This window comes from Chenopodium album, chromosome 26 (assembly GCF_948465745.1).
Source record: "Chenopodium album chromosome 26, dcCheAlbu1.1, whole genome shotgun sequence".
NCBI lineage: Eukaryota > Viridiplantae > Streptophyta > Magnoliopsida > Caryophyllales > Amaranthaceae > Chenopodium > Chenopodium album.
The window spans coordinates 5,001-75,102 of NC_137859.1; the positions used below are offsets into that span (position 1 = coordinate 5,001).

The 70,102-nt window shown below is 35.2% G+C and overlaps 9 protein-coding genes, 1 non-coding gene and 1 pseudogene across 11 annotated transcripts in view; 6 read left to right on the forward strand and 5 right to left on the reverse strand.

The window, feature by feature from the left end:
- Positions 1-15,510: 15,510 nt before the first annotated feature.
- On the forward strand, positions 15,511-17,310 carry LOC145616099 (uncharacterized). Its single transcript, XM_081670806.1, has 3 exons — positions 15,511-15,643; positions 15,891-16,020; positions 16,374-17,310. The coding sequence occupies exons 1-3, from the start codon at positions 15,511-15,513 to the stop codon at positions 17,308-17,310; spliced, it is 1,200 nt and encodes a 399-aa protein (XP_081526932.1).
- A 3,741-nt stretch (positions 17,311-21,051) lies between these two features.
- Positions 21,052-21,123, reverse strand: TRNAK-UUU (transfer RNA lysine (anticodon UUU)). The gene has a single exon. It is a non-coding gene; the product is annotated as a tRNA-Lys (tRNA).
- A 961-nt stretch (positions 21,124-22,084) lies between these two features.
- On the reverse strand, positions 22,085-26,199 carry LOC145617336 (uncharacterized). The gene is made up of 4 exons (XM_081672024.1): positions 25,838-26,199; positions 25,660-25,752; positions 22,987-23,083; positions 22,085-22,361 (listed from the first exon to the last, which is right to left on the reverse strand). The coding sequence occupies exons 1-4, from the start codon at positions 26,040-26,042 to the stop codon at positions 22,289-22,291; spliced, it is 468 nt and encodes a 155-aa protein (XP_081528150.1). The 5' UTR covers positions 26,043-26,199; the 3' UTR covers positions 22,085-22,288.
- A 39-nt stretch (positions 26,200-26,238) lies between these two features.
- Positions 26,239-28,244, forward strand: LOC145617335 (uncharacterized). The gene is made up of 5 exons (XM_081672023.1): positions 26,239-26,343; positions 26,462-26,560; positions 27,451-27,521; positions 27,616-27,678; positions 27,764-28,244. The coding sequence occupies exons 1-5, from the start codon at positions 26,277-26,279 to the stop codon at positions 28,055-28,057; spliced, it is 594 nt and encodes a 197-aa protein (XP_081528149.1). The 5' UTR covers positions 26,239-26,276; the 3' UTR covers positions 28,058-28,244.
- Positions 28,245-28,443: 199 nt separating this feature from the next.
- Positions 28,444-32,520, reverse strand: LOC145617843 (uncharacterized). The gene is made up of 10 exons (XM_081672596.1): positions 32,020-32,520; positions 31,601-31,695; positions 31,007-31,074; positions 30,875-30,918; positions 30,564-30,641; positions 30,324-30,477; positions 29,930-30,070; positions 29,702-29,812; positions 29,355-29,420; positions 28,444-29,167 (listed from the first exon to the last, which is right to left on the reverse strand). Exons 1-10 carry the CDS (start codon positions 32,301-32,303, stop codon positions 29,060-29,062), a joined length of 1,149 nt encoding a protein of 382 aa, XP_081528722.1. The 5' UTR covers positions 32,304-32,520; the 3' UTR covers positions 28,444-29,059.
- Positions 32,521-38,162: 5,642 nt separating this feature from the next.
- On the forward strand, positions 38,163-40,065 carry LOC145618228 (uncharacterized). The gene is made up of 2 exons (XM_081673000.1): positions 38,163-38,870; positions 39,458-40,065. Exons 1-2 carry the CDS (start codon positions 38,387-38,389, stop codon positions 39,952-39,954), a joined length of 981 nt encoding a protein of 326 aa, XP_081529126.1. The 5' UTR covers positions 38,163-38,386; the 3' UTR covers positions 39,955-40,065.
- Positions 40,066-40,981: 916 nt separating this feature from the next.
- Positions 40,982-43,057, forward strand: LOC145616100 (protein STABILIZED1 pseudogene; annotated as a pseudogene).
- A 1,575-nt stretch (positions 43,058-44,632) lies between these two features.
- Positions 44,633-49,647, forward strand: LOC145616422 (glyoxylate/succinic semialdehyde reductase 2, chloroplastic-like). Its single transcript, XM_081671135.1, has 12 exons — positions 44,633-45,053; positions 45,644-45,722; positions 46,157-46,222; positions 46,377-46,452; positions 46,534-46,589; positions 47,253-47,337; positions 47,550-47,610; positions 47,773-47,825; positions 47,903-47,973; positions 48,072-48,144; positions 49,060-49,164; positions 49,260-49,647. Exons 1-12 carry the CDS (start codon positions 44,858-44,860, stop codon positions 49,416-49,418), a joined length of 1,080 nt encoding a protein of 359 aa, XP_081527261.1. The 5' UTR covers positions 44,633-44,857; the 3' UTR covers positions 49,419-49,647.
- Positions 49,648-50,474: 827 nt separating this feature from the next.
- LOC145616605 (nucleosome assembly protein 1;2-like) lies at positions 50,475-54,761 on the forward strand. 2 transcript variants are annotated; one of them, XM_081671357.1, is made up of 12 exons: positions 50,476-50,777; positions 50,877-50,920; positions 51,068-51,163; positions 52,481-52,573; positions 52,805-52,892; positions 53,000-53,061; positions 53,160-53,344; positions 53,454-53,631; positions 53,715-53,758; positions 53,869-54,079; positions 54,210-54,227; positions 54,313-54,761. In XM_081671357.1, the coding sequence occupies exons 1-12, from the start codon at positions 50,690-50,692 to the stop codon at positions 54,376-54,378; spliced, it is 1,173 nt and encodes a 390-aa protein (XP_081527483.1). In that variant the 5' UTR covers positions 50,476-50,689; the 3' UTR covers positions 54,379-54,761. The 2 variants fall into 2 exon arrangements, with proteins under 2 accessions (XP_081527484.1, XP_081527483.1); XM_081671358.1 differs by lacking the exon at positions 54,210-54,227 and having other exon boundaries at positions 50,475-50,777.
- A 779-nt stretch (positions 54,762-55,540) lies between these two features.
- On the reverse strand, positions 55,541-56,482 carry LOC145617800 (cell wall / vacuolar inhibitor of fructosidase 1-like). Its single transcript, XM_081672553.1, has one exon. The coding sequence runs from the start codon at positions 56,391-56,393 to the stop codon at positions 55,860-55,862; it is 534 nt and encodes a 177-aa protein (XP_081528679.1). The 5' UTR covers positions 56,394-56,482; the 3' UTR covers positions 55,541-55,859.
- A 10,519-nt stretch (positions 56,483-67,001) lies between these two features.
- The window catches only part of LOC145616366 (fructan 6-exohydrolase-like), a 9,417-nt gene continuing 6,316 nt past the window's right edge, over positions 67,002-70,102 (reverse strand). Inside the window, exons 3-7 of the mRNA XM_081671077.1 lie at positions 68,437-69,305; positions 68,180-68,338; positions 67,613-67,851; positions 67,391-67,481; positions 67,002-67,293 (exon numbers count right to left, since the gene is read on the reverse strand). Of these exons, the coding sequence (XP_081527203.1) occupies positions 67,063-67,293; positions 67,391-67,481; positions 67,613-67,851; positions 68,180-68,338; positions 68,437-69,305 (1,589 nt within the window). The 3' untranslated portion in view covers positions 67,002-67,062. The remainder of the gene's footprint in view (positions 67,294-67,390; positions 67,482-67,612; positions 67,852-68,179; positions 68,339-68,436; positions 69,306-70,102) is intronic.

Genomic DNA, 70,102 nt, shown 5'->3' on the forward strand with positions numbered 1-70,102 from the left:
AAACCCTAAACCCTAAACCCTAAACCCTAAACCCTAAACCCTAAACCCTAAACCCTAAACCCTAAACCCTAAACCCTAAACCCTAAACCCTAAACCCTAAACCCTAAACCCTAAACCCTAAACCCTAAACCCTAAACCCTAAACCCTAAACCCTAAACCCTAAACCCTAAACCCTAAACCCTAAACCCTAAACCCTAAACCCTAAACCCTAAACCCTAAACCCTAAACCCTAAACCCTAAACCCTAAACCCTAAACCCTAAACCCTAAACCCTAAACCCTAAACCCTAAACCCTAAACCCTAAACCCTAAACCCTAAACCCTAAACCCTAAACCCTAAACCCTAAACCCTAAACCCTAAACCCTAAACCCTAAACCCTAAACCCTAAACCCTAAACCCTAAACCCTAAACCCTAAACCCTAAACCCTAAACCCTAAACCCTAAACCCTAAACCCTAAACCCTAAACCCTAAACCCTAAACCCTAAACCCTAAACCCTAAACCCTAAACCCTAAACCCTAAACCCTAAACCCTAAACCCTAAACCCTAAACCCTAAACCCTAAACCCTAAACCCTAAACCCTAAACCCTAAACCCTAAACCCTAAACCCTAAACCCTAAACCCTAAACCCTAAACCCTAAACCCTAAACCCTAAACCCTAAACCCTAAACCCTAAACCCTAAACCCTAAACCCTAAACCCTAAACCCTAAACCCTAAACCCTAAACCCTAAACCCTAAACCCTAAACCCTAAACCCTAAACCCTAAACCCTAAACCCTAAACCCTAAACCCTAAACCCTAAACCCTAAACCCTAAACCCTAAACCCTAAACCCTAAACCCTAAACCCTAAACCCTAAACCCTAAACCCTAAACCCTAAACCCTAAACCCTAAACCCTAAACCCTAAACCCTAAACCCTAAACCCTAAACCCTAAACCCTAAACCCTAAACCCTAAACCCTAAACCCTAAACCCTAAACCCTAAACCCTAAACCCTAAACCCTAAACCCTAAACCCTAAACCCTAAACCCTAAACCCTAAACCCTAAACCCTAAACCCTAAACCCTAAACCCTAAACCCTAAACCCTAAACCCTAAACCCTAAACCCTAAACCCTAAACCCTAAACCCTAAACCCTAAACCCTAAACCCTAAACCCTAAACCCTAAACCCTAAACCCTAAACCCTAAACCCTAAACCCTAAACCCTAAACCCTAAACCCTAAACCCTAAACCCTAAACCCTAAACCCTAAACCCTAAACCCTAAACCCTAAACCCTAAACCCTAAACCCTAAACCCTAAACCCTAAACCCTAAACCCTAAACCCTAAACCCTAAACCCTAAACCCTAAACCCTAAACCCTAAACCCTAAACCCTAAACCCTAAACCCTAAACCCTAAACCCTAAACCCTAAACCCTAAACCCTAAACCCTAAACCCTAAACCCTAAACCCTAAACCCTAAACCCTAAACCCTAAACCCTAAACCCTAAACCCTAAACCCTAAACCCTAAACCCTAAACCCTAAACCCTAAACCCTAAACCCTAAACCCTAAACCCTAAACCCTAAACCCTAAACCCTAAACCCTAAACCCTAAACCCTAAACCCTAAACCCTAAACCCTAAACCCTAAACCCTAAACCCTAAACCCTAAACCCTAAACCCTAAACCCTAAACCCTAAACCCTAAACCCTAAACCCTAAACCCTAAACCCTAAACCCTAAACCCTAAACCCTAAACCCTAAACCCTAAACCCTAAACCCTAAACCCTAAACCCTAAACCCTAAACCCTAAACCCTAAACCCTAAACCCTAAACCCTAAACCCTAAACCCTAAACCCTAAACCCTAAACCCTAAACCCTAAACCCTAAACCCTAAACCCTAAACCCTAAACCCTAAACCCTAAACCCTAAACCCTAAACCCTAAACCCTAAACCCTAAACCCTAAACCCTAAACCCTAAACCCTAAACCCTAAACCCTAAACCCTAAACCCTAAACCCTAAACCCTAAACCCTAAACCCTAAACCCTAAACCCTAAACCCTAAACCCTAAACCCTAAACCCTAAACCCTAAACCCTAAACCCTAAACCCTAAACCCTAAACCCTAAACCCTAAACCCTAAACCCTAAACCCTAAACCCTAAACCCTAAACCCTAAACCCTAAACCCTAAACCCTAAACCCTAAACCCTAAACCCTAAACCCTAAACCCTAAACCCTAAACCCTAAACCCTAAACCCTAAACCCTAAACCCTAAACCCTAAACCCTAAACCCTAAACCCTAAACCCTAAACCCTAAACCCTAAACCCTAAACCCTAAACCCTAAACCCTAAACCCTAAACCCTAAACCCTAAACCCTAAACCCTAAACCCTAAACCCTAAACCCTAAACCCTAAACCCTAAACCCTAAACCCTAAACCCTAAACCCTAAACCCTAAACCCTAAACCCTAAACCCTAAACCCTAAACCCTAAACCCTAAACCCTAAACCCTAAACCCTAAACCCTAAACCCTAAACCCTAAACCCTAAACCCTAAACCCTAAACCCTAAACCCTAAACCCTAAACCCTAAACCCTAAACCCTAAACCCTAAACCCTAAACCCTAAACCCTAAACCCTAAACCCTAAACCCTAAACCCTAAACCCTAAACCCTAAACCCTAAACCCTAAACCCTAAACCCTAAACCCTAAACCCTAAACCCTAAACCCTAAACCCTAAACCCTAAACCCTAAACCCTAAACCCTAAACCCTAAACCCTAAACCCTAAACCCTAAACCCTAAACCCTAAACCCTAAACCCTAAACCCTAAACCCTAAACCCTAAACCCTAAACCCTAAACCCTAAACCCTAAACCCTAAACCCTAAACCCTAAACCCTAAACCCTAAACCCTAAACCCTAAACCCTAAACCCTAAACCCTAAACCCTAAACCCTAAACCCTAAACCCTAAACCCTAAACCCTAAACCCTAAACCCTAAACCCTAAACCCTAAACCCTAAACCCTAAACCCTAAACCCTAAACCCTAAACCCTAAACCCTAAACCCTAAACCCTAAACCCTAAACCCTAAACCCTAAACCCTAAACCCTAAACCCTAAACCCTAAACCCTAAACCCTAAACCCTAAACCCTAAACCCTAAACCCTAAACCCTAAACCCTAAACCCTAAACCCTAAACCCTAAACCCTAAACCCTAAACCCTAAACCCTAAACCCTAAACCCTAAACCCTAAACCCTAAACCCTAAACCCTAAACCCTAAACCCTAAACCCTAAACCCTAAACCCTAAACCCTAAACCCTAAACCCTAAACCCTAAACCCTAAACCCTAAACCCTAAACCCTAAACCCTAAACCCTAAACCCTAAACCCTAAACCCTAAACCCTAAACCCTAAACCCTAAACCCTAAACCCTAAACCCTAAACCCTAAACCCTAAACCCTAAACCCTAAACCCTAAACCCTAAACCCTAAACCCTAAACCCTAAACCCTAAACCCTAAACCCTAAACCCTAAACCCTAAACCCTAAACCCTAAACCCTAAACCCTAAACCCTAAACCCTAAACCCTAAACCCTAAACCCTAAACCCTAAACCCTAAACCCTAAACCCTAAACCCTAAACCCTAAACCCTAAACCCTAAACCCTAAACCCTAAACCCTAAACCCTAAACCCTAAACCCTAAACCCTAAACCCTAAACCCTAAACCCTAAACCCTAAACCCTAAACCCTAAACCCTAAACCCTAAACCCTAAACCCTAAACCCTAAACCCTAAACCCTAAACCCTAAACCCTAAACCCTAAACCCTAAACCCTAAACCCTAAACCCTAAACCCTAAACCCTAAACCCTAAACCCTAAACCCTAAACCCTAAACCCTAAACCCTAAACCCTAAACCCTAAACCCTAAACCCTAAACCCTAAACCCTAAACCCTAAACCCTAAACCCTAAACCCTAAACCCTAAACCCTAAACCCTAAACCCTAAACCCTAAACCCTAAACCCTAAACCCTAAACCCTAAACCCTAAACCCTAAACCCTAAACCCTAAACCCTAAACCCTAAACCCTAAACCCTAAACCCTAAACCCTAAACCCTAAACCCTAAACCCTAAACCCTAAACCCTAAACCCTAAACCCTAAACCCTAAACCCTAAACCCTAAACCCTAAACCCTAAACCCTAAACCCTAAACCCTAAACCCTAAACCCTAAACCCTAAACCCTAAACCCTAAACCCTAAACCCTAAACCCTAAACCCTAAACCCTAAACCCTAAACCCTAAACCCTAAACCCTAAACCCTAAACCCTAAACCCTAAACCCTAAACCCTAAACCCTAAACCCTAAACCCTAAACCCTAAACCCTAAACCCTAAACCCTAAACCCTAAACCCTAAACCCTAAACCCTAAACCCTAAACCCTAAACCCTAAACCCTAAACCCTAAACCCTAAACCCTAAACCCTAAACCCTAAACCCTAAACCCTAAACCCTAAACCCTAAACCCTAAACCCTAAACCCTAAACCCTAAACCCTAAACCCTAAACCCTAAACCCTAAACCCTAAACCCTAAACCCTAAACCCTAAACCCTAAACCCTAAACCCTAAACCCTAAACCCTAAACCCTAAACCCTAAACCCTAAACCCTAAACCCTAAACCCTAAACCCTAAACCCTAAACCCTAAACCCTAAACCCTAAACCCTAAACCCTAAACCCTAAACCCTAAACCCTAAACCCTAAACCCTAAACCCTAAACCCTAAACCCTAAACCCTAAACCCTAAACCCTAAACCCTAAACCCTAAACCCTAAACCCTAAACCCTAAACCCTAAACCCTAAACCCTAAACCCTAAACCCTAAACCCTAAACCCTAAACCCTAAACCCTAAACCCTAAACCCTAAACCCTAAACCCTAAACCCTAAACCCTAAACCCTAAACCCTAAACCCTAAACCCTAAACCCTAAACCCTAAACCCTAAACCCTAAACCCTAAAACCCTAGACCCTAAACCCTAAAACCCTAGACCCTAAACCCTAAACCCTAGACCCTAAACCCTAAACCCTAAACCCTAAACCCTAAACCCTAAACCCTAAACCCTAAACCCTAAACCCTAAACCCTAAACCCTAAACCCTAAACCCTACACCCTAGACCCTAGACCCTAGACCCTAGACCCTAGACACTAAACCCTAAACCCTAGACACTAAACCCCTAACCGGTAACTTTTGACTGAGCTGAGTATCCCTTACCCGAACTCCCTAGACTGATTTAATCTTGATTGACCGAGTCACACCTAATACATCGAGTAATCCCAAACCGAGTTACCTCCGATCGAGAAACCTATGACATATCGTGTAACATCAAACAGACTGAGTAACCCCTAAACAAATAACTCGGCCACACGATGTGGCAAGCCACATATGAAACTTTTTGAAACATTAAATGTATACATCATGTTGTCTATACAATTAGCCACAACATATGACCACTTACAAAAGAACAAAGTACCCTTTATAACATTCGCTAATATTTCAAATAATCGTTCAATAACTACCTTATTATTAATTCAATAATCATCAACACAAACAAAAAATAAACAACACATTTTCGTGTGACAATGCACCAATGTGGGTGCTTACAACAGAAAAAAGTCACTCCTGCAACACTAACGGGATAACCCTTATAACGGTAACGAGGTTACCTCTATAACACTGTATGGATAGCCCCTATAAAACTAATAAACTAACTTTCATAAGAGTTGGACACGCAGTGTTATAACAGTTAGTTACCATATCAAAATCAACTTCCCGTATTTAAAAAACAATTTTTTGTGTTATGAAATATTTTAGTTGTACTTATTATCGTCACAAATCAACAACGATGCAGTCGAAGAATGCGTCTCAACCTCCGGTCATCTTTTGATGATAATGGTTCTCCCAAGTCCAATTTTGCTTCTAGGTAGTCATTTGAACGTTTTTGTTTTCGAATTTTCTGTTTTGATTTAGGTTTTTCAGTTTTTTTTTTAATTTGCGATATTCTTTGATTTTATTGTTGATGAAGTGATTATTGATGCTGATTGTTGTTGAAGTTATTCTTCATGAATGTCTTCTTCGATTGTTGATTATTTTTTAATTTCATATTTGTGTTTATTTTTCGTTATTTAACCCTATACCATAAGCCCTAAAGTGCTGGTGTTCAAAATCAGGATTTCAACAACTAGACTAAATTAGGATGGCCCTTCCATCTTCCCTCTCACTACAAACCTCTTTGTCTCAAAAGACAATGCTTTTCTTGCTCGAATCGCCCTACCTTAAATCACCAACATTGGATTAGGACTACAGCTTTCACCACTGTTGGAGTGTTTAAAGGTATGTGAGGATTAATTATAACATATAGAGTAGTATTACTGTATTTAGGTGGGTGAACTTGTGGTGCAACAAACTCGCCCAAATTTGTTTAATTGAATTATTATGAGACGAATGGGCTTTAGAGTATGATCCTAAAAACTTTCGTGAAATAACCATCACCATACAATATGTTCTACGCTGAAATTCATGGTGCCATGAAATTAAGATTTTGATTCAATTTTAGGGTATAGCCAACTATTGTTTTTCTAAACTAAGAGATGGCGTGCATAGCTTTAAAGAATGAAATTACAACTTTCATGAACGAATCACTTTATGTTTCGAATTTTGTAAACATGGGGCTTATAAGAATTAAAATATAACACATATTTTGCGAATGATTCAATATTAAACCTTTTCCGAGCTAAATTTTAGGGTATCACAAATTTGAGATTTCAATTTAGGGCTTCAATGTTAGTGAATAACTGAATTCCAATCTTTTTCTAGTTCTAAAGGTTATGGAGTTGCCATATCGATATTTTGACTATTTGACCCTAAACCTTAAACCCCAAAAAAAAACAAAACAAAACAAAACAAAACAAAAAATGGAAACGACAAATTGAGAGGCTCGTAAACAGATCCAAAACAAGAAGTCAATCTATTCTTAAAGCTACATGGTTATAAGACATCTATCTTTACAAAATTCCCTATTAGCTCAATATTCTCTTCTTTTTTTGGGGGGGGGGGGGGTGTTAACAGAAGGTGATCTCATTTTCCTGTGTTTGACACAACTGTAAAAAACACTATTATGATCAAATAGAAGAATGTATGTAAGGTTCACTTTTTGTAAATATGCAGAAAATGTCACCTGAAGGACTTCCGCGTCAGCCAGCGAAAACTTGTTTTCGAATGGCCCACTCAAGCTTCTGTAGGGACTTGGGAGCATCAGCTGGTTTTCTCACTATACTAATCTCTACAAGAATCAAACTTTACAAAAAGTTGACTAATCATCCTCATCTGTTAGTATGGCGAAGGAAAAAGGTTTAAATTTATAACCATCGCCATGGTAAAACTTGTTTTGAAATTCCACCCAATGAAGCCTCAAAGCATGCAAAAATGCACTAAGACTCTCCATCATAAGCAGTATGAAAGCAGTTGCAAAGGCAAACACAGCAAGCCCCACCAACCGGATAACAAGATTCTCGTACCTGAAGATATAACAACAATAACTATCAAACACAATAATCAAACAAAAGCATGACGGATATCTTTTCTTATATTAGATCTATTGCAGAAAACGAGCTTTATGCAAAAAAGCTCTTTTCTTATATTAGATCTATTGCAGAAAACCCTAAACCCTGAACCCTAAACCCTAAACCCTATACACAAGACCCTAAACCCTAAACCCGAGACCCGAGACCCTAGACCCTAAACCTTATACCTAAAACCCTGAACTCTTAAACCCTAAACCTAAACCCTAAACCCTAAACCCTAAACCCCTAAACCCAAAACCTTAAACCCTAAACCACCCCTAACCCTAAACCCTAAACCCTAAACAACTGGACCCTAACCCCTAACCCCGAACCCTAAAACCCTAAACACAAGACCCTAAACCCTAAACCCGAGACCCTAGACCCTAAACCCTAAACCCACATACTAATTTGAGAAGAGACTCTATATAGTTGGAATTATTTTGATTTAAATTATAGTTGGGATTAAAATGAGAAAGGAGCTAATAGTTTGAATTATTTGTGTTAATTTTTTCTAAATTATAAGTCGTACTTGTTAAATGATTTCCTTCTCCAATGACAATGCTAGCTATAGCCAATCAAATAATTGACATCAGAACCATCAAATTGTACAATATACTTTTTGTCAATTTAGAACCATCAATTTAGGTTTTTTTTTTTTGGTAAATCAAATTTTTAATGATCGAAGCAGTCACAAAATAATTAAGCATGAGGCTTGTAGAAACTGAATTCAACTAAGATCATCGAACAGTGTGGATAACTCAATATTAATTGGTTAAAACGTCAATCTTACTTTTTAGACATTTTGGAAATAGTGACAAATTTGTTGATTGGGTGTAAAAATATTACGAGAATGAAAGAAATGTATATTGCAATCAGTTATAAACAACCTCTTTTTGGCAGTTATCCAATTGGACATTGCATGGGACTTTATGCTACTTGGACTATTTGAATGTTAGATGGAGGGCGATGAACCACACAACCAGGTAACCAGCTAAGGAAAATTGTGACTAATTAAATAAATAAGTACCAATTGAAGACAACAATTTTAAATTAACCTTTGTGGTTAATTTCTAATTGACTAGAGAGATTTTTACTCTCTAATCCATAAAATACATTAGAATGCGTGGACAAGTTAACGGATTGTGATTGTTGTAATCTTTAACTTTTACTAAGATTGATAAAAATAAATATAATACAGTAATGATTTCTATATAATGCAGGGGATATTTCACGTCTCATGAACTATTAAGGTTACATATTGTATATGACTATTATTTCCATATATAAGTAATAATATATTTGATAAATATATCTAAATGAAGGCATTTTATTAATTCAATGCGAATAAGAAGTAAATCCTTCACAGTCTATAAGCCAGTATAAAAAGAGTAAAACAAGCTAAACTCAATCTTGGTATTTAAAGTGGGAAAAGAAACAAGGGTGTTAAAATCAGTGTCCCATAGTGACACAACAAAATGAAGCAAAGAGTCCTGCACACATTAATTGTTGCATGTGCTTACATCTATTCTAAGAAATCTCATTTGGTCCATTATTTTTCCTTCCAATATAAGCTTAAAATCAGCAAAAAGTTCTTGCTATATAAACTAACTCCTTGATCCAGAATATTTATGGGCCCCACTTTGTATAACATATATGGACTACTTCGTTTTAGTATGCTTTGATCTAGTCAGGTTATTTTTTGTTGATCATAATATCATATTGATCACTTTAACCAAAAAAAATAATAATAATAATTATTAACGCATTATCTCAAATATTACTTCGATATCAATGCAAAAGTTTTTTGGTCAAATTATAAAGTAATTATAATTGTAATAATGCTAATAATTATTTACAACTGTTTATTGCATGATTAATACTGTTATCCGTTGTTGTTATTGGTTGACACTGCTTTAATATTGAGCTACCCATATTTTTGATATTACTAGCTAGTGTTTAAATCATGGCTAATCATAATTTTTTTAAAAAAAAAATATTGTTATGATATTTTTCTAATTAATTACTTTATAACTAGTTACTATAGATTAATAATAATGTTTATTTTCTAAAAGTAAAAGATACCCTAATACTTTATGTTTATTTAGTAGAATAATAAATAATACATGACAAAGGTCAAATAAAAATAAAAGTGTTACACGCCAAAGGTTTCTCACTTTACATTACAAAAGATGATGACTTCTTACCACCTCTTTACTTATGCTTTGAAATGGTCATGGCACGATTGGGAGGTACGAACGTTGGTCTAACATGGCACGAAAATGACCTAATTTGATACAATCCCGCAACAAATTCAATATGACATGCAATGTTGTGGGTTATGAGCTATGTATGAACATTATTTTCTTAATTTGGCCTATAAATTTGAAACGAGCACAAATTATAATAGACTTATTACTTGGATGCATGTTAATTACCTAACTTAGTTTTGACTAATTTGTATATAAAAATGTTAACTAGTACATACGACATGACACAACGCATAAAAACAATTAACTACATTTATTGAAATTGAAATTTGTTACTCCTAGAATCTCATTTTACTTGCTCCGTTTGACTCCGTAAGATCATTTTGTGCAAATGGAGCAAAAATGAGACAGGGAGTAATAAAACTCATACAGTGACTGTTGAACATAAAAACAAGAGTCAACGCAAACATTGGGAGTACGTACAAGATTCCTACAGTGAGTTTGGGCTGCACGATTTTTACATGGAAAAATATGTTGATGCGTGTAAATCAAAATTTGGTGGCGCAGAAGAGATCAATTATGGCGTAAATTGCACTTTTTCCATAGAATAATAATGATTAGTAAGATAATCATAATGTTTCAAGAAAGGAAGATGAGAGTGACAGTACAAATTCACAATTACAAATTTACAACTACATTCCTACTCTCTATTCTTTAGAGTTGCTCTGCTCTGCTCTGCTCTATCCTGCTCTACTCTGTAGAAATCTACTCTGCTCCGCAGTGTGTGGAAGCTTAGCCCTATTCTGCTCTGCTCTATCCAGAAGCTTAAAAGAACAGGGCCTATATCTGCACCTATATGACTAATGGCTTAGCCGCTTAGCTTTATCCTTAATTTTTTTGCTTTTAGTTGTCTATTTTCTTTGTTAAGGGGAATGTTAAGTTGTTAACTAACTATTATGGCATCCATAATTCCATATGCCCAAATTTTGAGCCCAGAAGCACTATTATATGAGGCAGTCCCCATTGATAACTGTTATAAACGAAAGCTGTTTATAACATTCCACGTGACTTTGACTTCTGTAAAGTAATAATAAAATATTAGATTTGTTATTTGGACTCCGTTCTCCTATTTTTAATACTAAACTCTATAACGGTAGGAAATTAACGTGGTAGTTAACGCCGTCTTTTTATTTTTCTGGAATCCTGGTTTGGAGGAGAGAGAAAACTTAATTTGATTCTCATAGAGAGAGATATAAAGGTGAGAGAATCCTCAAAATTGACGGGACCAAACATAAAGATGATCGGCGACGAAGATAGAGTTGTCTAATCCGGCACCACCCGTCAGCAGCTCAATCATGCATTTGAAAACAAAAGAGTTCTGACACTGGGTTGTATTCAGTAAAGCCATGGATCCATATCTTTGGGATGGGTGAATTCATGTAATACTATCCAATTCGAAGCTGCTAACCTGACAATTGAGGTATTCTTTCCAATACATTGATCAATTTCTTTGTATGCTGTTGTGTGGTTGTTTGTATGCTTCAGATCCTCGAAGTTAATTGACTTGGGGGTTTTCCCCTTTATTGAAATTGTTTTATGTAATTGATAATTCATGGTTTGCTTTAGCTTAAATTATTTGTAAATTGTTAACAAGTTGTAGATCGATTTGTGTTTTCCATTTTACCTGAGTTTTATTTCAAATGATTGCAGGTGGTTGATGCGAGAGAGTGAAGGGGGAATGAATTAACGGCAAAATAGCATTGTTGTATCCGTCAACTACAAAAGTCCCCATTCAACTTTTTCATAACGGGGCTAATATTATGGGCACTTACTTGGTTTTTTCGTATGGACATCCGTGCCCCTCATTTAATTGCGGAAAAGACGGTGCTGCCCCTGTTATCAACAAAATATGTTGATATCAGTTATGAACTTGTATTTACTCCTATTATATATCATGTTGTCATCAATCACAAAAGGAAATTTCAACTATCATTCTCATAGATCATCCTTCACAATGAATGAGTAGGGATAGATATTTACGGTCCGATTTAATTAGTTATGACTTGACATGGCCGGATTTTCTCAAAGGTACAAATCTTCATTTTTGCTCGGATAATCCTTGATCCTCTTATAAAACATATCTTGAACATAATACAAGAAATGTAGTTGTCTTCAATCACCATCTCCACTAGGACAAACATTGTTATACGTAGTAATGTAAATTAGAAGACATTCCATAAATGATCAACACTTCTAGAGTTTCTGATATATGAAACAGATCAACTGTAGAATTAAGTAGTCTCACAACAATAAGAAGATGATTATTAATTTTTACTGTAGTTTTTTATACCCACGTCCAAATAAAGACAAATTATAAAATAGGATCCCATATGCATGTTAAAGTTTAAACTGAATTTCTGCAATTCCTTCTAGCGGACTGTGCCCCTTCCAAAAGCCACATGGGCCCTTCCTTTCACTGTATGTGTGACATGTGTAAATAGGGTTTATTCATCTCTATTTATTTTTCTAATTATGACAAAATATTAAATATTCCCTCCTCTTTATACAGAAGTTTAGTACTAATGCATGAACTATTAGTGTCCTTTAATTTGGGATTGACATTTTTTCGAATCTCTTTTGTACTTGTACTTTTACCCGTATTCTTATCTGATCTTGTACATCCTATTATCCTAAATGCTCTATGTAATCAATATACAAAAATTCTAACAAAGTTATAGTGCACGAGCCTCATATGAAAGATTAGTATATACATAGTATGAGTTTGATGACATGAGATGATTGTTTCTTGGCTCGTTTAAGACAAGACTTATTTGAGCATAGCCCGTTGATACAATTTAATCTAGCGTAGTTTGGCTCTTATCCAACTTTAACTAGCATTTTAGCCCATTCATTTCACGGGTTATTACCTAGATTATTTTTATACTTAGGTATGTTATTTAATTAATAATTGAAACTTAATTTTGATATGAAATACGAAGTAATTGTTCATGACCATTGAGGTGGATGAAGTTCACTATTAAAACTTAAAACAAAGAGATAATGATTGCGGAATTGTGGAAAAAGAATAAGGAATTTGATTAGGTATATATACATGGACATTGTGGGATATGAAATGATATATTGGTTTAAGTTATATTTGAAGTTTAGGAGATGAAAAAACTATTTTTATTGTAATCCATATGTTTATTAATGTGTACTAATTAATTAGTTCAACTTTATTTTAGTATGGTGAACAGAGGTTTTTCAGTGCGGTAGGTGTTACTTGTATTCTAAGGTTACTTGTATGGGTTACTTAATTTTATTCTGAGGTTACTTGTAGGTGTTACTTGTATTCTGGGGTTACTTGTATGGGTTACTTGTATTCTTGGGTTAATTGTATGGGTTACTTGTATTCTGGGGTTACTTGTAGGTGTTACCTATATTCTGAGTAACCCCTATAAGTAACCCTAGACCAAAACCTCATACCAAACCAATAACACCCTACAAGTAACCCCTGCCGCCATGTGGCCATCAGCATAAAAAAATTTGTGTATGGTGAAAATGAAACACTTCATTCCCTTACTTAAATTTGCAAGTTAGGAATGCATAAAGACTTTAACATTATTTTATTTTAAGTTTGATATTAAAATGGATTTTTAAAAGAAAGATTAAGAGAGGTGACATGTGGCATAGGATAGATTTGTGGTTTGTGTTTTTAAATACTAAGGGGTCGTTTGGCTAGAGTTAATCATCAAAGGGAATGGGAATCAACTGCCCTCATTCCCTTTGTTGTTGTTTGTTAGACCATTTTTTCCATTCCCTTTACCCTCTTCATTCCCCCAAATCCCTCTAACTTTTTTTTCCCACCCCCCCTAGATATTTCCATTCCCATTCCCTACTCACCTTCACACCACCACATCACCACCTTCACACCTACCAACACCACTGGAAAGCCAGCCCACCTTCATACCCGACCACCGCCGCCCCTCGCCGCCCTCCCCTCCCCCGCAAAACCCTAGAAACCCCTCCATATCCCCGTAAAACCGCCGCCCAGCCATCCCACCACCCTCAAAACCTTAGCAGCTAGGGTTTCAAGGGTGGTGGGAGGGCTGGGTGGCGATTTTACGGGGATAGGGAGGGGTTTCTAGGGTTTTGCGGGGGCTATGGGATGTTTTTGCGGGAGGGGAGATATGTGAAGGTGCGAGGAGCGGCGGTAAGGGGCGGGGGAGGTGCGACGGTGGTCGGCGAGTGGTGGAGGAGGTGCGGCGAGGTTGTGGTGGCTGGAAAACAAAACCCCAAATTTGGGGGATTTTCATTCCATTCCGATTCTTTCCCTTTGTTCATTCCATTCCGATTACCCTCTGCGAACCAAACGGCCCCTAATTATAGATATAGATTACTGATCAATTACTAATTTCCCACTCCCAAATTGCCTATTTTTTTTTTTCCTTTCCTGATCATTAATTTTGATGACCTCTTATGGTTGATAATATAATAAACTACTACATAGAGCCAAGAACATTTAAATGACTACATTTGAAACAATTAAAAAGAGAAATCTTATGAAAATTATATTTTATCCATTTTAAGGGCATGTTCACATTTACTGAAGTGAACTGATTGGAGTTGAACTGAACTGAATTGATTAGAGCTGAACTAAACCGAACTGAGCTAAAATGAATATTTTATGAGAGAGGAAAATTAGGAACTGAACTGATTGGAGCTGAACTGAACTGATTGGAGCTGAACTGAACTGAACTGAAATTAAGTAAATGTGAACAGGCCCTAAGTTTCTATTTAAATAATTTTTTCCTAGAAATCAATAGACCCTAAAAATAAGTTCCATTAATATAAAATATTCTAATTTTTTTATCTAGGAAGTTTATTTGATAAAGAGATCAAGCTTTAATTTACTCATTTTCACCTCAAAAAATAGTTTCAGGAGATACACAAGGTCGGCAATCACCATATATATTCATAGGTAGTCCCAGTTAATCAATTTGATAAACAAAATTTGTTTATCAAATGGCAAAATGGTAAATAAAACAACATATATGTCCAGTCATCATGGCATTTTCGTAAATAAATCAACAACAGTGGAACCCAAATTTAATACAAAATTATTAATTTATTTACAATTTTGCCATTTGATAAACAAATTTTGTTTATCAAATTGATTAACTGGTATTTTCTGCATAGTTAAACTAGTTAAAATAAATTCTATTAAGTTCAAATAGCTTTTGTGCCAAAAAAAAAAAAAAAAAGGGTTTCCAATAACTCTACTACTTACTATTTTTATGTACTTCGTATGAATTCCATAATGTTTAGGGTGAATTTCATGTGAATATATAAAAACAAAAAACGTAAGTCATAGTTGTAAGTCTTGTAACACTTCCTTCTCCCTTAGTCCTTTACCCTTAAATTAAAATCCACGCACTTCTTCCCCTCTCCTCTTCCTCCCCCAAAAAAAGCTTTTATATATCCAAATTTCAGCACAAAAAAACGTCCATTCCCTTCTCTCTCTAACCAAGCCTTACTCAAAAAAAAAAAATAATACAGAAAAAAAATAGAACTCTGTTTCCTTCTTCTCCTATTTCTTCTTTCAAAACACATTCTATGTAATAAATAAGAAAGTACTAATATATATGTAATAGAGCTAGCACAAGAAAAGTGATCCTAATTAATTTGAGAAGAAGCTAGCTAATTAAGGGTTAATTAGGAATTAATTAATGGGGCATCACACATGCTGCAACAAGCAAAAGGTGAAAAGAGGGTTATGGTCTCCCGAAGAAGATGAGAAGCTCATCAACTACCTTACCACCTATGGTCATGGCTGCTGGAGCTCTGTCCCTAGACTTGCTGGTTAGTGGTTTTTCTCCCCTCTTTCTCTCATTTTTAATTCCTCGTCTTTCGGAGACAATCTCTCTACTAGCCCCCAAACCCGTATATATGTGTATATATCTCTACAGCTCTACTGATCGATTTACATTCGAGTCTTTCATAAACATATTATTTTTATTACAGTTTTTTTTTTTTTTTTTTTTTTTTGAGGAAATACTATTTTTATTACAGAATGTGAGTGTATTTTTTTTTATTATTATTGTTGTAGGTTTACAAAGATGTGGAAAAAGTTGCAGACTAAGATGGATAAATTACTTAAGACCTGACTTGAAACGTGGGAGTTTTTCTCCTCAAGAAGCTGCTCTCATCATTGACCTCCACAGAATTCTAGGCAACAGGTTCATCTTTCTCCCCCTTTTCTTCCTTCTTTTCCCCCTTTTTTTGGATTGACCGTTAGAAAACAAGTAACATACTTGATCCGTTTCACATTTACAGTAGTCTTAATAGTGTAATTTGAATTGCTTCCAAAATGTACAGAATTCTATAGTCATAGACTCATAGTCATCTTGATGGTGTAATTTGAATTAGTAAAATATTAAAAACTAAGTTTGGTACCCGAGAGGTATATATATCTTGTCATCGATCTTTAAGTATGATATTTGATTGTTAACATATATTAATGATCATATATGAATTTGAACTAATTAGACCTATCATTTCTTCTTTATGTTTTTTTTATTTTTGAGTGTAGATGGTCTCAAATAGCTAAGTATTTACCAGGAAGAACAGACAATGAAGTGAAGAATTTTTGGAATTCAAGCATTAAGAAAAAGCTTTTCTCTCAAGTTGCTACCACCACGGCCGCTACGACCTCCATGGGCTCCATCCCTAACACCATCACTAATGATCTTTATCTTAATTATCTTTCTACCACCAATTCCTCAAATATCTTATTAGCTCATGATAATAATAATAATAATAATAATAATAATAATAATAATAATAATAATAATAATAATAATAATAATAATAATAATAATAATAATAATAATAATAATAATAATCATGATTTTGGAGGAGGATTTACCACCTTTTATCCTTCTCTTAGCCCTAATTTGCTTTCTAATATATATAATTGTCCCAATAATGATCTCATCCTTACCCAAGCTACCCCTCATAATTCAGTTCCACCCATTATTTCCTATGACAATCCTACATTATCATCATCATTAAGCTTTCAACATTTGATTAATGAAGTTGGTATTAATCAAAATCATCACCAAATTGTTACCCAAGAGCTAGATTACTCATGTCCACAATCATCAATTTATGCACCACCGCCTTATGATGATGATGACACAATCATGAAGATGAAGCTAACAACAACAACGTCGATGATGATGGCCGGAGTAGTCCCAACCATGCTAAAATTAGAAACCATGTCATCCTCATCACCATCTCATCATCCTAACAATTATAGCTCCCTTATAGATGTTATTTCTATGCCACAATTTGAGTACTATAATAATATGGACGATCATGTCATGATACCATCATCATCATCATCCTCATCATCGCCACCACGGCCGCCATCATCATCATCGTCGCTAGCAGCAACAACAGCCATACCATGTGGTGGCAGCCAAGTTGTTCTGAACCCTAGCACTACTAGCTGTTGGAATGCATGATTATGGTAAAACTTAGGCTTTTATAACATTTATTTCTTAGTACCTTTATATATGTAAATTTGGACTATATATAATAATTATGAACATTTTTAAATAAGCTTCATATATACAATAATGAGTATTAATCAATATTTGCTGGGTTCTTTCCAATTAATTTTCCATCAGAAGGAAACCTAAATATTTCTAGTTCAGGGTCTTAAGGAAGTAATATAGGATATGCGCTCACATGTTTACCATTAAAATGAAATTTGGACCTACATGCATGAATAATATATAAGAATATAAATACGTTAATATGTATAATTAAATAATACAGTATGAATCGGTTATTTCTCTGTCAAAATTAGATTTCTATTTTGGGTGCTTAAATGTCTCTTAGTGTATCAAGTACTTGTTCTATTAATTATTTTACCTGCTGTTTACCCCACAGTACCCCAGAAAATCTCAACAGTACAAAATTGTTCACAGATAATATTTGATTCTCATAAGTCAACTCTATGATCTTTGAGCCAAAATATTACCTTAGACAGCTGTAAATTATTCTTTCATTTTTTTTGCAGTGCATATCTCAAATTAAGGGTGATGTATCAAGTACATAGATAGGTATGTTTGTATGTAATCTTTATATGCATTTGATATTTTGATGGTAATTAGATAACCAAAACAATATTCTAAATGACTACGGAGTATGTATATAGTATTCGTAGACATTATACTTCAATTATTAGCTATAGAATTATGATTGTTCAACCAAATAAATGTTTGATCTGTAAAAACTTAAAAAATCACGACGAAATTATCAGTTTTGGAAAAACATATAATTGTGATACCTCCCACCGTTTTAAAAAGATTATTGCCTTCTTTCTTGACGGGGTTGGTTTACATACAAGTACGTGTATGAATATTGATCATCTAAACTTATTATTTCATAAAAGCTGGTTAATTATGATAACAGTATGATCAGTATCAAAACCTTTATCTTTAGTGCTAATCAAAAACATCTAATCCTTCCTTTTGGGAGCAATTGACTTTTAATCAAACTAATAATTAATCTTTATGAAAAACTAAAAGGGAACAGTTACATAGTTGTCAAAAAAAAAAGGGGGAACAGTTACATGGTGTGAAATACATCAATAAAATAATCCAAAATCTATAAAGTAAGACATTTACTCTCTCCGTCCCAAATTACCCATAACATTTTGACTTTTAACACTATTCACACATCTCACTTTGACTATCTTTTTTAGCTGTTATATGAAATCCAGTGTAATCGATCATGTAAGATGTTATTAAATCTATTTTAATGTATAGTTTTTTAATATAAACTTTTTATAGCTTATATAAGTATATACATAATATAAGATATGAGAAAAAACAAGTTTATCTCCTTGATAAACATATTCAAATGTTAAAATTGTAAATAAATCAACAACTTTTGGTCATATATATATGGGTCTCATTATTTTTGATTTATTTACCAAAATGTCATGATGAACAGACAAAATGACAAAAATGTACTCCCTCCGTGTTTTTTTAAGTGATACATATTGACCGGCACATAGTTTTAGGCAATTTAATTGACTTAAATAAAATAAGAGGTAAGTGGGGTAGTGGAGTATTAAAAAATTGTTAAAGAAAGATAGTGGGGTTAATAGTTTATTAAAAAGTAATATATGTGAGAGGAAAGATATAATAAAAATGTAGTAGTAAGTTTGGGTGGGGACCATGAGAGAAGAGAGATATAATATTTTAATGTATTGTTTTGCCAAAAAAGGAAATGTATCACTTAAAAAAAAAGGCCGGAAATGAAAAATGTATCACTTAAAAAAACACGGAGGGAGTAAATAAACTAACAACTTTTTGGTTATATAAGGGCCCACTGTTTTTGATTTATCTACCAAAATGCCATGATAACTAGACAAACTTGTTGATTTATTTACGAATTTGTTTATCAAGGGTGATAAACTGAGACTTCCTCAAAAGATATTAATGGTCAATCTTGTGCATCGCTAAGCATGTCCAATCAAAATAGTGCAAGTATTTAATATTTAATATTTTGGGGGATAGGGGAAGTGTTTAGTTGATATTAATTCAAAATTCACTTATATATTACCACTAGGTTAAAATCCCGTGCAATGCACGATTGTTAAATATTTTTGACAATATTACACAATATAAAGTATATAAAAGATATTCAGAAATAATTTATTTGGGTATATATGGAATAAGATTGTTAAATTGGAAAGAAATTATCATAAGGTATTGATAGTTTACTTAAAAGATTTTCATAAAAAACATAAAAAAAAATAAAAAAATAAAAAAAAAAAAAAAAAAGAAGCGAAAAAAGCGGGAAAAATTTTCACAAGGTAATGACAAGTGTTCATGAGAGGATCTGCTTTTAGTATAGGTTAATAGATAGATTAGTGATTTAGCGCACTGCCGAACTATTCGTTCAACTGGTGCTGCCAATTGTTGCAAAATTAAGGATTAACCTATGAACTCCTTTTCCCTGCCCTAGCTTATTGGCTAACACTAGCTTAAACAATAGTTACAGTCTCATTGAAGATAATGAAATACTGACGTGTTAGTTTTAGGTTTGGTAAAACGTTAATAAGATTATTTATGTACCAAATAATAGGTCTTGTACCTATGTTAGATAATCTCATCATGTAGCTGATGATTGAATTTTTGTAAATACACCATGATGGTGCACCCAAGGGTATTTTAGGTTTTTTATTATTTGATAATTAAATATGCAACAATTATCAAAATGAGCAACAATAAATATTCTTGGGTGACAATAACTCTCATGGTACACTCGCTCGAGAAGTTGTTATATACACTTGGGTGTACCGTACACCTATGTGTATTTGATCTTATTTTGATAATTGATTTTCATCTAATCATCAAATAAAGTGCAAAAGTAACCTTAGATCTGTTGGGTACACTGTACACCGGGGTGGCAGGGTATATACTCCCTCCGTGTTTTTTTAAATGTTACAGCTTGACCGACACATAATTTTAGGCAAATTAATTGACTTAAATAAAATAAGAGGTAAGTGGGGTAGTTGGAGTATTAAAAAGTTGTAAAAGAAAAATAGTGGGATTAATAGTTTATTAAAAAGTAATGAATATGAGAGGAAAAATATAATAAAAAAGTAGTAGTGGGTTTGGGTGGGTACCATGAGAGGAGAGAGATATAGTTTTTTAATGTAGTTTTTTTGCCAAAAAAGGAAGTGTAACACTTATTAATACACGGTCGGATTTGGTAAGTGTAACACTTATTAAAACACGGAGGGAGTAAAACAAATTCTACACTCGCCCAATTTTATTTTATTTTTTCCAAATTACACTTTTAAAACATGATCTAACCATTCAAAAATCTCTCTTGGATAAATAAGTAAGTCGTATTTGATCTTCTTTTGGTCTTTTTATATAATTTCTCACTAGCATAATGTCCTCATTAGTCATTACGTTGCAATGAAGAAATGATGATGATGAGAGTCATGAGACAGGTAAAGCCAAACACTTTATTCCACTAAATCAGGGATATTGACTTTGGAAATTATGGGTATGATGTTCGGTGTGCATAATCACTGTTTGATATGTTTTTAATCAAATGTAAATTCTTTTTAAAAATTGTAAACAGTTTCCAGCTTGTGCGATACGGACTATTAGGGAGTACATGTTAGTTTATGATCAAATTATATGGACTGTATTAAATACATTAATGCAAAAAAACGCCGTCTGTGGGGATCGAACCCACGACCACGTGGTTAAAAGCCACGCGCTCTACCACTGAGCTAAGAAGGCTTTTGTTGAACAGTATATTTATAATAAACTAATTGCCTTTTGCTAATTAACCTCATTATTCATATAATCATAAACCAGTGAAACTGACAGAGAATATCAAAGCAAAATAAGTACACCATTAGAATTTAGAATATGATTTTAAATAAAAAAGATTAGGTTACTAACTTTTTTTTGAAGCAATTAGGTTACTAACTTACTATAGTTATAGAAGTTTATAAGTTACCCTTCTTTCTTGGCAATTTGGCATCAATGATTTTTGGCAAAGAATTGACGTTATCACGTGTTTAGAGAGGCTAATAGAGATTTTTTTTTTGGTTTAATTTAATTTTGATGAAACTGTTTATAAAGTCATGAAGCTTATGATACTCCAGTTTACGCGTATGTTTGGAAAGATCATATATTATATTGTACGATAAGTTATAGTTAGGCAGTCGTTAGCTTAAGTATAGAGGTTAAAATCTAAGAGGTAACTGATGTATAGTCATCTTAATGCCCGGACTATGGATCAGGTACTCAAGCAGCTATAAGCCTCAGTAAAATTCCTGCTATTCAGTATTCACCAGTCACCACCCATTAATACTCTTAGAAAGTACGGAGAACAACATAAAATTTAACTTATTATTTTTTCCACTTGAATTCTAAAAGAAAATTAGGGGGTGTTTGGTATAATGATTTTAGATGTAGGAAACGGATTCAATTAAGTGTTTCCATTTCTAATTGTTTGGTATGGGCTAAAAGTAACAAATACCGTTTCCTAAGGGTAACAACATCCCCCTATTTGTTACCCTTGACAAATTAGTGGAAACAAAATACGTTTCCTTACTCAATCACAATCTACTCAACTTGTTTCCATTCCACTAGGATACCAAACATATAGTAAGGGTAACGTTTATCATTACCCTTTCCCCTATTTATTTGAATCCTTTCCGTTTCATTAACAATGTTTATACCAAACACCCCCTAAAATAAATCAACTGTTTATATAAGCCCGCAAAGCGCGGTTTGACTTTAAAAATATCAAACATCGTGACAATACAACTAGAGAGTACCAGCATCCTATCCAAACAAAAAGAAGGCTAATCCAGCACACCAGATTAAGGAATTTTCTTATGTGCTTTAATCTTACAAGGCTTGAGAACAAATACAACTGATCAACACATAAAATCTAAGCTGTGACTCTGTGTCGTCCCTTTGCTATTCTCCGAGCAATCACTCTCCGCCCACCTTTTGTAGCCTTGCTGCAAAGTAGCAAGTAGTATATTAATAACACACATTGCCTGCTACAATCAGCCACAAATCTATCTGTTTTTATGTTAGTCATCTCAATAAGCTTTTATTGGCAAGGAGTGCTAGGGAGAAGTTACTATATCTCAGTAGCATATTTTTTGATACAGGTAATCAAAGCTATAGCACACAGATTATGAAACTTTTGAATCTATCAGGCATAGTACTTTTCATCTCCATAAAGTAAAGGGCATAAAATTCTTACATGACTTGGACTAAAGAAGTGGGGAGTCAATGATCAAATAATAATTTATTTCATCTGAGAATGGTTATCTGAAAATCTTACAATTTGCTACAAAAGAAAGTTGACAAACAACGCGATGCACTTTATATGAGACAGAAGAGAAGGAGACAAAATAACTCCATGGATAATGAAAAGCAAATAGTTTTATAATAATTCATAATGTAATGGGAAATAAAGATGGTTAACACTTAGCCGACATATCCTAGTAGTTCTATTGAAGATTTGAACTCGGAAAATTAACATTCCATCATAATCAGACAGCTCGTTAGTGACAAATTTCGACATATAAAATCAAATAAATAAAAAATTTAAAATCAGGGACAAGTGATACTTACCGAGCAAAGAATCCGTGATTCCTTTTCCGGCGAAGGGTGCTAGGCTGGAAGGTTCTCTTGGGAAATAAGATCATTGCATCGCTTGAAGAATCATCGGCTGCGCATAATTAATGATATTAGATCATACATAATCAAAAACAGGTATACCACACGGTCATGAACTCATGATGCTGAGGATAAGAGTCATAACTCTTATAAGACAAACATGAAACTCTGTAGTAAAATTATTACAAAAAGGTGGCACATAATATTCACTATCCAAGAATTCAACACTGCTAACAGTCGGGAGCAGGGGGTTAGTCAAATTGCCATCATCACAACCAGCTAAAATCAGCAGATCAAGCAATTATAGGGAATCATATAGAAGGGTAATAATTCTTAGAATTCTTACATAATTTTGATCAATTGACCTACAACCTCACAGTAAGGAGATAATGCAATAAATTTTATTTGGTCTGACACAAATTTTGGAGCATTGAAAAAGTTGAACGAAACAGATGAAGTCCTGAAGACAGATTTAATTTCCATTTTTGCTGAAAGCAACCTATACAACTAACTGTTCCATCTCAGAAAAATTGAGAACTTTCATGGTATCTAGTTCAATATTAACTGTAGTTAAAAGAGTATTTTTTTTTTATTCACAGACCATCGACATTTCTAACCATAATTTCTGAACAAAGCCTCATGATACAGTCACAAAACGAAAAGGAGATTGTGGAACAAGAATACATTGAGCTACCAAAATAATACAGTGTATGTTGGTTAACATTACAGAGACCATTGGCCCCTTGTGGTCTATACTATGCATCAAAGAATTCTTCATTTATAACCTCAAATTATGGGCAGCATCACCTGATAGTCAAATATAGGCCAAAAATCAATTACTAATTCAAGTATTCAAGCACATGACTACACTCTATTCAGCTCTGAACTGGATACAAAAGACTGTACTCAATCATGTAAGTCCCCTAACACTTAGCTTTTCAGGGCACCACATCTGAGCTCTGCCAGAAGTCATATGTTCATAACCCAGCAGAAAGCTCAACAACTAATTCAAATAACTTGCTTAGTTTTCTATGTTTGAAAGAAACACAAGGATACTCTCCATGCAATTTTAAGTGCAATATTCCAGTATTCCACTAACTTTACAGGCAAATAATCCTAGAACTGTCACCAACCATGTTTTCTTTATCCATACAACAACCCACAAGTTTCAGTTTGAGAAAGAAAGTTCACTTGGCAGTTTGAGGTCAGTATCCTTTCCTGCTCTTCATGCTGATAGCAGGCAAGGAAATCATATAGACAGAGAACTGGTTGGGATTGTGATTCAATTGGTCCAAGCATAGCCTAGGGAGATGGAAGAGTCACTAAGGAGCCGTTTGGTTGGGGGTAATCATCAAAGGGAATGGGAATCAACTACCCTGATTCCCTTTCTTGTTGTTTGTTTGGCATTTTCTCCATTCCCTTTACCCCCCCTACCCATTACCCCAAATCCTTCCAACTTGATTCCCCACCCCCCCCCCCCCCCTAGACTTTTCCATTCCCTTTCCTTAGCCACCACAACACCACCATACTCAGACCAGCCACCACCATTCTACCCTATCCCCACCACCCACCCACCCTCACCACACCTCCACCGTCCCTCGCCGGAGCTCCCCCATCCCTCGCTGGAGATCCCCTCCCCCAAAAAACTCCCCCACTCCAGCAAAAACCCTAAAAACACATCCCCTTTCCCGTAAAACAGCCGCTCGGCCCTCCTCCTACCCTCGAAACCCGGGATGCGTTTTTGAGGTTTTTGTAGGAGTGGGGGAGTTTTTTGGGGGAGGGGATCTTCGGCGATGGGCGGCGAGTGGCCAGGGAGGGGAGGCGAGTGGTATGGTGGCTTGGTGGTCGCTGGGGAGGTCTAAAATAGATATTGTGTGGTGGTGGAAGTGGTGGCTTGTTTCCCTTTGTTATTCAAAACAAACAACATAGCAAATTTGGGGGTTTTTCATTCCAAACCTTTTCTTTCCCTTTGTTCTTTCCCTTTGTTCATTCCATTCCGATTACCCCGTGCAAACCAAATGGCACCTAAATGAAATCCTCCATTATAAAGGAGACGGAGTCTTGATGTGCTTACAAGTTCCACTCCTTTTTTTAAGCCATTAGATAGCTGGTTTTTCACATATTCAATGACCTTTTAAGCAAAGCAAAGCTCCATTCGCCTATGCATACAAATCTAGCATCCATTACAACAAGCAGCAGAGCAGCTTTCTACAACATACAATCTTGTAACATTAAAAATTAAAAAAAAAAATAAAAAAAAACACTGAATCTTGCAACACAGTTTCAGATAGCCTACTTTAACCTCACATACCCAGTTGGCTTACCCACAATCAAACACTCTATTATCTCTAATTGCTCGATTTCCTGTAAGTCTCTAAAAGCTCAAGGACATCATATTCGAGCAATACTCAAAAGGCAAGCTATAGCTACAATTTCATGATTCCAACTCAATTTCAAAATAATCATCCAAATAAGCCAACTATTGCTCAGAGTTTCAGCCTTATATATATATGAATCAATTTTCTGCATATAATTAATCATCAAATGTATACACATTACTAATAATCAAAACCCAAAAAAATAGCAGAATAAATTGAAATTTTAAAAAAGGGGTGAAAATAGAATTACCATCAGGCAAGAAGAATTCGAGGGAAGGCTGACCACAAGGGTTCAAAATCTTTGCAATCTCCAATCTCTTTTCTTGCTCCATCTTCTCGTTTCCTACATTTTCATGATCAACCAAACACACCCTTAAATAAAATTGAAAATTGATCAAATAATCGAGAAAAATAGGAAAAATGTGTACCATTGTTGTTGGAAGAAACGGCATCGTTCTGAAGAAGATACAAAGAGGAGTGAGGATTTGATGATGGAGGGGTAATCAAAAGCTTCGATAAGGGGTTTACAGAAGAAGAAATTAGGGTTTTCTGAGTTGATTTCTGAGTTAAGGTTGGGTTAAGGAAGCGAGTTACGATTGAAGCTCCGGAACGGAGTAGGGTTTTAGCTGCCATTTTTGGGGATTTAGAGAGAGAAAGTGAAGAGGAGTGAGAAAGTAAAATTGGAGTTTTTAGGAGAAGACTTAGTTATGGGCCTAAAATGGGCTGGATTTAAGTTTGGATCATACCAGTTTGGGCCAAATCGACCAGATTCCATCTCAATTAAAAGCCCATTGCCCACCTTAGAAAACCCCAGCTTCTTCTTCTTCAACCGGCATAAAGGAGTTCAAATTGTGAAGAGAGAAAGTAATGGAGAAGACAAGCAAAGAGTTGTTGCAATTGGAGCACAAAGACCCTTCTTCTTCTTCCTTTAAAGGTAACTTTATTATTGTGCAATTGGAGCACAAAGAGTTGTTCATATTTCTCTCTCTAACTTTATTTTATCTATTTTTTTGTATTAACTTTTTTATGTAAAATAATTGGGTGTGAAGCAGAATCAGCGTTGCTAATTTGTCGGAAGAGCAAGAAATCGACAGAGGAGAAGCCAAATTCTGAAGGAAAGCCCTTCCCTGCGCCACTCCCTAAAAGCCAAGGTTTGATATTGCAGTTTTATTATAAAGTTCCAGTAATTATTATATGATGATATTCATGTATGATTGAACACCTAATACATTCGTATTTAGAAAATTTGTATGAAATTAAAATTTTGGAAATTTTGAACATTGGGTAATTTTAGTTATATTGAAGTTGTGGGTTATTTTTTTTTTTTTTTGGATGTTGATTGTTGAAGGTGATGCAAGTAAGGGAGAGATTCTGTATATCATGTTTGGGAACTTTGAAGTTAGAAACTTGTGAAGAGTTTAAACTTTAAAGTGATGTTAATTGCTTTACACACCTATAGAATTTGACAATTGGTGGTATTCACTCTTTGGATGAAGAGGTGTTGTTGCTGTTGCTTTTGTTGTTGCTGTCTTCCCATTTCGGGTTTACACATGGTTATGCTGCTGAGATCGCATTCTAGAGTGTGCTTGAATTTAGCGGATGTTCACATTTACTTAATTTCAGTTCAGTTCAGCTCCAATCAATTCAGTTTTGTTCAGTTCAGTTCAGTTCAGCTTAGTTCAATAAATGTAAACAGGCCCTTAGCTTGTTGTGGCATTTTTCTGGTGATGTGTATGTATATGACCATAGAAAGACATGAGGTTGGAATTTGGGTTCAAATGAGATGAAAGCTTTCGTTTTAACTTTTTGCTATATGACTTATGTAGCAAAGCCAGTTATATTGTAAACGTTTTGCTTTAGCTTCATCGTTGTACTCTCCATTGGTGACTATGGATTAGGATTGTACTATAATGTAGATATAATATACTCCATAATTCTAGCTTGTCCTTCTAATAACATGAAGTTCGTAACAATTTTTTTTGAAGATTTCTATGGAGCTTGTAACATTGAAAATACTTGCACTTTCTAAACTGATTTGCAGTGCTTGGTAAGGTAAAGGATTTTTTAGGAGTAATTTCTGAAGCTAACAAAACTCTCCAGCTTAATGCAAAGGTACGAATCAACAAACCTTACTAAAAGAACCAGCAAATCTTGAGCTCTTCAATCTGAACCTCCTAATTTCTAATGTGAGCACACTAATTTGCAGGACAAACCTGAGGAATTTGATATTGAAGTTTTGCATGGTAATGAATCAGAGTACATTGAAATGGTATTGCCAAATTTTCTCACATATACTATTCAATATGACATCAGGAGTAATATGTCAGAGCTTACTCAATGGCTTTAAAATGTAGGATTTGATGCTGGGTGTTGCTGATCTTCAAACTCCAGAGGCCATGGAAGCCGCAGAGGCTGCAATGGCCGGAAACCAACCGGTTGTAGATTTACTTACCAATGACAGCTCTTCAGAATCAGAAAGTAGCAGTGATGATGATGACGATGATGATGAGGATGACAGTGATGAAGATGAAAATGTGAAAGCTGATTCTTCTAAAGGACATTCAGATATGCAGGTAGATGGTTCTTCAAGACAGCAGTCAGAAAGTTGTACAAAGAGAAAACAACCTAAGATTGTTGTGCTCCCATAAATCCCCTATTTACTTTCAAGAAATGAGTAGCAAATTGGAGATTTCGCAGGTGAAGATTGTTTCAAATTGCAAAGAAATTTAGTGTGCAGTGTTGTAACTCTTGTAAGAGATTACTTGTGAGCAGCTCGGATCAATATGTAGTCTAAATTTTGATACTTCCCTTATACATAGATAGCTATTGTTTATTGTTTATTGTTATGCCCACATTATAGTTGGATGTTTGGAAGTATGTAACTTCCAATGAACAATGTTGCTTTTATCGTATGCAAAGCATGTACCTGTATGTTTTTGCTCTTGATTCTTCATGGTTAGCTCTGCTTTCCTACTTTCTATGTCAATTATTTTGAGAAATTACCACTTAAGACCATTCTTTGTAAAATGTGGTTTTAGCCTTTTTTAAAAAAATAAATAAATAAAATTATATGTACAATCTCAAACTTGATGAAACAGAAGCATTTACAAGCAGTTTTTCTATCAGACATTATGCATACTTTCAGCCTGAAATACAGCTTAGTTGCAAGTCCAGTCTTTGAAAATATGAACACCTCAAACCGAAACAAGTCAACAACAATGCCTGAATTTGAGCCACTGGTTCAGGAGATACCAAGATGGAAGATCTTTATACCTGAGCAGATGAAACAATTTTATAATCATCAAAATCTCATAACTCAACTTGATTACAAAATTTTGTTTGAAATACAACAGCCAAAAGCTACAACTCTACAAACCACAACTTAAGAGAGGTGCTGAGGACAAATATAACCCCGTAGACTCTTACTTGAAATGGTCTGGTGAAAAAGAAGCAAAAAGCCAGCCATGTACGACAATGCGTCAATTCTAAATAACTAATGGAAGCATTTCCTTAAGCTTCCACAACTAGAGAAAAGCGAAGAATAAGAAAGAAATGTAGACCTAAAATAACACAACATAACATTCCTAGATTATGTCACTTTGAACCAACGGCTTAATTATTAACCAATGATAGGAATACATAGGCGGGTCTTATTGGTCTTCAAAGTCTTCTTTGAAAGTAGACCTAATCCAATCTGCAGCCGCTGTATGAATATCTGACTCCATGTAGGGAGAAAGAGATATGAGAGTAACAGCAACCTGTCAATAGCCACCAAAATCTAAGTTCTTTATAGAGAATAGTGTACAAATTAAATAAATATCTGAAGATGCACAATAAAAGCCCTTGTTCTACAACAAATGAAGCAATCACCAATCGGCCAATGGGGGAGAAAAGTGGCTACATAAGGGAAAAAGAAAATGAAAGTGTCCCTCATATTCTACTTACAAAATTGCTTTCAAGTGCTTTGATATCTGAATCTTCGTCCATTCCATCAAGTTCCTTGTCGATAAACTGAAAAGGATTCAAAGACATAATTGGTTCCCTTAATTATCAGTATGAGGCTTATATTAACAACTAATAATATATCATTTGTGACTTGTGTATATCTCTGCAAGAGTACAATCATGTTATAAACGTACAATATGGAAGGATACTTGTTTGCCACAGTAAAAAAATTATGCATGATTATCATCCCATTTTTGTTATACTTGCAGTATGTAAATGGATATGAAAATTCTATTTGACGTTATATTGTTGATTCTTATAAGTCAGTCCTGCAAAACATGTCTCACCTCAAGGCGGAAGTACTTATTTACAACATGGTTAGCCTTGGATTTCCCAGCTAAACCAACTGATTCAATCTCCACATTCTTCTTTTGACCAGTCAGATGGCGAGCTGCACCCTAAGTTTCAAGAACCATTAGAAGAATAAATATCAAGATCTCTGCCAAGGAAGAAAACACGAATAGATAAAAGTAAGCTGTAATTATCAATCAATGTCAGTGTTAGAGTTTACTCACAGCAGCAGATGCATCTCGACCAAGTTGTGCAAGCTGAAAGCCTAAACAAGGTTGATTAGACATGAACGGATGCCTTTTGACAGATGTAGCCTGCCAACACAAAGTAGATCTCCACAAACTTTGCTTCGTCACCTTGAAGCCCTGTTGAAAAGCCAAGTGCATAGATTCTTTCAGACTAAGCTTAGTTATCTTGAACCCAGCTGAGAGGTCAAGTTCGTAAGTTATCTAATACTATAACTAAGCTGTGAAAGGCCCCTAAAAGTTTGAAAATAAAATAAACGAACACAAGAAGCTCAGTTCTATTAAATAAAGCCCTTTAACCAGCATCCCCTAAGATTCTCAGATTCGAGTAATGTTCACTCATTTTTGTCAGTAGTTGCAGAAAGACATGAACCTTATTTGTTAAGGGAGATGTAGGGATTTGCACGCTGAATGCACACTTTTTAGGGAAGACTCCATTTTCTATATCTCTAAGAGCAGCTTTAATTATTGGTACTGAAACAGCCACAGCATCCCTGAGATCAGTTTCCTGGCTTTCGTTCATCTTCCTGTAAACAAATCATAAGAAAAGTGTAATTTACACTAATGACACTGCAGCTATATATTCCAACCAACAGATAGTCTTCAACTATACCAATTTAACGATATGGAAATTGAAGGAACACCGCCAATTAATGCTTCTCTTGCCCCAGCGACGACACCAGAGTAAAACCTAAAGGTCCATCAGTGACAAAGAATTTCAATGGAGAAAGCAAATATAGCACAAACCAAGCTCTGAATTCATTACATATTTATGAATAATATTCCAATTAAGGTGCATTTTGAACATTTGCTTCTTGTTTTTGTCATTGTAACAAAAGAAATTTATAGTTTTGCATTAATATTACTTTTAGAGCAAGTGACTACATAATAAAGATAACGTTAAAAAGTACACAGATTACTTACATATTATGCCCACAATTTGAACCCTTGTTGATCCCACTAACCACCTAAACATAACACTAAATTGGTTAGCTGCAAGGCATAAACCCCTATGTATGCTCTCTATGTTCTGAAATTATGAAAACATGAGTGTACCAGCATAGGTTTGGACCAAGAAAATAAAGCCCCTGATAATGCCAGTGAAACAGAATCAACAGGAGTCCCTGTAGTCACAAAAGCAATAGCTCAGTAAACCAATAAAGCACCAACAGGACCAATACCGAAAATAAAGTGATTGCATTAAAGAACACAATTGCACAATACGGCATAGGTTTAATGTGATTGTATGACAAGCTGCAAGATAAAAATATACTCAATTTCTCATATCTCACCTGCATAGTTCAGACTTCAGAACTAGGAACATGGTTCAGACAGGCTACTCTCAGGTTAAAAAAACCCCATCCAAGGATTGAGTCTAAGTATGTAATATGTCGAACCACCATAAGGTAGCCGGGTATTGAGTTAGACACCTTAAGTTAAATGAAGAGTCTAAGTAACAAGAATGCCAATAACATCTTCTCATTTTATCATTCTTCGGATAAATTATCAACCACTAAGAGAGAACCAAGCATATATGGTCCGATCCAAAAAGAATCATCTTACCTTGTTGAACATGAGGCATAAATATGTGACAAATGCAAACTTATCATACATTGTAGGAAGAAGATTTTGTCCTAAAATAAAAAGTACCTGAAACCTCAAAAGCTGTGGCACCATTCATCTCAACAGAACTTACAGCAATTGTTTCTCCAAAAGTCACCCCATGACCTGATGTTGATTTATCCCTACCATCACAAATCAGCTTTAAAATTACCTAAAGGAAATCCATCTCAATCCATTATTATATACCAAAATCAGAAATTTAATGAATCAACAATAAACATAAATTCATACAAAAATATAACTTTGTTTGTAATCTATAATAAACCTGTACAAAAATCACAAATTTGTCAACAAAATCAATAACCAAAAGAAACAAACCCATTTCACAAAAATACAATGTCTTCCCACACAACATAATAGGAGGTATAACATTACAATATCTAATACACACTCGGGCATACCTAGAGCTTCGAAGACCGGAAATGACAAAAGACGAAAAAACTTACATTTGAGGGGCACAGACAAAGACATTGTAAAGACCCTCTTTAACAAGAGCTCCAACAAGGCAGGTGAGCCCAGGGGATTCAATTCCATCACCATTAGTAACCAATATTCTGGGTTTTGTACAGTCTTCATCTTCAACATCAAGATTCACATTCTCAGATTTTGAAGAAGATGAAGTGGGTTTAGAGGATTCATCTTGTTCTGCATCTTTCCTCCTTAAAAGAGCTTGATTAAGGTTAGAAATCAAATTGGGTGGCATGAAATTGTTCTTTACAGAAGTTGTCATTCTCAAACAATTTTTAATCTGTAAAATTAGAAGAATTTCTGGGAGAGAATTAAAAGAGGGTTCTTTTTTTGAGGTAAGAATATGGTGTTCGGTTCCGGTTTAAACGGCGTGTTAAGACTTGAGAGAAAGAATTTGAAAGGAGAGAGAGGGAAAAAGGAGGGGCTGGTGAAACAGGGGAACATTGAATAAATTGGTTGTCTTAATTATTGCTTCTTTTGTGATTAGATTGTGTAAAGAGCATTATTGCTTCTTTTGTGGAGCAATTTAAGCTTTTTATTGGATGGATGTTAAGATAAGATAGTATATCTTAGGGAATATATTTGTGATTATCTTGACATGGTATCAAGAGCAGGTTAGATCTTGGGATTCGAGACCTTCATGCTCCAACTTGAGGGGGATGTTAAGATAAGATAGTATATCTTAGGGAATATATTTGTGATTATCTTGACAATGGATTAACCTACTTTTGTACACCTCATTCCTGTCATACCTTCTTCTTATTCCATGGCTTTTAATTTTGTTTTTTCTATTGTTCTATCATGTTGTATAATTGTACTCAGTCCCTCCGTATATGTTATCTCGCCATCTCGGTGATTGTGAGCTAGTGTTACTAAATACTTCGTACTTTGATTCCCTTTATGTATTGAGTATTGAAAATGCATGTACTAATATAGAACACATTTAAACTAGTTTAACATAATTAGATAGATAACGCATCACAATTCCATACAACAATAATGAAGCACATTAGTGTATGTAAGTATGTAACCAATCTCATACATTCTACTATGTATGATTCTATCATACAAGGTATCTAATTTATCTCATTTATTCTATCTCTCTGCTCATAAGAATATAAAAAAAAAAATTAAAAAAAAAAAAAAACACAAAGTATTGGGTGCGGCATCAGTCGAGACTCAAGAAAGTATTAGATCCTCATCATCTTCTTGCGATTTTTAACAAGTTTCCACCCGATGAAAAGTTGGTGGTGGTTACGGCGAAGGAGAGCAGCGAGGTCATCCATGGCGGAAGTGAGAGAAAGCTTGAGATTCTCAAATTTTTGAAAATGCCTAAAAATCGAATTGGGGCTTTCTTATGTGATGTATAATTGTTGAAATTGATTGTCTCATATGATTGTATGTTGAATTGTGATCACTTTGGTAACATACACATGTAGTTTGGTTGAGAAATGAGCAAGTTATGCTATACCCATGACCTTAGTACAAGCACTTCAATGGAGGTTCCACCATTGTTATACATATTATAAAACAAAGTATGCATAACTTCAAACAAGTTATACATATCCTCCATTGGTCGAATGGTATCTTCTATTGGCTATATGATATCATCCAGATATCATGGTTGGATGATATCATCTATTAGCTATATGATATCGTTTATGATTGTGTCTATTATATCTTTATTGGTTGGATGATATCTTTTATTGGCTGGATGATACCCTCTATTGGCTATATGCACTAGGTGAAAAAACGTAATTGGCACCGCCCTAAGGCCACCGGTTCTTAAGAATCAGTGGGGAAAAAAGGTGGGAAAAAACGAGGGAAGGGAATTGCCACCGGTTCGCTTTGAACCGGTGGGTAATATATTAAACCCACCGGTTCAAACCGGTGGCTTTTTTATTTTTTTAAAAACCGCCCCATATGAACCCATATAAACCCTAATTCACAACTAAGCTCCTCAGCCGCCTACTTCTCTTTCTCTCTCCTTCTCTCTTCTCTGTTCATCTCCTGCTTCGATTTCTTTTTTTTTTCTTGAAACCCTCCTGCTTTGATCTCAGATCAGCTCTTCTCCTTCTTTCTCCTTATTTCCTTCGATCTCATCTCCTTCTCTCTCTCTTTCGTTCTTCCCCAATTCTCGTCCCCTTCTCTTTCGTTTCCACCACCACGAAAACCACCAAAGGCCACCTTCGAAGACCACCAAGAACGCTACCGAAGACATCAACATATAATACCGACTTTAATCAAGGTGGGTCTAATTTTTCTGGGTTTGATTTTTGGTTTAATTAATTGATTTTTCTGGGTACATGCATGTGTTTTTTGGGTTTATTTAATTTTTTTTTTATTTTTTTATTTTGAGTTTTCTGGGTTTAATTAACCGGGTTTTGGGTTTAATTGGATTTTTATGGGTTTAATTAATCGATTTAAATCGATTTTTGGATTTTAATTCTATTTTTCTGGGTTTCATTAAATGATTTAAATCTATCTTCGGATTTTATTTCGATTTTTCGTGGTTAATTTTTATTAAAATAATCGTTTTTTGGGTTAATTAATCGAGTTCTGGGTTAATTAATCGAGTTATGTGTTAATTTTCGATTTTTCTTGGTTAATTAATCGAGTTCTGGGTTATGGCTAGCATTTTGATTTTTCTTGGTTAATTTTTGATTAAAATAATCGTTTTTTGGGGTTCATGCATGCGTTTTTTTTTTTTTTTTTTCAGTTTTCTGGTTTTTTGGGGTTTTTTTTTGGGGGGATTTCTGGGTTCATACGTTTTATAAATTTTTTTTGTTTTAATTGATGCAAGTATATTTCAAGAAGCAAGATAAATTGAAGAATAAGATATTGTATAGGGTTTTTTCATTTTGATGTTGTAATTCTTTTTTTTATTTATATTGTTATTTTTTTTATTATACCGTTGTAATTGATTGTTTGATTATATCGATTTGTATTGTAATTTTTTTTTTATTAAATGTTATAAGTTATCGATTATAATGAATGAAATAGTTTGATTTATATTTTGGTGTTAATTTTTTTTTAGTTCATTGCATTCGATTATGTTTAAAGTCAAAAATACAAAAAAAAACAAAAAAAGAATATATATATATATATATATATATATATATATATATATATATATATATATATATATATATATATATATATATATATATATATATATATATATATATATATATATATATATATATACACACATGTTATTGCCACCGGTTAACCGGTGGCAATTATTGTTTTTGCCACCGGTTTTGAACCGGTGGCTTTTTACTGGAGTATTGCCACCCCCCAATAAGGCACCGGTTCAAAACCGGTGGGTTATGGGGGGTTTGAACCGGTGCCTAATTCGATTTATCTACTAGTGATGATATCATGTAACCAATAGAGGATATCATCGCTAATAAAAATATTGTAACACCCCCGATTTACTAATTAATAATAAACAAGAATTAAAGGAAAATTAACGACCTTTAAATAAAATTGCGAAAGCATACACCTAAATCGGAGGTATTACCGCCACACTCACAACCTGTCGAGTGTTAAGGCTTACAAAACTCCCTATAATTACAACCCAATAAATCTAAGTGAGCTATTTATACAACTTTACAAACTCGTTATAACAGCTAATCGAAACACTTGAGCTCCTTTAGCTACGATCACTTGATTAACCTGCTTAGATAAACTTGATTGCTCACCATTAAGGACAAATTCCAAAATAGATCGTCGCAGGGCCACCATATGAAAAAGACATGACCGCAAATACAAGTAGCACAACAAAACAAACAAACACACACGTCAGCAAAAAGCTGAGTAATCACCACTTATCAAGATATTATGATAAATAATAAATTAATTAATATAGTAGCTCACTTTAAAATGTAGTTTAAATCTACATTACACATTGTACTCTGAAAATAAGCTTTGTCAACTCAACCTCGAATAATAATAATACGAACCTTTACTCAATTAACTCATATATCCCATAAGTGTGTCATGCTCGTTGTTCTATACCTAGCCTTGGACATGAGTAATTCGAATAACAAACCAACAAGTATAAAAACTTGAATACTCTCAATAACCAGAAAATACCTTGAACCAGACCACATACGGGCCAATTCCCACTGTAGGGGACCATAGAAAAATAAATTATAAAGATTGTACCTCATTCTTAACGTACTCATGATTATCATCCTCTTACCAACATGCCAAGGACTAAGGTATATAACTCCGAGCCTCAAACCAAGAACAAAATATAATTCTCAACCTTTTGATCTCATACATAAATCAAATTATCATTCACAACTAATAGATAATATCTCAATAATGGCACATGTTCCCAAATTATATATGACGACATATTCGATTCATAAATATCTCAACTCTTATAGGGCTAATACTAGTACCCAAAATTAATTAATTCTCAACCCAAAAATAATACTCTGTGTTAGTAACCCTAAAACCTCAATATAACAATACTCCCTAAAATAACGACATTTAAAAAAACCCTAACACGAGTAACACAAAAATCAATTTGACAATTAAATCATATAATACAACAAAAGTAATACAATATTCAACACCAATCAAATCATATAACACCAATAATCAATCATATCATATACAAATTTGATCACACGAATTACAATTATAAAATTTACGCATAAAAATAATACAAAGTACAAATAATAAATCATATTCCACATAATAGTACGAAATATAATACAAACATCTCTAAAACTTTCGTGTGATTACCTTCCGACTAGTTACAATCTGACCACAACATTCAAGACAAAGTAATGTGCACTGACGTTGCAATTTGTGGGCTTTGTTTTACAAATCCACTGGAGTTTGGAGAGTTAAATATGAAATGGAGATTGAAAAATAATAATGAAAGAAAAACTTTAATGAAATATCAAGTTTTGGGGTTGGATCATGGAAGTCACGCACAATAGAGATAGAGATTCGTTCGGCAAGCTTTTTTTTTTTTTTTTTTAATAAAATATCTTTTGAGAATTAAAAAAAAATTTTAGGGTTTAAAATAGTTTATATAAGTTCTATTTAAATAGGATAGGGTTTTAAAACTTTACTAACTCTAAATAAAAATATGAGATTAGAAAAGTTATATAATAAATAAAAATAAACTATAGTTTTATAAAATATATCATATAAAATCATAAAATATTCGGGTATTACAATCTACCCTCCTTAAAACAAGCTTCGTCCCGAAACTTACAATAGAAAAATAACTTGTAAATTGAAAACGAGAAAAAAACTAAACTAAACTTTTCGTTATAAAGTATATAGATAAAATACAAAAATATTAGGAGTATTACAAATATCATACAACCAATAAATGATATCATATAGCCAATAGAGGATATCATCCATCTAATATAGGATATCATCCAGCCAATAAAGGATATCATATAGCCAATAAATGATATCATCCAGTTAGTAGATGATATCATCCAGCCAATAGAGGATATCATCTAGCCAGTAGAAATATCATCCCGTCAATAAAGGATATTATATACCCAATAAAGGATATCATCCATTTAGTAGAGAATATCATTCAACCAGTAGAGGATACCATCCAGCCAATAGAGGATATCATCCCGCCAATTGAGGATATCAAAAATCCACATTTTGTAAGTCCGAACTGACGAAACATTTCGTCATCCCGAGCTGACACAATACCTTCTCTAAAAGAAATAAGCTAACATAAGTAAAAATTAAAAAAAAAACAATACTCACATGACTACATGAGTGATCCCTAGTTATGATTTCCCGAAAATTGTTTAGGTGAAAGATGCAATTTAGATAAAATAATACTCCCTACGTTTTATATTGTCCTTTTTACTTAAAATATTTTTGTGAGACAAAATTAGTCAAAATAAGAAGAACAATATGAAATATAGGGAATATAATTTCAAATAGAACAAAAATAATGATCATTGAATAAACACCAGCAAGTTCTTTACACATACATCAATACTTGGGAGTTGAGACCAATCACGACCACCACGTGGTTGTCACACACCATAAGGGATATAGTCCGGTACTCAGAATCAGAGTACCGGATTTGGCTTTTAATGTCCATGGTGCTCCTTGAACCTCGTGTGACTAATAATTTGTGTTCGAAAAAGTGCCAAACACCAACCCATGGGCTTATAAGGTGCCCACAAAACTTAGCCAAACAAAAGTTAAGTTGCTAGAACACGATTACTCCTAGCAATATAGCACGTCGTTTGGCAGAAAAGAAAAACAAAAATTTTCCTCCAGAAAAAGCCGTCTCCTACACAGAGCAGAAAGAGAGAAAAATAAACCAAAACCATGGAAATTGAAGGTTCAGATGGTTCAAAACTCAAATTAAGACCAAATTCAACCACCATTTTTGGAAGAGGAAATGGGTTTTACTCTAACGTCTTAACAGTTTCTCGTCGTCAAGTTTCGTTTGACTTTAATCCCTCAGACGATCCCCAAACAGCTCCTAGGGTTTCATTTGAAGTCCTTGGAAAAAACCCAATTTGGGTTCACAAAAACCAGCAGGAAAATGGAAATGTTAAAGGTTTTAAGAGATTTCAAAGGGGTGAATTGGGTATTGATGATTTATTCTGTGTTTTTGCTAAAACCCCTATTTGGTTTACTCTCAAGAATATTGAAGATGTTTTTGAAGAGAGAGAAAATCAAATTGAGGAAGTTGAGGAAAGAATTAATGCTGATTTGAGTGAAAGTTTGGAAACTGCTTCTGGGTTTGAAGAAATTGAGGATATTGGGTTGGATTCTGTTGATCTTTCTAACATTGACCCAATTCAAGGTTTGTTCAAGTTCTTCAATTTTTATTTTATATAAATATAATTTTCAGTTTTATTCTGTATTTGCAGCATTAATTGATACCCATTTGCATTACTAGATGTAATTTGATAATGATTTGTGAGTGCTAATTATGGATTTGTGGTTTTAGATAGTGTAGGATTGTTTATGGCTTAATGGTTTAATCTTTTGCTGAACAGGTTTATTTAAGCAGTTTAATGAATTTGCTATTGCAATTTGCAAAGTTGGAAAGATTGGTTTTAGAAAGATTTGTGATTTAGTTTGATAGTTTCATTGCTGTCTTTAGATTGTTTTTAGGTGGATAGATTCTTATAGCCGTGACTCGCATGGATAATGGATAGTTAGCTGACTCATTGTGAGATTGCTAGTGTTTTGAGAGCTCTAATTGGAAAGAACTATGCATTAGCTTTATGTGTCTGTTTAATTTGTGCTAAATTGGTAACCTTAGTTGCAATTTGCGAATTTTTGGGACGTATTTCCTTGCTTTACTGGTGATTATCTGTCCTGTGACAGTGTGATCTTATTAAGTAATAGTCAAGGTAACAACTTAACTTCCTTGTGTCATTGCAGATTTTGGGTTTCTTGTGATCGGACACGAGTTTGATCAGTATCCGAAGCACATGATTCGTGAGATCAAGAAATGGGACTGGTTCCTTGACGACCCTAAGAAAAATTCTGATGATGAAGAGGATTCTGAGAAGAAAGGAACTACAAGTGGAAGGAGGAAGAGGAAGAAAACTAATAGAGGAGAAGATGATGATGTAGAAGAGGAGTGGACTGCTGAGAGTGAAGGCGAGGGACTAACCACGAATGGAAGGAAGGTTCAAAGACCAAAGTATAATACTCGATCAAAAGACCACAGTGTACGCCAAAAAGTTAAAATGAACAGGAATTCTTCCACCAACACAAGTACAAGGGAAGAGGAGGAAGAATCTGAAGATGATGAGGATGAGACCTTAGGAGGCTTTATTGTAACTGATGATGATGATACAGTAGAAGAAGATGGAAATGATGAAATGGAGGAGGATGAAGAGGAAGAATTTATTGAAGATGAACTAGAAGATTAACGGCCCTTGTATGTATAGTTTAGGTGCCAAGTGTTTTTGTTGCACATTGTATATAAATGTATGAATGTATCAAATGTTTAATGTTCGTTTACCTTCACTTTGATTTATTAAGGTGGTGGTATGATTTTCTTTTTTTTTTTTTTTTTTTTTTTTTTTTTGACAAAGTGGTAGTGAATTGGTTCCTGTATTATACTTCGTATTCATCTTGTGAGAATTCAGGCTCTCTTAATGAATATACTACATCCATTACATATTATTTGCAACGATTAGACATATTCCCTCCTTACTTTATGTCAAATCGTTGCAAATAATGTGTAATGGATGCAGTAGTAAAGTACAAAATATATTACTACATGTGTTAGGCAGTTGGTTCAAAATCGTTTTCAAAGAAATTTCTCATAATTAACTGTCTGAATGAACTTTTAACATTTGGAAAAGAATTTTATAATCAAAAAAGTTTTCTAAAAAGAAGTAGCATTAATAATTTTATTAATTTTTGGTAATAAAAACAATATTGTAAAAGTTTTATTTATTTTTATGATGGACTAATATCACCCAAGTGTTAGGAAATAAACTAAACTTTTATTTATTTCCATCTTTTATGCTTTCCTACTTTGATGAGTATTGTAATTAGGAAACTAGATAGATTTTAGAAATATAATCAATCTAGGATTATTTAGGCTTAGGGAACAAGTAAAATATCCTAATTGATGTGGGTTTCTAGGTTAGTCTATATAAGAGGGTTTAGGCTAATTGAGGGTGAGTTCCCAAATCGTTTCATTACACACTTTCGTTGTAACAATTAGGGCCTGTTCTATTACGTTGAAATTCAATTCAATTCAGTTCAGCTCAATTCAGTTCAGTTCCTAATTTCCTTCTCTTATAAAATATTCATTTCAGTTCAGTTCAGTTCAGCTGAGTTCAGTCAATGAGAACAGGCTCTTAGTTTATATAAAGTACTCTTTATTTCGAGCATAGAGTTGTGAAGGTAATTTTGTACAGTTGATAAGAGTAACGAGACATTGGGACATAAGAAGTACTCCTATGAGATTTGATCTAGATTCCACATAAAACTTTTACCACCATAGTTAACAATACGGTTACTGTGATCTATTGTTCTTCAAAAATTTCCAGATTACCAGATTACGGACGGAAACCACCGCCCTACGTCCGACTATCGGGATATAAAATTCCACCTCACATTTTCTCTCCTAATCCGGTAATCACAGTGCCACTACTTTTGAAGCTCTTTCAACGTCCTTCTTGTACAGGTAATACCTTCTCCCTCTGTTTTCTTTCATTATTAGCAAAATCCCTAATTTTTCATTGATTATTGCTTGTTAATTTCACTAAAACAATGGTTTATCTCATAACATTTGACAAGAAAACCCTAGCTCTTGATATGAACCCTAAATTAACAATCTTAGGCAATCTTCACGATACTATTACTGATAAATTAGGAATTCCTAGTGATAACCAATTTTTATTATCATCACCGAAAAGGGTATTTGGTAATGTTGATTGTGTAATTGCTAATTTGGGAATTCGATCGAATTCGACTTTAATGTTGTATATCCCTTTTTATGGTGGTATGCAAGCTCCTGTGCAACCAAAGGGAAGCTTGAATTCCTGAATGCGAAGCCCCCACTGAATTATGTTGCCGGGTTGGGTCGTGGGGCTACTGGGTTTACGACCCGGTCTGATATTGGGCTGCCCGAGCAGCCCCGTCTTGCATGACCGTTCCGCTACTACCATTGGTGGTGCTGTGATCCCTACTACGGGTCGTGGGCAGGGGAAGGGTGCTGGTGAGGAGAAGGAAGAGGAGGAAGGGGAGGGAAAAGGGTATGATGAGAATCAAAAGTTTGATGAGTTTGAAGGGAATGATGTTGGATTGTTTGCTTCGGCGGCGGATGCTGTGTGGGAGGAGATTGATAAGAGGATGGACTCGAGGAGGAAGGATAGGAGGGAGGCTAGGGCGCTAGGCTAAAGGAGGAGATTGTAAAGTATCGTGCATCGAATCCCAAAATTACTGAGGAGTTTGCAGACTTGAAAAGGAAGCTGCATAGTTTGTCTGCGGAGGAGTGGGATAGTATCCCGGAGATTGGAGATTATTCTTTGAGGAATAAGAAGAAGAGGTTTGAGAGTTTTGTGCCTGTGCCTGATACTCTTCTTGAGAAGGCTAGACAAGAGAAAGGGCATGTTACAGCCCTTGGTCCAAAGAGTAGATATGTTGGTGGGACGGAGACACCTTGGGGACAAACTCCTGTTATTGATTTAACTGCTGTTGGTGAGGGGATGGGTACTGTGTTATCACTGAAGCTTGATAGGCTATCTGATTATGTGACAGGGCAGACAGTTGTTGATATGAAAGGTTATTTAACTGATCTCAAAAGTATGAAGATTACAAGTGATGCAGAAATTTCAGATATTAAGAAGGCCAGGTTGCTGTTGAAATATGTTATACAACCAATCCAAAGCACCCTCCTGGTTGGATTGCAGCCGCAAGGCTAGAGGAGATTGCTGGCAAGGTCCAGACTGCTAGACAGTTTATCAAGAAGGGATGTGAGGAGTGTCCCAAGAACGAGGATGTATGGCTTGAGGCATGTCGTTGGCGAGCCCTGATGAAGCCAAGGCTGTGATAGCTAGGGGAGTTAAAGCAATTACAAATTCTGTGAAGTTGTGGCTTTAGGATGCTAAATTGGAGCAAGATGATATAAGTAAGATCAGGGTGCTGAGAAAGGGGCTTGAACATATTCCTGACTCAGTGAGACTTTGGAAGGATGTTGTTGACCTTGCTAATGAGGATGAGGCTAAGCTATTGCTTCAGATGGCTGTAGAGCGTTGTCCTTTGCATGTTGAATTGTGGTTTGCTCTTGCTAGGCTGGAAACATATGATAAGGCAAGGAAAGTGCTTAACAGGGTCAGGGAAAAGCTCCCAAAGGAACCAGCTATCTGGCTTATTGCTGCGAAGTTGGAAGAAGCTAATGGAGATACTGCGATGGTTGAGAATATCATTGAGAGGGGTATCAAGGCCCTACAAAGAGAGGGAGTCGTTATTGATAGAGAAGCTTTATGGACTATGGCTATAGCTATAGGCCTATAGTGTTTTCCTTAAATTTGGATGATTGTAATTTCTTCCGATGTTGGATAGACCTTTTTTCTATTTCTTGACGGAATTAAGCTTTCTCATTGATAAGTATTAGTTGGTTAGATTAGATCTTCTAAAATAACACTACTTAATTATTTTCATACATAATTTTTTTAAGAAAAACGCTACGGAGTACTTATATTAAGGGCTTGTTTGGCAAATGGCTTTTCATTGGCTTTTTGAATGGCTTTTGGCTTTTTCATTTGGTCAAACATCCAAAATTTGTGTTTGGTAAATGGCTTTCTTTTAAGTCAAAATGAAAAAGCTACTTGGAGTAGCTTTTGGCTACCTAAGTTACTAATAACATCCAACAACTAATTTTACCAAACATGTTTTAAAACTAATAAAAAGTCAAACAGCCAATACAAACCAGCCGACAGGCGACAACCAGCAGCCAATTGCCATTATATTAGCTCATTATGAAAAGTCTAAATAATTGATTACTAATTTCAATTATAGAAAAATATTCATTCTTAGATAATGACACTTGTTTTAGGCCGGCTCGTGACACAACATAACCTTACACAATCATCAATAATCAATAATCATCAATAATCAATAATCAATAATATATACTAAAACACACACCAGCAATGACACATGTTAATTTCTGGTGTGTCCTTAGTAATTTTTTTTTATTACAAAAAAATATTTAATAGAAAATTTATTTAAGGAAATTACTTGTAAAATTTAATTACTATATAAATAAAAATGATATTTACCTTTTTTCTATATTCACATTTAATTAACTAATTAATATGGAAAATAGAACAACAAAATATAATCTTTGTAAAATATTTTTTAAAAAATACAATCTTCTACTATAAGTTTTTATGTGGCAAACATAATATTCGTTTTAAGGATACAATTGAGATAGACAAAAGTTAATGACTAAAAACGAGATATTACAATATATGATCACTGATAAGTATATACGCACATAATTTTTTTTGTCAATAACCGTGCATGGCACGGGACCTAACCTAATATGCTGTATAAAACATAGCACGACTTGGGTATAGTATCTATATGTGGTGGAACATTAGCTGCACTTAAATTTCTTTTTTTTTTTTTTTTTGACAAAGCATGACAAGACACAAAATAAAACACTTAGGGCATGTTCTCTTACGTTGAAATTCAGTTCAGTTCAGTTCAGCTGAGTTCAGTTCAGTTCAGCTCAGCTCAGCTCAATTCAGTTCAGTTCAGTTCAGCTCCTAATTTCCTTCTCTTATAAAATATTCATTTCAGTTCAGTTCAGTTCAGTTCAGCTGAGTTCAGTTCAGTTCAGTTCAGTTCAGCTGAGTTCAGTTCAGTTCAGTTCAGCTGAGTTCAGTCAATGAGAACAGGCCCTTGCTCGTCTTGAGTAAAGCTATACTTGGCTATGCATTCATAACATGCCTTGGTAGACATGTGCTTTGACCATGTATGAGTCGCCTCTATAATAATTTCAACGCAACACGTAGCTAGTGTATTCACCATACGCATCTATTCAAGCTTACTTCATGCAAAGTTGCAACCTCAGCACGATTTAAGAAGCACACCCTACAACCATCTTTAATCTCCGTCCTTCCAAAAAAAAGAAACATGATCATGCTAGGTTTAGAGCTTAACAAATTCACTTAAAACTTAATCCATTTCAAGTTTCAAATTTCTTACATTCACAAGGGGTGTGGGAGAGAAAGTTGGTTATAAAAGAAAAATCTATCCAGTAATACCAGTAGCAGTTGTACACTCCACAAAATCACCTTAAAAAGTATGGCCATGGCGATGACTACTCTTATTTCTAAAACTGCCATTTTCATTTGCCCTTCAACCACAACTTCAATGGCTATTGCATTTAACTCTGCCTCCGCATTTAGGCCTAAACCCACTTATCCTCTCTTCTCTAAACCTCTTTTTTCTCTCTCTTCCAGGCAATTTTCTTCTCGGATTATCAATGCTTCTGCCAAAGGTACTACCTTTTTCTATTGATTCTTTTCTAAAGTTTTGATTTTTATCAGCTTTTCTGTGCTAGGTTTTTTTTTTTTTTTTTAAAAAAAAAAAATTTTAATTTTTTTTTTTTTTTTTTTTTTTTTTTTTTTTTTTTTTTTTTTTTAATGCTTTCCTATGTCAATTATTTTTTAAATTGGTTGTGATGTATTGTAATGGTTAGCTTGTTGAAATTATAATTTTGATTGTGGTCTGAAATTAATGTAGAAGATGTTAGATAGTGTCATAGATATAGTACTTACAAGAATTTGCTGGGTTTAATCATAAAAATTCATAATTATCCTATGCTATGATGTATACATCAAACTTGAGCAAATGCCATGATGAATTGATGATAATATGAAATCAGAAAAATAAGGAATTGTGTTAATTAAATGGAATTTGGACAATTCTTTCTGAATATTTTGAAATGAATCGGAATTCTTCGATACAATGGGGAATGTTCATGTGACGGTTCTGAGTAATTTCACTCCAGATTATTTTCATTTATGGTGATGAATAATGATGTTATAAATTTTAGCCAGTTCTGAATATCAATGTGTATTATTGCAGATGAATTTTCAGGTCGTGTTGGGTTTCTTGGTCTGGGAATCATGGGTTCTCCAATGGCCCAAAATCTCATTAAGGCCGGGTGAGAATTGTATGAGCTTTTCCTATATTATCTGTCAGGGTAAATGAAGGATTTTGTCACAGAGCTCGAATATATAGATGGACATGATGGATTTTATGTATAAGTATGGAAATGAAAATGATCTGCTTTTTGTTCCTCAAAGCTTTCACTCGGTTGTTGCATTTGAATTACCCCGTGTGTTTGGAAGACAGACTCTTTCTCCTTTGGCTTCTTCTGTAAATGCTCATGATGCGCTGCCAATTTTTTAAGAACGTATTCCTGTTTTTTAAGAAAGTGTTTTTGCTGATTGAAATAAAAAATAATATCTGCATTTGTCTTCCATGAGTAATCTGCTGGATTTTCGAAATGTTTTTAGTCCTTATAGGATACTTGTAATGTACTACTCAGTGCTGCTATCTTCCTACTGTTATGACATTTTGATCTTCATGGCGTAGATGTGATGTGACTGTCTGGAATAGGACAAAGAGCAAATGTGATCCTCTCATCAGCCTAGGTGCTACGTAAGTTGCTGTGTGCTTAAATTATAACTTAATTATTCCTCATGCCTATACAAGTAATCTTCAAACTAGCAGAACATAGGTCTAGTTGATATAAGTTTCATGTAGCAATTAACTTCCTTGAAATGTTCATGTAATAAATTTGTCACTGGTACAGGTATAAACCCTCTCCAGAAGAAGTAGCTGCATCTTGTGATGTTACATTTGCCATGCTTGCTGATCCTGATAGTGCAGTGCGTATGTTTCTTTTGTGTTCTCTTGCTTGGTTTTTTGTTTTTCCGTCTTGATATCAATATCTAAGCCTTTTGCATTAGATGGATGTTGCATGTGGGAAGAATGGAGCTGCAAATGGGATGGGTCCAGGCAAAGGGTACGGAGTTCTGCAGTAATGCCAGATATTTAGTTATATAGTTCAATGCTATTTCATCTACTGTTTTACAGGAGTAAGATGGTAGTTGTCCCCCTCCCCCCTCTTATACTTGCACTTCTACACCCAGGCTTAGACTCTAAGGCTATGAGTCAAGATGCAGTAGTCTAGTAGAAGTGTTTTTATTAAACTGGATACTTTATTTAGTTCTCTCGGGAGTCTTTGTCGGTCTAAATTTTAACTTTTGCTATTATATAGCGAGCTCAACCTTTTGCAACTTCAGCACCAATGTGTAATGAACCTATTAACATTTAACCGGTTTTGGTGTGTGGTGCTTTTATTTATCACTTTATGAATATGGTTCTTAGCGGACCAGCGAATCGATTGTTGGTATGTTTCCTAATTCAACAGTTTTTAAACACTAAATATCAAGTATGGTACTCCTTATATTTTTTTTGGAGCAGAACAACTAGCTTATGAGCAGATCCTTTGAAATAGACTTTACATATGTTTGCATTCCTTATTGTGTAGTTTAGGTGACATGAGGGTTTCTGTAATGGTGGAGGGAAAAGATAATAATTCATACTTCTAATAAATTTGTCTGCGTATGCCACAATATTAAGTTCTGATTACTTTATGTAACTTTTGTTAAAATGAGATGTGAAGGTATGTAGACATCTCAACAGTTGATGATGGAACATCTAAACTTATAAGTGAGCGTATTAAAGCAACTGGGGCATCATTCTTGGAGGTATTACTTTCTTCTTTCTTCTCTGCATGATATAATCAGATTAATCACACCCCCCCCCCCCCCCCCCCCCCCAAAAAAAAAAAAAAAAACTAAAAATTAAGAATGAACAAAGGAACTGCAGTGAAAGGTTTAAACGAAATGGTTCCTTGTAACATATGCAGAGTATTAAGTTAACATTTAAAACATTCTCAAGTTTATGCACTTCGTAACAGGCTCCAGTTTCTGGGTCCAAAAAACCAGCAGAGGACGGGCAACTAATTTTTCTTACAGCAGGTAACTCACTTATCTCTAGAATTAGTGTCATCTTTCCCAAAGTGTATATATTGTATTATTCTACCTGGATAATGTTTGTCAAATTCCCATTTTTTATTGTTCGGTTCAGCTTATTACATCCTACTTTCTGTTTGAACAACTCTTGGAATTGCTAATTCACAGGTGACCAGTCTCTATACGAAAAGGTTGCTCCCCTCTTAGACATCATGGGAAAGGTACACTATCTTTATTAGGTATTGATTCCCCTTATTATATTTATATGCCCCTCATATAACTTGCAGAATCATTTCAGTCAAAATTCTATCTTGGAGATATTGGCAATGGAGCCACAATGAAACTTGTTGTGAACATGATCATGGGAAGGTACTGGGACTATTAAATCCTGCATGCTTATTCATTTTGAAGGGAAATCTTATAATATCTTCACTAATATTACATTCATGTCCATCTGCAATTTGCAGTATGATGGCATCGTTTTCCGAAGGACTGCTGCTTAGTGAAAAAGTTGGGCTGGATCCAAGTGTGCTTGTTGAGGTATATCCATAGATATATATAGCTAATTTGTTCACATTGTCTATTTTTTTATGGTTGAGTATGGGATGAAGGTAGTAGTTTTGCTCTGTGACTTCTCCATATAAACCCTTATTAATCTTAATCTACATCCTACTTATGACAAACTTAAAAATTTAGAGTATGCAAAGTAAATACTTTTCTGTTCTGAAATTTCAGCATGTACCACACCTTATTCTCTTTTGGAATCGAGATTTTTATATCCTAGTGTTACTGGATTTAGGACACTACACCATAAAGGAGCAATATTCATATGAATGTTGGTTATTTATGGTGTGCAACAGCCACAACCCACAGTGCAACCCATCTCCCAAATATTTCTTGTTAATGCTTCCTATATCATTTTGCCTTTTGTGCTTGAATTCAATTTATACCTGAGCTTAAAGAGTGCAAGATTCAAATTCAGAACCAGCAAGGTTGCATATCAACATATGTGGTGTTCTGCGATTACATATGTTCTTCAATTTCTCTACAATCTGAGATTGTTTAGCAGAAGAAGCAAGGTTGCATATTAGCATATGTTTGCACCTCCTAAACAGTTTGTGTTGTTATGGTTGTATTTGCTACCCAGGAAGTTTAAGACGGCTTTGAAAAGTTTGAGTTCATTGATACTCTTCTTTTATCATTTGTCTTAGTAAAGGAACGCATGCCTTTCTTTTGCCTTTCATGTCATAATACCATGTAGGGTGCGTACTTTTGCTCAAGTAAAAAAGCTAGCACCTAATGACTGGTGAGATTCCAAGTTAAGGGCGTATGGGGAGTCCAAGTGAGATAGATGTTCTAAGACAATTTTTTGACATTATAGTATAATTCTGTGCAACTAATCTCAGTCTGCAGTGATAACATTCTTTGAAATCTTTGATTATGTGATGATTGCAGGTAATCACACAAGGTGCAATTAGTGCACCAATGTACAAACTTAAGGGCCCATCAATGATCCAATCCCAATATCCTACAGCATTTCCCTTAAAACATCAGCAGAAGGTCAGTTAACATTCAAACCATTTTTCCTACTAGAACTCCACTCATCAGCTTCCTTTGCTGAAAATATATTACCTGAATTTCAACACTTGTGGCAGGATTTAAGGCTTGCTCTTGGATTAGCAGAGTCTGTTTCTCAACCAATACCAATTGCAGCGGCTACAAATGAGCTTTACAAGATTGCCAAATCTCGTGGCCTTAGCGAGCAGGACTTCTCAGCTGTCATTGAAGCTCTGAGATCCAACACCACAGTATAAGCAGCAACAAGTTTAATCCTGTAGAAATCTGACTCACTTTTGCATGAATGCAGTGTACCAAATAAAACAAATCATACCGATTATTTTAATTCCTTCTTCACCCTCCCCTGTCTTAGTATTTCTCAGTTTCTTGTTACATGAGTAGCCCTGAATCCTGATAAACCTTCACTTTGCATATCTACTTTGTGGGCAGAATTTCCACCTTTAATATGCAATTAAAAGTTATATATGGTGCTGATGAGTTGGAGACTATGTTTAATCGGAATGATATTAGAATCTTTCTCAAAGCTCTAGTGTATTTAATTTGCTTCATAATATTAAAATCTTACCGGAATGCATGTTGTATAGGAATGCACCTACTCACGTGTCACATTTGTTTCCGCTCATCCTCATTATTAATATGTGCCATGGACACTTTACAACACAAGTGAGCAATTAACCGTATATTTTTGTAAAGGAAGCACTAAGCATAATATTTATTGCAAATCAAGGTCCATCAAAGTTATATGTATATATACTTTTTAAGAAATAGTTTATAAAAATTAACACAAAATTACTGTCACGATCCCATCTTGATGATATAAATAAAGTTTGTCAAAACATATGAAAATGAAGTCAATTTCTATTTTGCACACATCATCAAATTGGAGCGGAACCTACCTTGTTGACATATTATATCATTCAATGCATCACATTCCATTCGTAATTTCGTATTAAAAGTAACTAATTCAAATGACTTGACCAAAATCTAATACGTAATTGAAGTCATAACCTAACTTGAAAATCAAATATTGCTAAAAATGTCTACTATCATCCAAATTCAAGTGTAATCTAAATGAACCCAATTTAAAAAATTCGTTCTTCTCAATTATGAATCCGATTATGTATAAATGTGGTGGGAATCAAAGTAAAGTATCAACCATCAAATCAATCAATTTCCAAAAACCCTATACAAGTATCAAATTCAATTTTGAAAAAAAGCCAAGTTGAAGGACAGAATAACGGTGGCGTGCGACCGTGCGCGCAGTATTAAACAGGAAAGTCGTAAACAAAAGTCGTGCAGTTTAGGTTAAGTACCAACGCTTAACCAGACAAAAAAGGAGAGAGAATTTCATTTCATTTTTTAAAAATAAACAAAAAAAAAAAAAATAAAAAAAAAATAAACAGAGAAAGTTGCGAATTACAAACCGCCGGCTCTCTCCCTCCTTCCTTCACTATCTTTCTTTCTTCTCTGCTAAAAATTTCATCTTTAGAAAAAATCAGGGCCAAAAATGAGCGATAATAACAACACCACCACCACCAACAATGATCAGATGAACTTATCTGATCTCGCCGTCAATCTCCCCGCCGCCGCTGCAGGTTTTACTCCTGAATTTTCTCGATTTTTTCCCCATTTTTTCGATTTTTTTTTTTTTTTTTCAATTTTGACGCTTTTTGAAATGTGTTGTTGGTTTCTAGCTTTGAGCGCTGAGGATAGGGCTGGTCTTGTTAATGCGCTTAAGGTGGGTTTTCAATGGTTTTTTTTTAATCCCATTTTTCTGGAATTGAATCTGTTGGTAATTATGAATTGGTTTTTTTTTTTTAATGGAGGTAATTAATTTTTGGTTTAGGGTTTTGATTTTTTGTAATTTTTGTTGGGTTTTATGTAGAATAAGCTGCAGAATTTGGCAGGAGAACATTTTGATATACTTGATTCATTAACACCAAATGTTCGCAAGCGTGTTGAAGCTCTTCGAGAGATTCAGGTTTTTCATCCTTTTTTTTTCTTCTCATTTGTGTAATTTTTTTTTTATATAATTTGTTATTCAGAAATTGTAATTATTCATTGAAAATGCAAGTTTTTCTCTTAATTGAACATTCACATTTTGATTCATAGCGGTGATTAGGGGAGTTTTAAGCTCATTTTGCGGTGTCGTATGACCGGAGAAGAGTATAGCCGTGGAAGAATTGTGTGATAATTATTTGATTTAGGGTTTTGTAAGCATTATCTGCCAGTTGATTCTCAATTTTATGATGTTTAGGATTTAATCATATCTTTGACTTGTCTTATGTGGTGGATGTGTTTGAATCTGATACCATTTGATTATCTTTGTTGTAATCCTAATAATTGCGATTTTGGCATTGCAAGTTATAATGTATTGACTGCTTATTAATCGTCGACACGTTGAAGAGATTGGGAAATATGTGAGTGTGGACTATTATGTTTAGGATAATTTGTGTATATATACTGAAAGTTTTGGTATTTGTTGTCACTTTGATTTTTGATGTCATTTTTGCTCGGTGTTGTTATGTTAGCTGCTGCCTTGTCTTTTGTTTCTATATGAGTTTAATGTTGCTGATTGGAAACTGCAAAGTGTAGTAGAGAGAGATTTGTAATTATACTTACTGCATTGGACCACTTTGACTATAACACTTCTCCCCAAATCTGTTTTAGGGGGGAAAAGGGCTTGGATGTTTTAGGGTGTTATAAATGTTTTGAATTGGGTTTTCTTCACAGTTTAGGTTGTATACAAGTTTTTGTTGCCATTTATGGCTTTTTATGAGTGAATTGTTTTGTGGGAGTAGGAAGAATTTTGGGAGTGTGGGTATATGGCATTGTCCTTTATTTGTTTATTACCACCATATATTTTTTTTTTGGAGGAATATTACCACCATATTTGGTTTGCATATATCAATGGGTATGTTTAAAAAAATGTTTGAGTCGATCTTATATGTGAATCAAGATATTAAAGGCCTTAAAATTTCCCCTTTCTCCATGAGTTATAGGGAAATATTAGGAATTAAGCTTTTGTAATTGATTTGCCCCTTGTTAGTAATCGGAGGTTTATACAAGAAAAATAAACTGGTGTTTGCGTTTTACATGTGGATTTTGCATAATAAACATAATATTGGCTCTCGTGGCCTCAATAAGGCTCGAGTGTCTATCTGTACCATTCATATCACCCTTCTCTTTTAGCATGCTGGCTCTGGGTTTTTTCTTTCATGAATTGTGATTTTCTGATACGCTTGTTCATATTGGGTTGAAAGTTCAATACAAATGTTCTGATACCATTTTCATACAGGGCCAACATGATGAGCTTGAGTCTAAATTTTTCGAGGAAAGGGCTGCTCTTGAGGCAAAATATCAAAAGCTCTATGAACCTCTTTACACAAAGGTATGTTTGAACTGAAGTCATGGAACTATTTCCCCCCCCCCCCCCCCCCCCCCCCTCTATTTCTTCTTTAACTATACAGAAAAATCACTTTTGGTTCATGTAGCTGACCCCACTTATGGGATTAAGGCTTTAATTGATTGATTGATTTTCTTTGACTGAACTGCAGTACATGTTATATGAATTTGATCAATGTTAAGTGCACTTATTCTGGTTTTATGTCTTCAACTACAGAGATATGATATTGTTAATGGAGTTGTTGAAGTTGAAGGTGTTACAAATGAAACCATGACAGAGCAAGCAGAGGAAGAAGCACCTGAAGGTAAGAAGTAACTCTTTATCCACTGTTTATGATTTGTAGTGATGTTGACTTGTTGAGGATCCTGCAAATGGAATATAACTCTAATTATGTATTTTTGCTTGGCTCAGAGAAAGGTGTACCTAACTTTTGGCTCACTGCAATGAAGACCAATGATGTTTTGGCCGAAGAGGTGAGCAGTTTTTTTCTCAAATTTTCCCCTGTTTTTGCGGATATATTTAGCTCTCTTGATGAATTGGAATGGATATGTGACATAAGTTTATATTCCAGATTACAGAGCGGGATGAAGGAGCTCTCAAATATCTCAAAGATATCAAGTGGGTCAGGATTGATGATCCAAAGGGATTCAAGCTTGAGTTCTTTTTTGAATCTAATCCCTATTTTAAAAATACTGTTCTTACTAAAACTTATCACATGATTGATGAGGATGAGCCTATTTTAGAGAAGGCTATAGGGTAAGCGGCTAACTGTTGGGAATTATCAATTTTCTCATGCACTTGATTGATTTGCATTCATCAATTTTCGCATGCGCTCGATTATAATCTCTTTATTCCATTTGTGTAGAACGGAGATTGAGTGGCACCAAGGAAAATGTTTAACACAAAAGATACTGAAGAAGAAGCCTAAAAAGGGATCAAAGAGTGCCAAACCAATTACTAAGACTGAGAGTTGTGAAAGCTTTTTCAACTTTTTCAACCCCCCACAAGTTCCTGATGATGACGACGATCTTGACGAAGATGCAGTAAGTTTGATTTCTCTAGTGCTTTTATCAATCAAGGCTCATGTAAACAACTAACTACAACTACCAATTTGATGTACCGACAGGCAGAGGAACTTCAGAATATGATGGAACAAGATTATGAGATTGGGTTAGTAATCAAATTGTGATTGATGACATGGGTTTCTTTGGTACAAAATCAAAATCATTGTTTTGTGCTGCCTGCTAACTTATTTTCCTTGAACACTTCTTGTGACACAGCTCTACTATCCGAGACAAAATTATACCCCATGCTGTATCGTGGTTCACTGGAGAGGCTGTTCAGGGGGATGAGTTTGATGATATAGACGACGAAGGGGATGATGATGATGACGAAGACGAAGACGATGATGATGAAGAAGATGACGACGAGGATGAGGATGATGAGGATGATGACGACGATGATGATGAAGAAATTAAGATCAGGAAGAAGGTATAGATTCTGCAAGTAACTGTTTGTTACCCCCCCCCCCCCCCCCCACCCCCTCTCTGACTATCTTACAATATAAATCAGTGGATGGGGAGCTCCATTTTTAATGTGGCCTTTTATTTTTCTTTTGCAGACATCATCTGGATCTAAGGTAAACTTTAACGGTCATTATTCGGTTGCTTGAGGATCTCTTGACAATGCATTATATGTGAATTTGAATTGTGTGTTATCAACAGAAGGGTGGAAGAGCACAAGCTGGACTACCTGCAGGAGAGCGTCCTCCTGAATGCAAGCAACAGTAGTTGCTTTCGTGCTACCTGAAGAAACAGAAGCTTGACTGCGCATCTGGTCTATGCTGTTATATGGTATTGAGGTTTACCCCTGGAGTTTTGATAGATGCAATTCCTTCTGTTATCAATTACTTAATTCATTGCGTCTTCCCTTTCACTTATGTGGAGGCTCTGTAATGTGCTTGGGTAGTGAGTGTTCTTTGTTCAATTTGTGGGTTTGAAAGTGAAGATTTGAAATATATGGGTTGTTTATATATTTATTCTCTTCATTTGACTTACCATTGTTGAATCAATGCCTAAGGTCGTTTTGTCACTAAGCATATGTTTGATTCCAAATTTTATTTTTTGCTGCATCCAAATTTGTATATATGTTCATGCTCTCCATTTTTTGAAAATTGACTGTTATATTCTGTTTTCATAGCAAGCTGTGACTAGGAACCCTACAAGTTGAGAACAGTTTGACTGGAAGTTTTTTTCAACTTATTTCGTGGAACTAGTTTTGTTAATTTCATTTAATATCTTTCAATATTCTGCCCCAAACTTATTCCTAGACTGTAGACATTCTCACATTAATCTTCTAAATTTTCGTATAAACTCTGCAGACATTTTTTTCCCGGCTTTCTTCCCATTTCTATAATCTTGTATTTTAATTTAAAATTTGTGGTAAATTTTCACTTTATCCCCTTTATTTTCAATTCTATTACGATTTTAGAGCTAGGATGAAATTGGGGCAGATGAACTGAGTTTTTTTTTTTTTTCGAAGCTACCAAGTTTATTGGATTATTTAGTGATCTAATGCCCTTTTAGTACTTAGTAGTGGACATTTTTAATGGGATGAGAAAGTAGTAGATAATCAAAAGTTTCAGCTATACATAAATAAATGCAATATCTTTGTGCTTAGTAACAAATACTCCACTAGTATGTCAAATTGTGTATAACGGTTATCACTACGAGTAATTTATATGGCGGAAGTACAGGACAAAGACTTAAAGCCTTAAAGGTAAAGTTGCGCACTAGAATTGCATGAGATGAGATGAGATGAGATGAGATATAACTCCTGTCATTTTCTGGCCTTTAGTTACTCATATTAATGCTTACTTGTTAAGCAATTCCCAATGTCCTTGATGATTAACTCAAGTTTTGGTTTGCTTATGCATGATTAGTTACAGATTAGTTAAAGATCAAAAAACCAAAAAAACCTTTTTTTTTAATAAAGTTGTAACTTTGCAAAGGTTACTTGCGAATTAGGATCACATATGTGAAGGTGATACAAAATTTGCAATTTTATAAATTTCGTCTCTAAATAGTATGCCACTTTCTTAATTTTGTAACTTGGATAATGTTGTTCTTTGTACAACTTTTTCTGAATCAGACCACGAAATAAAAGAAATTAGACAGGGCTTGTGAGCTGTGAGACATTTATTTGATACTAGGAAGTATGTTGAAGGACTTTACAAATACTCTTGGTATTTACCACACAAGGAACAAAAACTTCACTCCAAATCCTTAATCATAGAAGCAGCCACATTAGATACACCATGAAGCATTCTTGTCTGACCCGGAATTGGGCCCGGAACCTTATCCTCCGGGAACGCCATCCGGCACGCCTCGGCCTCATTACCTGCATCCACCATGGCTTGTTCTCCAAACTTTGGATTCCCTTGCTTCACTGCCCTAACAGCTAAATCTATACTTGTATCCAGCACAACCCGGTAAAGCCGGATACACTGCTTCAAGGCCCGGATGGTATCCGGGTCATGGGTCTTCCGGGCCAACTCCTCAACATATTGAAGTGAATCCGAAAACCGGGTTTTAACATCGTCTATCATGATCAGGATCAGGCTTTGAGTGTCAGCAGCCTTGGAGCTCCGTGGGTCGGACCGGAGCTCGGCTTCGCATAGTACCGGGTCGGGTGTTTGCTTGCATGTAGTGGTCACAAGGTCATTGGTAGTCTTATGGTGGGAGTATGCATGGGCAAGGGTAATGAACAGGAGAAAAAATAGTAAAGGATTGCTTAGAGTTTTCATGTTAATTAGTATTTAGAAGCTCTATGATTTGTGGTATGGTTTATGGTAAGTTTGAGAAACAAATTTGTTTGTTTTGGTGCAAAAATTATTGGGACAAAAACATTATGTGGTTTCCACCCTTTTTTATAGAGGGATTGTTGGTCTGTGATGCTTACAAATATGGTGGGGTACCACTCTTTGAAAATGTTGCGTCTCTTCTATTAAGATTAGATTTATATTTTCTGTGGGCAACTAGGCATCAAATGCGCATTAGTTTAAGTGTAAGTTTATGAGGGAAATCAAAACTTTAATGACCTTTGCAGCTTTGCTTTATAAATCAGTAAAATGGTCGATATGCATATTCAAAACGCATTCACATGTATGTTGAAAATAACTTCAAAATAATATCCGATCCGTACAAAGAAATACGAATTAGACTATCATCCTTTATGTTTATGTTCCGATATTTCTATCGTAATGTTTCACTTGATTACAAACTCAAATTTTGTATTATGTTCTTGTGAAGTGTTATGTGTGGAGTATATTTAAAACTTTCACGAGCTAGCATATAGTACTGTAGTATGTAACAGGATTATAGGAAGTATTACTAGTTGGTGGGTTCATTGGTCAATTTTATTTTTTAGCAAATGTGACAATTGACTCTTCTAATAAAAAAAAAATAGAGAAAAATCATGTCAACTTAGATTTTGTCGATTGACAAAGTTGCAATGTACTCCATCCGTCCCTTAATACAATGTCTCTTTTGAGCATTTATTCCTCACATAATAAAGAGAAAGAGGCATTGTATTAAGTGACGGAGGGAGTACTCCGTAGTTAGATTATTTGAAACTTGTGAATGAATTAATGCTGTTCAAGTTGGTCGTTTTGAGGGGAGACTTTCAAGTGTGACTATGCAAGTAACCTCACAACCAAATTCATGTGAAATCTATGCATAGAGAACTGTAGAGAAAGAGCAAGGGTGTAATTACACATAAATACATATTCTGAATTTAGAGTGCTATTGGGTGGTTTTTACTACCATTGGAGAATCAAAGAGTACGGTTGAACATTTATTGGTACTGTTAGGAAATATGGGTGTAATTGTGGTTGATTAATGCGGAACAAGTCAATGAAATTAAGGAAGTGAAAAACAATAAAGAACACAAACAAAGAACACAAGGATTTACATGGTTCGGTCAAAATAGACCTACATCCACGGGTGGGGGATTCGAGAGCTTCTTCACTATAATGGAGAAAGAAACAAGAGAATAATACAAGGAGTCTTAAATCTAATGGCTCAAAAGGTATAATCTAATTGATCAACTAAAGGGTCCTTTTATAACACAAGGAAACCCTAATAAAACCCTAAGATTGTTCCCCAAGTATACTCAAATAGCCGTCATAGAAAAGATATAATTTTAGGAAATATTCCATCAATTATCCTAGAATAACCTAACTACTGAGATATAGCTCGGCAGCTAGCTCATGCCTGCAGCAAGTCCTCATAGGGCCGAGCTATAGCTCACTCGCATAGAGCTATAGCTCGCAGCCTCGTTGCAAATTTCCAGCTTCGTCAGGTTTTCGTAAAACGGTCATAACTTTCTCGTTTCTTATCAGAATTGGGCATATGACCTATCGTTGGAAAGCTCTTGAACCAAGCTATCACCTCCAACTTGAATCACCTCAAAATCAGTTGTAGTTTGAGAGATATAAGCGTTCAAATTCAGCCCTACTAGATTTCGAGTCACAATTTAACAATCTCCACCTTGACTTGAAATCGACCAAAACAAGGTAACTCCACCTTGAACCAAAAACCAAGAAGTAATGCTCATAATAAAACATAAAACCTCCACCTTAAACAAAAAATCCATAAGCCTACTCACATTATGCTATCACCAAACGGACATCTTCCATAACTTGTGAACCGGTGCGTCTCCGAACACAAAATTCCGTACACAAAACCATCACATGGCCTAGATTGAGAGTATAATGTCCCGACGCCAAGCATGCTTATCAAAATTGACCAAACTCTCTTCAAACACTTCTTTATCTCAAAACCAAACCAAAAAAAAACTTAAGCAATTCTAGAAAATAGAAAATTACATCAAGAATTTCTAAATTGCAATTGTACTTAATAAATCACAAAAGTACCAAATATTGAGATAAGAAATAGCATAACTAGAACAAAAATCTAATGCATAACCAAGATTGCTACTTTATTACAAACGAAAATCAAAAGCAACCTATCATAGACTCCATACCAAAAATCCACACGGTTTCTCGTTTTACCAAGAGATCTCAAAGGGGAACTTATCATGAAGAGATCGTAGAAACCGAAACCCCAAAGCTAGTAACCCTAAAGTGCATAATCATAATCATCACCGTCGTTGGCCATATTTGCGGATTTGTCCTCATTGGACTTCTCCTCATTCTTCTTCTTTAATTTCCAACACTCGGCTTTGATATGACCCTTCACATGACAATAGTTACAAACTTTTCTTTTACCAAAATTCTTATTACCACCATGAGCAACTAAAGCATTATTTTGAGCAGGATTATTAGATTTATTAACCAACTTATTGTCAATTAAATCTCTCTGGGTTAAGGCATCCTTAACATCCTCCAAACTCAAATCATCTCTACCATACAATAACGTATCTCGAAAGTGCTTATACGTAGGCGGTAAAGAACACAACAACCTAATAGCCATATCCTCATCATCGATCTCAACATCGATGTTTTGCAAATCCATAATAATAGAGAAGAATTCATCTAAATAAGACTTAAGCGGTTTACCTTCTTCTAGACGAAGATCATGAAGTCTAGATTTGAGTAGTAGACGGTTGGTCACGCTCTTTGTCATATAAAGTGACTCCAACTTCAACCACAAACCCGCAGAAGTCGTCTCCTTGGCAACCTCTCTCAAAACATCATCAGAAAGACATAATTGAATTGCCGAAAGAGCCTTCAAATCGATCTTCTCTCACGTATCCACCGTCATGCCCGAAGGCTTTTTGGATACACCTTCAAGAGCCTTGTGACAGCCACTTTGAACCAAGATGGCTCTCATCTTTGATTGCCATAGGCCAAAATTCAATTGCCTATCGAATTTCTCAATGTCAAATTTCATTTGCATAGTTTAATCAAACTAATCTATAAACACCTAAACCTTAAGACCTTAAAACCTTGGCTTTAGATACCACTTGTTAGGAAATATGGGTGTAATTGTGTTTGATTAATGCGGAACAAGTCAATGAAATTAAGGAAATGAAAAACAATAAAGAAGACAAACAAAGAACACAAGGATTTACGTGGTTTGGTCAAAATAAACCTACATCCGCGGGTGGGGGATTCGAGAGCTTCTTCACTATAATGGAGAAAGAAATAAGAGAATAATACAAGGAGTCTTAAATCTAATGGCTCAAAAGGTATAATCTAATTGATCAACTAAAGGGTCCTTTTATAACACAAGGAAACCCTAATAAAACCCTAAGATTGTTCCCCAAGTATACTCAAATAGCCGTCATAGAAAATATATAATTTTAGGAAATATTCCATCAATTATCCTAGAATAACCTAACTACCGAGCTATAGCTCGGCAGCTAGCTCATGCCTGCAGCAAGTCCTCATAGGGCCGAGCTATAGCTCACTCGCATAGAGCTATAGCTCGCAGCCTCGTTGCAAATTTCCAGCTTCGTCAGGTTTTTGTAAAACGGTCATAACTTTCTCGTTTCTTATCAAAATTGGGCATATGACCTATCGTTGGAAAGCTCTTGAACCAAGCTATCACCTCCAACTTGAATCACCTCAAAATCAGTTGTAGTTTGAGAGATATAAGAGTTCAAAGTCAGCCCTACTAGATTTCGAGTCACAATTTAACAGGTACAATGTATGCATGTAATGGTACTATATATACATTAAGTGGTAATAACTATGTGTAGAAATAGTATCACTAAATAGACAATGGTATTATATAAGCTTTTAGTGGCACAATTAATAGTAGTCCCACTTACCTATCTCTATCCTCCTTTCTCTCTTTTCCATGTATTTTTTAATATTTTTATATTTGTTATGCATTTACATCCATTAGTAGTGTGGTTGCGGTTGTGGTGTACACACTTGCTGACATGCATTTAAAATTCATAGTAATCCCTAGAATTCAAACCTCGAAACTTTCCAAATGAAACAAAAATTGGAATTGCCATTTCTTTTTCTTTTCAAATAATGTAGTCATTTTGTGTATTAACGAATGTAATGTATGTAAGGACTATGGAATGATCCTCAATTGATATACTCATGTTTGGAATTTGATACTTAGAATATTTAATAGTTACTCCATCCGATTTATAATAATCTTAACATTTTGACCGATATAAATGTCAATTCGTATTTTAGAACATTAACCTTTTGTAAAGTTGTACTCCCTCTGTCCCTAAATTACATTCCTGTTTGTAAAATTACACGAGAATTAAGAGGAAAGAATAAGACAAATAACAAGGAAATTTTGTTAATTACTACCTTAAAAAAGGGGTTTTTGTTAATTACTACCCCTAAAAAAAAGTTGTTAATTACTACCCTAAAACTGATGAATTTTATAGATTGCTACCCATTTCCCTAATTAGCCCCTAATTAGGTGATTTAATCTATTAATGATATCATTATCCGGCTAATTTGTAATTAGCTATTAAACCTTAAATAATTAATTAAACCCTAGAACCACCTCCACACCACCATTGCACCACCTCCGACCACCCTCCACCCACTAACGAACCTACCTCCTCCAACTCCCAACCATGACAGCACCCCTTTCGCGATCCCCACCCTAAAACCACCATATTCCCACCCTAAAACCACCTTCCTTTCACGATACCCCCATCTCCTACCTACAGCGGCCCTGACCCTCTACCCTTCGCTGGAAAACCTTGCTCGACCATCCCCAATCTTCCTTTATCCCCTTTCCCCCTAATAACCACCCTAGGGTTTCAATTTTTGGGCTTGAGGGTTTTAATTTTGGAACATTAGGGTGGTGATTAAAGGGGGGAAGGGGGTGGAGGAGGCTTAGGGACTTAGGGAGGGCCTAATAGGGTTCTCTAGCAAGGGGGAGGGGGCTAGGGTCACCGGTGGGTGGGGAGGAGGGATTTTTTCGAGGGTTGGAGGGATTGTTGGGGGGTTTAGAGGTGGTGCAATGGGTGATTTAGAGGTGGGGTGGATGCCGAGGCAGGAGTAGGCTGCCGGAGATGGTGGGGATGGGGTAAGGGGGCTGCCGGAGGTGGTGCAGTGGTGGTTTAGAGGTGGTGTTAGGGTTTATTTTGTTAATCATTCCTTAAAAGTAACTAATTACAAATTAGCCGGATAATAATATCATTAATAGATTAAATCACCTAATTAGTGGCTGATTAGGGAAAAGGGTAGCAATCTATAGAATTCTTCAGTTTTAGAGTAGTAATTAACAACTTTTTTTTTTAGGGGTAGTAATTCACAAAGACCCCTTTTTTAAGGTAGTAATTAACAAAATTTCCAAATAACAATAATGAAATATTTCAATGGAAAAAACAAAACATTAAATGATGCCTTTGAGTAAAACAAAGATAGATTAGTGATTAATGATGTCATGTCATCAACCCTTTGCAAAAAAGAAAAAAGGACAAATAACATGCTTCTAATTGAAAATTAAGAACCAATCATATTCATTATGTTAGTTATGGGAAGTACTCCCTCCGTTTTTTTTATATGCATTACTTGGATTTACATGGAGTTTTAAGAAAGTTATTTGCTTCAATATTATATTGTGCAAGTGGGGCAAGTGGATGATTAATTTATTTTGATAAAAGTACAATGTGGGTCATGAAATAGATAGTATGTGAGAGAGAATGATTTATTTAAATATATAAGTGGGGACCATGAAAGAGAGTGAAATGATAAAATATTTTGGGTGGGGTATTTGAGAAGAGAAAGAGATAATAAAATATAGTATAAAGTTACCAAATATAGAAGTGATGCATTTATAAAAAAACACCCCTAAATAGCAAGTGATGCATATAAAAAAAAACAGAGGGAGTACAAACTTGAGAAAAACGATGGAGAGATAAAATAAGAGTGAGATTAGGGTAGTAAGGGCCTGTTCTCATTGACTGAACTCAGTTGAACTGAACTGAGCTGAACTGAACTGGATTGAAATGAATATTTTATAAGAGAAGGAAATTAGGAGCTGAACTGGACTGAGGGTCTGTTCTCTTACGTTGAAATTCAGTTCAGTTCAGTTCAGCTCCTAATTTCCTTCTCTAATAAAATATTCATTTCAGTTCAGTTCAGTTCAGCTGAGTTCAGTTCAGTTCAGCTGAGTTCAGTCAATGAGAACAAGCTCTGAATTTCAACGTATGAGAATAGGCTTTAAGAGTGAGAAATCATTAAATATACAACAGAAAAAGAGAGTTGATTTGGGATATTTGTAAGAAAAAAAAAAAAAATAATGGAAAAGAGGAATGTAATTTAGGGATAGAGGGAGAACTAAAAATAATGTGAAAACTAGTGTTGGAAGTACGGAGTATTATACAGAGAACAAAGAAACTCTAATTGTACACTTACTATTGGACATTGGTGGTTGGATATGCGCATAAAAAAAAAAAAAAAAAAAAAAAAAGTAGTTAATAACGAGTATAAGGCCCTACCAGGCTACCATATCCAAATTCTAGAGGCTTCTATTAATTGCCTTGTATAAACACATAGCCTAATTTAGTTAATCATGCAGATTCTTCCTTCCTAGCTTAGATTTTACAAGAGGATAGCCGTGTGGAACCCTCCACGTTAATCATTGATGAAATTATTTGGAGGTTCCTAATTTGTTACTCCATAAGGAGTATCATGTATTCACATCATTTCTTAATACTCCGTATTATATTACTATATTCTAAATCGCTCTTAAGAAATAGAATATTTTATATGTAATCCTCATCTCTTAGAGTTATTAATATAATACAAATTTAAAGTAAAAACTATAGATATTATCAAATATTATTAATAGGGGTGAACATGGTTTGGTTTGGTGCGGTTTGAGTCCAAACCAAACTAAACCGCAAAATACGGTTTGGTAAATTTTTCAAACCAAACCAAACCATATTAGTATTGAAACCAAACCAAACCAAACCATAATAATACGGTTTGGTGCGGTTAGGTGCGGTTTGGTTTGCGGTTTATGATGAAATGATATTTTTTTCTCAAAAATTGTCAAATAATATTTCATTAATTTATAATAAAGTTTAAATAAGTAGCCCAAACGGATTAAATTGTACTACAAAGTTACAATATAAATAACAATCAACTAATCAAGTGCTAATACATAATAAAAATAATACATAACAATAAAAAATATTCATATGGAGTACTCCAAAGTTACAATAAAAATAACAATCAACTAATCAAACGCTAATACATAATAAAAATAATACATAACAATAAAAAATATTCATATGGAGTACTACATTATAGTCATTAATTATATAGTATTGACCGTATAGTTTTTATCTATTTTTCATGGTTTTTTATTTATTCTTTAATTTTTTTAATATATAATAAATAATTTTTTTTATTTAAAAATTATATAAATATTAAAATACGGTTTATTGGTTTACGGTTTGGTTTGGTTTATAATTTTTGCAAAACCAAACCAAACCATAAGCCATATTTACAAAAAAATTGAGACCAAACCGTAATTTTATAAACCGTAAACCAAACCAAACCGCTAAAATACGGTTTGGTCTGGTTTGGTTACGGTCCAGACCAAACTGTGTACAGCCCTAATTATTAATATCAGTCACGTGTGATTTTATCATAAATTCCAACAGTCATTTAATTCTTTAATTGTCGATAGATTTCTAATTCTACGGAACTTTCTCCTAGCATCAAATCATCAATCAACAATATGGCGTGAAGAGGGAAATTGATTTTGGCACACCCTTTATTGATTTTGACACACCCCAATGTGAGAAGAGTATAGAAAACTGTGCTCTCACATAAGGGTGTGCCAAAATCATTAGGGGTGTGCCAAAATCATTTCCCCATGAAGAGACTCAAGAAAGTAAAAGTAGGCCTATAATATAACTTTGCTCGTGGCAACAATGCATTGGATTGGCTAAAAAGTGAAAGAAATGTGGTATCTTAGTTTGATAAAGGAGCTAAAAATACTTTGTTAGAAAGAAACAGAAGAAAATATCTTGTAAACAGCTAGTTTGCTTTTGCATCAATTAGCGAAACTCTTCCGTGACGCATATGAATGAGTAGCGTACATAGCCGATATAAATCATGCGTTCACTCTTAGCATCCTTCGACTTCGTAAACACTGTTAAGTAGTGTTGGTATAAATTTTGAAAGCGGAATGTAAAAGAAACAAAAAAAAGTGGAAATAGAAACAATTAGCTCTTACTTTTTTTTTTTTTTTTTTTTTTTTTTTTTTTTACAAGAGCAAATGTATTTATAAAATCAGAGTTTACAAAATACAGAACAAGAGATAAAACTTAAAGCCTGGCTTTTAACACTTAAGCCTTTACAACAATTCTTGACATTAAAAACGAAATTAAACTTGAATTGGCCTGATAGGTCGCAGATTAGGGACTCCTTACAGGCTAAGGAGCAAAAACATACTACACACCATAAAGAGAGCAATAGAGAGATTCGAAGCTGTTTGACCATGGCTAGTTTATCCTTACCTTGCGGGATCCATACATCACCAAGTAAGGTCATCAAACGGGTCACTTGAACTAGTGACCTCCCAATCAATAGCTTTCCTTGTTGGCAAGAAAGCTTTGACAACGTTGAGGCTCGAGAAACCCCAAAACAAAGTTTGGGCGCCTGTTTAAGATAATAAGTTTCAAGAGTAATGATCCTAAGAATCATTACAACCGAGGGAAAAGAAACCAAACCAATACCACTCCAACAACATACACACTTCACCTTAGCCAAGGCCAATTTCTTGTTCAAATCCCCAACAACCACACCTGTAAACTCTCTTACCACTCTTATCACACCACAATCCTTAACAAAGGATCCTAACTCCCTCTGCACACAACCATCCAAAATACTATAGCCAAAACAACTCAATAGCCCGGGAAACAACCAAAGGGGGCTAAAGAATACCATAAAACAAACTAAGACAAGTAAACTCTGACAATTACCAACAAAAGACATATTTAGGAAAGAGAACAACCCAGAGGAGAGCACCGTCCAATCCGAAAACCCGAAACCACGAACACAAGGGACCTCGAAACCCTAGTCCTAACTTTACCGTTTCCGTCACGAACTTCTCTTGACGGCGGCGTTAGGCCTAGTCCTCCTGCGCAAGGACCCAATAAACCCTAACCCTAACTTTACCGTTTCCGTCACGATCAAACTTACCGATGACCTTTATGACGGCGGCGTTAGGCTTAGTCCTTAGGCCTTATTTCGCCGGCGGAGAGGCCCTTTAATTAAAGTGATATCCTTCCACGCACGCTAAGGTGGGGAAGGTGGCGGAGTCGGCGTTCGGAATTACTCACCTCGAAACTTCTTTAACAGGGATAGCTCACACAAACACCTTCAAACTAGAGGAATTAAACTTGAGAAGGAGGCTCGACGGATTCCCGGAGCCGCGCCAGAATTCCGGCGATAGCAGCAGTCTGAGATAGCTCGCGGGAGCGAAAAGGCAATTAACTAACGAAAACCCTTGAAGGAGAAGGGGAAAAGGGATAAGAAAGGACAAGAAGAAGAGAAAAAGAGGAGGAGGCTCGCCAGAGTACGGACGCGGCGCCGGAACTCCGGCGAGCCTTCGAGGTTTACGGGAGGGGTGGGTTTTCAATTAGGAGAGAGAAGAGAGCTTTTTAGAGAGAGAGAGAGAGAGGGGCGTAACGAAGTTAATTGATTATTCCTACTTTTTTATTTGTTTTGTTTAAAGAATCACTTAAACCCTTCTATTTTTTTTTTTGTTTGAGGGTGAGGTTAATTGTTATTTTGGATTTTAGAAAGTTAACAAATAGGTGAAATTCATTACTGAACCAAATGGGAATTTAATTACCATAGGAATTTATATTTCATGGGAAGTTAATTCCTAAATAAAATTCCTAGGAATTTCTTAAATGTGTTTGGTTGACAATAAGAAAAATTGAAATTCCCATGAAATTTGGTTTACCTAGGGGAGACTAGGTAATTTACTTCCCATGTTTTGTGGGAAGTTGAAATTCCCATGAATTCCCACTCCCCCCATTTTTGTTTTTTTATATCAACCAAACAACTACTCACTTTATAAATTTCCAATTTCTCCATTTTACAATGTGAACCAAACAAGGCCTAAAAGGTGACCATTACCAAACCAAACCTGTAAGGCTGTAACCAAAGGTTACGTAACAGTAATGATTTAATTCAATCCGTTTTCAAAAATAAAAATAAATATTGTATACTACCTCCGGTCCAATTTACTCGCAACAAAGGAATATTTTATATTTCACAAATAATACCCCTTTGTTGTGAGTAAATTGGACCAGAGGTAGTATATAAAGACGAACATGTATAAATGACTACTAAATTACTAATCTACTACTTGTATAATTCATGCAGTAAATCAGTAATAAATTAGAGTAAGATTAAAAAGTAAACAATGTATAAAACTCGCCTTAAATATATAGAATATCATCATATAAATTGAAATCAAATAAATCTATGATTGTTATAACTCTTGTTTATCCACCTTGTTGGTGTGAGAAGCCATAATTGTTGGGAGATTCAATTGAGCCTTCTTCATGCTCCAAGCACTCAATTTAGTGATCTTAACATCTTCGGTTCCATAATTGAACACATATAATTTCGCTTTGTCGTTAGTTGCTAGTGTTGGATAAACTCTTGCAGTAATGCAACTTTTTCCATTGGCACCAAAACTCTCCACTATGGAATGATCAATCTGTCCCAAAGAATTAAAAAAAGGTTAAGCTATACTTTTGAAATTTTTTAATGAATGTGGGAATATATATGGAGTTAAAAAGTTTGTTGTAACTCACCAAAATTCTCAAAGATAATTCATCATTGACAGGATCAACATCCACAAATGTTCCAAAACTTAGTTTATCAGTAGTTGGATTTAGAGAAGACCTGTGCAAATATAAAGGACAAATTTGTGTTAGTTTGTTACCGTGTTCCTATCCAATATGGGCATTTACTATTTTAGGATGTCTAATTTCTGATATAAAAATGATTCATGATTAAACGTTTAAACTACTAACCTGCTTTGGTCACTGCACATTAAGACCACATATTTGCTTGAGCTTTTGAAAATTCTGAAGAAGACCGCAGTGTACTCTTCAAGGCCCGTCGAAGCAAGTGTTAGGAGTCCAAATGACCCAACTTTTCCATCAATGGATGCTCCTTTCCTGCTGCACAATATTTGTGGGTTGGTCCATGTTGGGTCTAATTCCTCAACATTCTTTAATTGTGGTACTTTGAATGAAACTTCCACATCCGCCTTTACCCAAAAAAAGAATGTAATAAGCTATTAAGGAAAAAAATAAATAAAAATGAAGCTTTTGTTTTTTTTTTTTTTTTTTTTTTTTTTTTTTTTTTTTTTTTTTTGACCGAAAAGCTTTTGTTTCCCATAATTAGTTCATTTAAAATTTTAATCCACTCACTACGCTGTATTATTTTAGAAATAGTTTTAATGCAACAAAAATTGTCAATAAAACTTCAAGGTCGACTAACATAAATTGGCATACATAAGGAGTTGTCTCAAGCTTAATCATATACGGAGTATGACATGGCATAAAAATTAGTAAGACCAATAAGGTGAATGAAACCTGAGAGGCCGTGACTCCAGATACTTCAATGCGTGATCCTCCACCAATTACTTGAGAAAGCAATTGTACTGGATTTTCTCGTAGGCTTTCAACTTCTTTGAGTGGCCATTGCACTAATTGTTTGCCAGATTTATCAAGCACAATTGTTCTTGGAATTGCCTAATACACACAAGTACAAGCTATTTTTAATTGAATTCATATTTACATGTACATAGAAAAAAAAAATGGAGCTTAGTAATGGTTGATTAGTTAGTTACCTGAAGTCCGGACCAACCCTTTTTGATATCATCTGTTTGGGTTGAAGATTCATTAACCCACCCCCACAATATTCTACGATTAGTTAAATCATCAAAGAATGACTTTGACGCGTAAAATTTACCATAATCATACCTCAAACCGAGATCACTTTCAATTGACCCCTCATCCGGTACATAGATATCCTTATCAATGTCATACGTTCCAATAGTGTAGTACTCATACCGAGTTTCCCACAAGCTTACTTTAAGGACATGCTTAACATCCTTACCAATAACAGATGTATCAGCACCTAGTGACTTTCCAACATAAACAGGGAAAAAATCAGGGCACTCCCAAATCCCGGTACCTTCAGCTGAATGAAGAGGATGCTCGGTGTTGCTCCAAGTAATGAAGTCCTCACTCGTAAATATAACTGCTAAGCCGCGTTTAAAATGTTGTGTACCAACGATAACTCTCCATTTACCATCTGGCAGTCGCCACGCAGTAGATGGATCTCTAAATTCAGAAGCATTGATGTTGTCATTAGAGGGTGTACCAACCATTAAGGGATTTTGAGGTACCTTAACCCATTCCTTAAGGTAAGGGTCAGACAAATTTTTGGGCAAGGCCATGTTTTGGACTTGGTACTTTTGACTGTCGATACCAGTGTATAAGATTGCAGGCTTATTTCCGGGGAGTATGGTAGCAGAACCCGACCAACATCCGTTGATGTCGTACGATTCGGATGGAATAAGGGCAATTGGTTGGGGTGTCCAGTTGATTAAATCGGTTGATGTAGAATGTCCCCATACAATTTCAGTGTGCCAAACAGCATCATTGGGATAGTATTGGTAAAAGAAGTGATATATTCCGTTGTAAATCATAGGTCCTATAACACATAAACAAAACAGAATAAGGTTTGTAATAAAATGTTACAAACCCCCTCCCACTATGCAGGTCCATTATTTACAAGCCTTAAGCAAGCCTCATTGGACAACCGTGCTGCGCTCTACCGTTTTACATCGTCCCCTCCCCTACGGCCTCCATGGGACAAGGGGAGCCCTAGCGCGGCTACTCTTTCTAGTTCACTCAAATGGTTATAGTTCACATTTTTTTTTTTTTTTTTTTTTTGGAAGGGATGGTTATAGTTTACATCTTAAGGCCAAAGTTTAAAATTTTGACCGTATATTGCCTATTAATACATACATGAAGATTTTATCAGTCTATATATGATCATGTTTGATTTGTCTAATGAGCGTCTTAAAATATTTAAATGTTATAACTTATAGTAACACGTAATTAAATATAATATTATTAGTATACCTTTAAAAAAAAGTGTAACCATTTTAGTAAAATGGTTCTTCCATCTAATTAAATAATACGAAGTAATGTATTGACCGCTAGAAAGTTTACAATTATGCAAGCCAATGAACTATGTTGAGACTAGTGGATCAGTCCAATAGCCAAGTCAAGCCCAGCCTAATTTCTAAGCTCAACAGATCGAATAACAACTTGAGGTTGTTATATTTCAGCTGAGTCAGCATAAGTTATTATAACAACTTTTCTCCAGTCAGCATTTATTTTTTCTATTTTTCCTTTATCTTTCTTCTACAATAAATAGGTAGTTGGATAGCTTTAATTGTTCATTCAATTCATTCTCCAGAAAATACTCTCTCTGTAATAATG

Excerpts from the sequence above, each read along its gene's own strand:
- LOC145617800 (XM_081672553.1), bottom strand. The coding sequence starts at position 56,393 with ATGAAAACTCTAAGCAATCCTTTACTATTTTTTCTCCTGTTCATTACC.
- LOC145617336 (XM_081672024.1), bottom strand. The coding sequence starts at position 26,042 with ATGGCAGCTAAAACCCTACTCCGTTCCGGAGCTTCAATCGTAACTCGC. Across the intron at positions 23,084-25,659 it reads CGAATTCTTCTTGCCTGATG|CCGATGATTCTTCAAGCGAT; the intron begins GTAATTCTATTT and ends AATTATGCGCAG. Across the intron at positions 22,362-22,986 it reads AATCACGGATTCTTTGCTCG|CAAGGCTACAAAAGGTGGGC; the intron begins GTAAGTATCACT and ends GCTACTTTGCAG.
- LOC145616099 (XM_081670806.1), top strand. The coding sequence starts at position 15,511 with ATGGGGCATCACACATGCTGCAACAAGCAAAAGGTGAAAAGAGGGTTA. Across the intron at positions 15,644-15,890 it reads CTCTGTCCCTAGACTTGCTG|GTTTACAAAGATGTGGAAAA; the intron begins GTTAGTGGTTTT and ends TTATTGTTGTAG. Across the intron at positions 16,021-16,373 it reads CACAGAATTCTAGGCAACAG|ATGGTCTCAAATAGCTAAGT; the intron begins GTTCATCTTTCT and ends TTTTGAGTGTAG.
- LOC145617335 (XM_081672023.1), top strand. The coding sequence starts at position 26,277 with ATGGAGAAGACAAGCAAAGAGTTGTTGCAATTGGAGCACAAAGACCCT. Across the intron at positions 27,522-27,615 it reads CTCTCCAGCTTAATGCAAAG|GACAAACCTGAGGAATTTGA; the intron begins GTACGAATCAAC and ends ACTAATTTGCAG. Across the intron at positions 27,679-27,763 it reads AATCAGAGTACATTGAAATG|GATTTGATGCTGGGTGTTGC; the intron begins GTATTGCCAAAT and ends TTTAAAATGTAG.
- LOC145617843 (XM_081672596.1), bottom strand. The coding sequence starts at position 32,303 with ATGACAACTTCTGTAAAGAACAATTTCATGCCACCCAATTTGATTTCT. Across the intron at positions 30,919-31,006 it reads CTTGGTCCAAACCTATGCTG|GTGGTTAGTGGGATCAACAA; the intron begins GTACACTCATGT and ends TGTTATGTTTAG. Across the intron at positions 29,421-29,701 it reads ATAAGTACTTCCGCCTTGAG|TTTATCGACAAGGAACTTGA; the intron begins GTGAGACATGTT and ends AATCCTTTTCAG.
- LOC145616605 (XM_081671357.1), top strand. The coding sequence starts at position 50,690 with ATGAGCGATAATAACAACACCACCACCACCAACAATGATCAGATGAAC. Across the intron at positions 50,921-51,067 it reads GTCTTGTTAATGCGCTTAAG|AATAAGCTGCAGAATTTGGC; the intron begins GTGGGTTTTCAA and ends GGTTTTATGTAG. Across the intron at positions 53,345-53,453 it reads ATTTTAGAGAAGGCTATAGG|AACGGAGATTGAGTGGCACC; the intron begins GTAAGCGGCTAA and ends CCATTTGTGTAG.
- LOC145616422 (XM_081671135.1), top strand. The coding sequence starts at position 44,858 with ATGGCCATGGCGATGACTACTCTTATTTCTAAAACTGCCATTTTCATT. Across the intron at positions 46,453-46,533 it reads TTGCTGATCCTGATAGTGCA|ATGGATGTTGCATGTGGGAA; the intron begins GTGCGTATGTTT and ends CTTTTGCATTAG. Across the intron at positions 47,826-47,902 it reads TCTTAGACATCATGGGAAAG|TCAAAATTCTATCTTGGAGA; the intron begins GTACACTATCTT and ends GAATCATTTCAG.
- LOC145618228 (XM_081673000.1), top strand. The coding sequence starts at position 38,387 with ATGGAAATTGAAGGTTCAGATGGTTCAAAACTCAAATTAAGACCAAAT. Across the intron at positions 38,871-39,457 it reads TAACATTGACCCAATTCAAG|ATTTTGGGTTTCTTGTGATC; the intron begins GTTTGTTCAAGT and ends GTGTCATTGCAG.